General features: G+C 38.3%; 1 protein-coding gene across 1 annotated transcript; it reads right to left on the reverse strand.

Annotated features, from left to right (window-relative positions):
- Positions 1–17,664: 17,664 nt before the first annotated feature.
- LOC307166857 (uncharacterized protein) lies at positions 17,665–38,897 on the reverse strand. Its single transcript, XM_079885587.1, has 5 exons — positions 38,631–38,897; positions 32,635–33,692; positions 26,193–26,360; positions 25,204–25,341; positions 17,665–17,863 (listed from the first exon to the last, which is right to left on the reverse strand). The coding sequence occupies exons 2-5, from the start codon at positions 33,556–33,558 to the stop codon at positions 17,810–17,812; spliced, it is 1,284 nt and encodes a 427-aa protein (XP_079741713.1). The 5' UTR covers positions 33,559–33,692; positions 38,631–38,897; the 3' UTR covers positions 17,665–17,809.
- Positions 38,898–72,089: the final 33,192 nt, after the last annotated feature.

Genomic DNA, 72,089 nt, shown 5'->3' on the forward strand with positions numbered 1-72,089 from the left:
AAATAATGTCCCGCCCAACATTTGTTCTTGTTCGAGAAGCCGATTCACTCGGATATACTGTACGTCACAACAGGGAAGAAAAGACTATCGCAACTTCCGCTTCATGCCGACTTTAAGGTACTTCAAACTAGCTGAAAAGAAGTTTATCTGAAAGACTTGAGCACAATTAATCATCACTAACCTCATGCCTTGTGTTGGTTCCCACACATCTAAATAAAATATGTATTCACCCCAAGTGGTTTAATTTAATCTGCACTATGAATTAAACATGAAACCGCATATGATCTTCTCTTGCACCTCTTGTTTGTTTGGCTACAAGCCCAGTGACTTGAGCTCCAGACTGACCACTGAGCTGCAATGAGAAAAGGCCCAGATGTTGAGAAGCTGATTTAAAAAAAAAAAAAAAAATCCGGGCTGCAAATGGCCCACTCACTTGGCCGTGAGGTCTGAAGCCAGGCTCCAGGAATCCTCCAGGGGGATCACGCTTCCCAGCCTAATGCATTCAAGGCGTGGAATTCTCCCCCAACCACCATTTTCTCCCACTCACACTCGCCCATCTTATGCATGCACTATAAATTTCCCGAGCAAATATTCCCAAGCCAGGGCTGCAGTTTTCCAAAGAAAATCACAAATGTAATGTATATCTGATTTTAGATTAGGGGCTAGAGGGGGAGGAAAGGTCTTGAAGTAATAGTTCACTGAGTGAATATGATTCATTCTGTAAAACATCATCAGGTCATCACTTAAGAATCATGATGTTAGATGTATATTCTTAAATCGCTGTTACATACATGTAATTGAGTGACTGTGGTTATGTTTGAAATAGCATACTGTCATCTTCCTATTTCTGCAGTACACAGTATATATATGCAATGCACTCTTGCGTTTATAGAGTGACGTATTAGGTAGTTGCCAGAAGTTATTATTTATGAAATAAATAAAAGGCAAGGCATTTTTACATGTTTTTCATACAAAAAATTTGAAATAGCCAAATATTTTTTTGTCAAGATAACCAGTGTTGGGGAAAGTTACTTATAATGCATTACAATATCGCGTTACTCCCTAAAAAAGTAACTATACTGTAAAAATGATATGATCAATAAGTTATGACAACATCATATTAATCAACTGATCAAACAAACAAACAACTGAATCAATGAGTAAATCAATAAATTATAACAGAATCAACAACTACTGTAATATTTGCTGGTAACTTGTGACTGAATGAACATGATGAATAAACTGAATGAACAAACAAACAACTGAATCAATGAGTGAACCAATGAACAGTAACAGAACAGAACAACTACTATACTATTTGCTAGTCACTTGTGACTGAACGAAGAGAACAAACTAACTAACTAACAAACAACCAAATGAATGAATAGTAGAACCAATGGCCACTATAATATTTGCTAGTCACTTGTGACTGAACAAAAATAATGAATGAACTGAACAAACAAACAACTGAATCAATAAATTAATGAAAAGTATAACTGAATAAACAGCAACTAAAATATTTGCTAGCCACTTGTACAGAAATGAACAAAATGAATAAACTTAAGGAACAAACCAACTGAATCAATGAATGATCAATGAACAATAACAGAATTAATAGTCTCGATAATGTTTGCTAACCATTTGTTAATGAAGTTACTTTGAAAAGTAATGCATTACAATATTGCGTTACTCCCTAAAAAAGTAAGTTCAGTTGTTTTTTTGTTTTATTTTGACTGAACAAACAACTGAATCAATAAATGAACAACCGGGTAAATTAATGAATCAAATGATTCAATAAATAGTAACAGAATCCATACTATAATATTGGCTATATTAACTTGTGTCTGAACAAACAGAACAAATAAACTGAATGTACAAACTTAATCAATACAAAAGTAACAGAATCAATCAACAGTGACTATAACATTTGCTCACTTGTGACTGAACAAAATGAGCGAACGACTGAATGAACAAACAAACAACTGGATCAATGAATGAATCAATGAACAGTAACAGATAGTAGAATATTTGCAAGCCAGTTGTAAATAAATGAACAGAAGGAACAAAAAAAATCAAACAACTGAATCATCAATAAACAAATAGTAGCCAAATCAACAGCCATTGTGTTATTTAAGTCACTTGTGATCAGAGCATGCTATACTGCTTAGTTAAATAATGTAGACCAGAACCCAAAGATTTACACACAGATGTCATGAAGGGGCCAGAGGGGGTCTGTGAATGCTATTGTTTCACTGTTACAAACTAGCAGAATGACAAAGCATGTAATGCTGTCAAGTCAGAATCTGTTAGGCCTCAACCAACCACAGAAGTCCATGGGAAAACATTTACAGTCACACAGACACACACACCACCTGGCTTTTATTAGCAGAGAGCAGATTATAACACACACACACACACACACACACACACACACACACACACACACACACACACACACACACACACACAGTGCCCTCTTACCCAATTTGCATGTACACAATCTGTGATTTGTCCACTATAACACACTGTATGTGCCTCTGCATGTTCAAATTCAAATTTTAATGGAAATGACTCAAACTGTCTATACTGAAAAAAATGATTCGTTGAATTTAATAAAAAAATGTATGGTAAGTGGTTGCACACAATTGATTTAAGCTACATTTAAATAAATGCATTAAGTTGAACTAAAATTGAATAAGTTCAACTTAATACATTTGTTTAAATGTAGCTAAAATCAATTGTGTGCAACCACTTACCATAAAAACATTTATTAAATTCAACGAATCATTGCTGAATGCTATATAAGTGATTACCATCAACATTTCATTTGATTAGGATCACATAAATCCAATGACATCTGTACAGCCCAACCGGACCCGATACAAGATAAAACAACAAACAAGCGAATCAAATGTTCTACTCATACCGAGAAGTATCTTTTGGCAAAGCAAGATTGGAAATTAATCCTAGATTACATTTAAACTTAGATTAGAATGCATTTAAACATAGAATCTATCAAATCTGTCAGAAAGAAAATTTTCTAACTAGCAAAGCACAACAGGCAACCAAATCTTCTAAATATCAGGCTGTTCACTTACAATGCAATAAAAAAATTGAAATTGAAAATAGAAGGCGATCCATGCGAGATGTTTGGCACAAAACCAAGAGTAGAACATCTGTTGATTCTTTACTGTTTGTTGCCTCTTTGATTGCAGGGCTAAATTGTTTAATAAGTACTTAACCACAAGAATGCCCCACTATCCTGCAGGACACAGCGGCTTTCCTTGTACAAGCATGAGCCAAACATGAAGTGTTTGGATAATTAAGCAAAAATAGCCTTAATATAAAACACTGCAATATATTACTACTACTACTACACCACAAAGGCCAACAATTTACAAAAGTACTAACACAATGACTTTTACATTGTCTTCACATTTTAAGAGTTTGGAATTAAACATCGGAATTTCAAAATTTCTTTGCTAAATTACAGAACAAAGTGGTTATAATTTATGGTGGTCAAACATGTATTTGTACTTTTTTTTTTCTTTGAAAGAATGTGATATTTTGTTCAGCAAGAACATATTAAATTGATTAAAAATTAAAAGACTAACAAAGTTGCAAAATATTTCTATCTTCTAACATTCTGTTCATCAATGAATTCTGAAAATAGAAACTACAGTATATCTCGGTTTCCATTCTTTATTAAGTAGAAATAATATATGTTTCTTGAGCAGCAAATCAGCATATTAGAATGATTTCTGAAGGATCATGTGACGCTGAAGACTGGAGCAATGATGCTAATATTATGCCAAAATATATTAAAATAATTATTATTATTTTTTAAATACTATTTCACAATATTTTGGTTTTTACTGTATTCTGATCAAATAAATCTTTGTGAACATAATAGAGTTCAAAAATATAAATATATATATAAAAAAAAATCCCTGATCCCAAATATTTGAATGGTGCATATATGCACATCAACACACATTTTACTTCCATTGAAATATTGCTTCTGTTCCTAGCTAATTACTCTAAATATCCTCTTTTTGAGATTCCTCACTGTATTGGAGGTGGATTTTAATTCTGACAAGAATTCAGTTCCCACACACACAGAGAGACACACACACACACACACACACAGTTACATCACTTCACTTCATTTTAAGTTACAAAACAAAGCTCGAAAAAAAAGAAGAAAATGTTCCAGCAGCTTAGATTGTTCTTGGACATTTATTTATCCTGGGATTTGCAGAGCACTGCATTTAATTGATGGGGACTGCAGAGGTGACAAGTCTTGTACAATGGGGCCTGATCCAAATTAGTGGCCGTTCAATCCCTCTACGACATCTCAATTGAGAGGAAAACACACTCTGGCAAGCATGAGTTAATCAAATTATAGGGGAATTATTGAGAAAGATTCCTTAGCGCAAGAACCTGCGATGATGCAGTAAGGAATTCAAATGTTACATTGTGCAAATTGCTTTTTAAACACAAAGGCAAACCAGATAATCCATCAATCCTTACACAAAAGCAATCGCAGGACTTATAAAACTTAATTGAGACCAAAAAGCAATTCAGCATTACAGAATTCCAAACTACCAGTGCCAAAAATGGAAGTCCACAAGAAGCCACAGGCCATTTTCTTTCTTTCCACATGTGGAATATTTCATGCTCTCCCAATGGCAGCGGCTCTCTTTACAGTACAGCCTGCCAGGCCACATGACGACCTGCCTGTAAATTTAACTCATGATGTCATTGATTTGGGCCATGCAGGAGCAGAGGGAGGCTAAAAAGATCACATAATAGCATACTCTCATATGTGAACAGAACTTTTGCTTTTTTTTGCAGATTTTGCCTTTATTGTAATAGGAAAGTATAGCGTAGACATGAAGTGGGAGAGAGAGGGGGACAGGATCAGGAAAGGTCCATGAGCCGGGACTTGAGCTCTGCCCACGAGGCTATTGGCTCCAACAGAGATAAAGGCTTTTAAATATAAAAATGATTGGTGCTTCTATTACAATCGAGTGCAACAGTGCCCACCCCCTTTTTCAGAGGCGCTGGTTCCGGAAGTTTTTTTTTTTAGTTTTTTTTTTTTTTTTTTTTTTTAAATAGTCTTTGTTAAAGAATCAGCTATGAGGTGAATTGCAACACTACAACACTTTGATTTGAAGCAAAAAAGCTACAAGGCTGTGTACTGAACGGTTTTAGTAAGAGAAAGAACTACAATTCCATGAAAAATTGCGAACAGCATAATCAAATTAAAACTATGGAGAAATATAAAACTACTACAACTACTACTACTACTCATTATGTGTAACAACAATATATTTTAAGTTATTGCAAATGTGTGTATATATATATATATATATATATATATATATATATATATATATATATATATACATATATGGGCGTACGGTCCATATAAGCGGCCATTCGTGGACTCGAATTAACATTATTATAAATTACGATTGTAATTTTCTTCATATCTGACAGTTACGGAGGGTTTCAGGTAAGCGGATCCACAGCAGCTTTGGCTCGCCCAAGCTGAAAAATGTGCTGTTGCTGCCAGATCTCAATCAATGAAAATAACATTGTGTTTGATACATAACTAAATAGACTAAATAAAAATAATAAAAAAAAGGTCACAACTGAAACTATTTTCATAGTATTTATTTTCTCCATAAGGAAATTTATTTTTAACGAAAACTTACAGACCGTTAAATACAGACCTTCTGTAAGCAGACCTACTGTAACTACCCAAGGCTGTAAATCGATAGTCTATGCATTTGTTATTCATCTATTTACATTATTTCAACTTTTTTTTAAAGGGATAGTTCGCCCAAAAATGACAATGCTGTCATTAATTACTCACCCCCATTTCGTTCCAAATCCTTATGACCTTTATTCATCTTGGGAACACACATTAAGATATTTTTGATGGAATCCGAGAGCTCTCTGACCCCCCATAGACTGCAACGTCATTACCACTTTCAATGCCCAGAAAGGTTGTAAAGACATCGTTAAAATAGTCCATGTGACTACAGTGGTTCAACCTTAATGTTATGAAGCGATTAGAGTACTTTTTTGTGAAAAACAAAACAGTGTTCTGACGGAGAACCCTGAAGCACTGCACTGTTTAATATAATATAATATATATATATATATATATATATATATATATATATACACACACAAATATTTCAGCATTTTGAGAGCATAGGGAGATCGACTCAATTACGTCATTTGCAGAGCTTAATGAGAGTGGGCTGAGCTAAAGAGCAATTTTTCTGCATATTGCTTTTTTTGAATCTCTGATTGGTGTCGTTTTCTGTACAGCATCATAGGTAATGTCGTTTTTCACCAGGAATTCTGCTGTTAAACATTATGTTGAAATAATGCAGGCTGACGGCTTCAGCAGAAGTAGTAGTATGGTTGTCTCACTTCAGTCATAGTGACCAAATGGTCCAATCACTTTTTGGGTTTTTTGGGTTACTGAACTTCAATCTATAGCAGTTAAAATGATAATAGACAAATAACTTTGTTAAGTTTGCTGAAATAAGTTTGTGAAGGATGCTGAGCCTGTATGTTTCCTCCTATCTCTTTACTACCCTCGCTGTTTCCATTAAGAACAGGTGGACTTTAAACTGTATACTGCCTGAGCCCAAAGAGCCCAATCTAAATCTGTCCAAAATCTAAAGATTTCTGGCCGCCACTCAAACAACCACATTACCTTGCTTTGTGTCACCATCAAAAATAGTAGTCTAGTTCAAACAACAATCTATAAAACTATTATTGTCAAAGGTATCTCATCCATCCTACAGTGAAAATAATGATCTAACAGTATTTATTGGGTTTGCTTCTATGTGCAATTGTAGCCTACTCATTTCTTTTAACATAGGGGTGGTGTGGCGCAATGGATAAGACACATGCCTTTGGTGTGAGAGACCCGGGTTCGAATCCACTGTGAGACACCAATGTGTCCCTGAGCAAGACACTTAACCCCTAGTTGCTCCAGAGGCGTGCGACCTCTGACATATATAGCAATTGTAAGTCGCTTTGGATAAAAGCGTCAGCTAAATGAATAAATGTAAATGTAAATGTAAAACATTAGTATTTTGAAAGATGTGGTGGAAATCAAGGTCAAAATAATAATGTCTATCACTGGGTTGTTTTTACAGTTCCACCCTAATTTGAAATACAATAGGTTCCAACAGTGGAAGCTGTGTGTGAAAATATACACCCTTAGCAAATATTAAATATATAGCCTAGATATAAAAGCATTGACCAACAAGTCTCCTTCCAGGACATCACTCCCTTTCATCTCACAGTAAATCAGGCACAGATCTCCTGGTTTCTGTCTTGAAAGGGCCTCAAGTATGGAGGGCTCCTTAGAGACAGACTGAGACAGGCCAGCCAGACACGACTGCAGAGTGAGTGACCGCAGCTGTTATAGGGGCCACCCTCACTGGCTACCAAGAGTCAAGCCACCCTGGATGAGAAAAAGAGAGCCAGTCTGGTAGAGCAGCTGGCGAGAGCCAAGATTCATAAGATTCACCCTGAACACATGCAGTTAAGGAGGTTTACATAACCACTGCTGGCAATTTTAGAACACAGCAGAAAAGGGGGGCGGGAAAAGAGCAAAACCGAAAGGGAAAAAAAGGAAGAGGAAAAAGGAAAAAAGAAAGGGGAAAAGAGAAAAGAAAGAGGAAAAATAAAAAAGGAAAGGAAAGAAAATAAAATGAAGCAGAAAAGGGAAAAAGAATGTGAGGAAAAGGAGGAAAATGGAAAAAAGGTTAAAGGAAAGGAACAGAAAACCAAAGTAAGAAAAGGAAAAAGAAAGGTAAATTACCAGAATATAAAGGAAAAGACAGAAAGGGAAAGGACAATAAGACAAAGGAAAGTTTTATGGGATTATGGGACAGAGGGAGCTAAAGGTGATTAATGTGCACGTAGTCTTCTGGGCATATCCGGTCAATACAAATTGCATTAGCTACATTAACTCTGCAGGGTCGATATTACCAATGAAGTTGGAAATGAATTTGATCATTACGATGTGACTGATGTGGGATAAAACTAAAACAGAAGTGCAAAATCAATAAGGTATATAACCATAGCATACATCATATCCAAAGAGGCCGATTGATAATTTCCTTACAGTGATGGTTACATTGATCATTTTTGTGCAGGGTCTTTCTATTTACTCTATTGCAATGGCCCCGGATTTGAACTGAGTTTAATGTAACATAATTGCAGTGCTTTTTGTTTTGTCTGAAGAGATTAAATTGCTTTACAGTTTTATCTAATCAACTGAAGACAAATTCAGTCTACATGTAGATGGATGGATGGATGGATGGATGGATGGATGGATGGATGGATGGATGGATGGATGGATGGATGGATGGATGGATGGATGGATGGATGGATGGATGGATGGATGGATGGATGGACAGGTAGATTGAATGGCAGAGTGATAAATAGAATGATAAGATAGACAGACAGAATGATGGAAAGACAGAACGGTGGATGGATGGATGGATGGATGGATGGATGGATGGATGGATGGATGGATGGATGGATGGATGGATGGATGGACGGACAGATGGACAGACAGACAGACAGACAAACAGACAGGTAGATTGAATGGCAGAGTGATAAATAGAATGATAGACAGACAGAATGATGGAAAGACATTTAGAACGATGGATGGATGGATGGATGGATGGATGGATGGATGGATGGATGGATGGATGGACGGACAGATGGACAGACAGACAGACAGACAGACAGACAGACAGACAGACAAACAGACAGGTAGATTGAATTGCAGAGTGATAAATAGAATGATAGACAGACAGAATGATGGAAAGACATTTAGAACGATGGATGGATGGATGGATGGATGGATGGATGGATGGATGGATGGATGGATGGACAGGTAGATTGAATGGCAGAGTGATAAATAGAATGATAAGATAGACAGACAGAATGATGGAAAGACAGAACGGTGGATGGATGGATGGATGGATGGATGGATGGATGGATGGATGGATGGATGGATGGATGGATGGATGGATGGACGGACAGATGGACAGACAGACAGACAGACAAACAGACAGGTAGATTGAATGGCAGAGTGATAAATAGAATGATAGACAGACAGAATGATGGAAAGACATTTAGAACGATGGATGGATGGATGGATGGATGGATGGATGGATGGATGGATGGATGGACGGACAGATGGACAGACAGACAGACAGACAGACAGACAGACAGACAGACAAACAGACAGGTAGATTGAATTGCAGAGTGATAAATAGAATGATAGACAGACAGAATGATGGAAAGACATTTAGAACGATGGATGGATGGATGGATGGATGGATGGATGGATGGATGGATGGATGGATGGATGGATGGATGGATGGATGGATGGATGGAACGACAGACAGACAGGCAGACAGACAGATGGACAGAATGACAGATAGATAGAATAGATATAAACTGAATTACATAACAATTGCACGACAGACAGACCTAAAGCTGATGTGAGAACAGAGTGTCCAAAGTAGAAAAAGAATGTTTCAAAATCCTTAAGTCTCACTTTGTTTTCATTCAGTGGCTGAATGGCTTTGGATTTTCGCTAAGAGGACATTCGCTAAGAGAAGGAACTCCGTGTTCAGAGCTGTCTGTCCAGGTTCTGGCTTCAGCACCAGTGGCCTCTAGCTGACAGTTCTGGGTCACCTTTTACTCAGCCTCTCAGTCATGTCTCTCTTTGTGAGACGGGAGGTCTGACAAGGTGATGTTTACCATAACAAAAAGACCATGCATTCTCTTAAAAGAGCACTGAACGGAACAAAATGAGGGACGTCTAATTCCAAAGTGTTAAAGCTGTTTCATCACACACACAAACATGAACACCATCCTGTCTCCTTACAAAAAAACAAAACAAAAAACAGAGCTGTTGTTTTTTTTTTGCAAAAAAAAAAAGTGCATATGGGAATTTTTCCAGGATTTAACCTCTAAACGGTTGAAGGATTAGTGTATCCTTTCCTCTACAACATAATGTCAAGCAGTGTGGTGATTTTGGAGAAGAGGTCAAATTTTCTGTTTATATCTGAGGAAAGACAAACATCTGAAAAAAATGAAGCGGGTCAGGGGGGTTGAGTAATTTTCCATAAGTCTGGCTGTTGCATTTCTTAAACATGAGAACTGAGGAATCTGCTGTATAAGTCATGTCATCTCTGGTGATCCTGCATGGAGTCATACAGCATAAGATATGGATTATATATTCACATCTGGTCATAAGACAGGCCTCTCAATCAATAACTGACATGTCTAGACATGGATAAAAACAGTTTCTTTGAGTACAGCTATCGAACCCTTCAGAGGGGGAGGGGCTGGTGCATGAGAGGATGTGCATTTTATGTATCGTTAAGGAATCCGAACAGTGAACAGGGTTCTTGAGTTCTTCACAGGGGTCTGGCGCTGGTCTGCATCAGAGCTAATGGCCTTTTACGAGGCGCAGGGCTACTTCTGTTTATAGGACCCTGCGGGGCCGGTGGTGGGTGTGTCAAAGTGACCATTATAGACAGGAACTTGGTTATGTGGCCTCAAAGTTAAAATTCTTGGATTCAAAATCATTTGGAAATTGTTTTTGTTTAAACTGTTGCACTGCACCTTCAGATGTAAATGAAAAAGGAAAGTGTGTAAAAACCATTTTTTCGTCAAAATAAAAAAAATGTTGGCTTGATAAAGAAAATTAAAAAACAGTTTATTTTATTACACGGCTCAGTGAAATACTTGATTCTGATTGGTCAATCGCACCATCTGTCGCTATGTTATCCCCCAATAAACGGCAAAAACTGATAACAGGCTCATCTGGGGTAACTGAAGTGCATTTAGTGAGCTAATAAAATATTAAAACTCAAATCAATATTTTGTGTACAGTTATTTAATTATGTCATCTGTCTATCACAGGCTTGCTCTCTTGTTTCGTATAAACGCAGCTGCTGCCATTTTGCGACGATAACATACAGGTATGATTTTAAAACAGTATCATCTCAGATCAATATCTCTTATCCATAATTATTTATGTGGTGAAATGCTGTGTAATATGTGGTACGACTGTACTGCATCTCTTAAAGGGGACATATCATGCTAAATCCACTTTTTTAGCCCTTAAATGCATTTTGTTGTATATTTGGAGTGTTTAGAAGTACAGAAAAGTTGAAATTATTCTCTTCAGGTGCTTCGTTGATATCTTTATATTCTGTTTTGGCCTTATTTTTCAACCTGTTCCGATTTTTCTGTTATCTATGACGTTTTGTGAACTAATACGTCACAGTATTTGCAGCGGAACTGCCAAATAAGGACATTGACTTCCAGCCCAACACTTCATGCAATCCGCCATTTTTATTTCTCGCTGCAATTTTGTAGTCCAAGCTAAAAGATGCAGAAGTTACGAGAGGGTAAGTTAAAATGTTCGGTTGTTGGATGTAGTAACCCACACGCTTCATTACACCGTCTAATGTAGATGAACTGCCGCGCTTGTGACATGGACGCATGTATAACTGAAAGAACGTGCAGAGAGAGAGAGACCCGGTCGCGCGCGCACACTCTCTCTCTCTTCAGAGCCAGGCGAAAGTGTAAACAAGACACCGTCTCCAAACTAAACGCTGTCTTGCTCTCTCTCCCTCGCACATATTAATCAAAATAATCGACACGGTGGTAAAAGGTCGGAAGACCAAAGTTTCATGTGTAAATACAGTAACACACATATGAAGACGTTGTTCTGCAGGTTCGTCGTCTTCATTTTCATCTCGCTCCGGCTCCGACTCTGGCTCGAACATGTAAGGCTGGCTGGACAAGTCTTCCGTTGTTGACATTTTGTTAATAACCTGTGAATAAAAAGTTTCTGTGCCGCTAGATAATCGTATCTCTGCTATCAAACTACAAAAATGGCCGAACGGGGTGGAGTTGAACCGAGTGTCACCTCTGCATCCTGGAGAGGGGGCGGGGTATGAAGTGTCTCAATTGTATTTAAAGAGACCGCACCAAAACGAGTTGCTCTCAGACGCACATCAGAAAAGGGGTAGAAAAGGGGCCTGTGGAGCTATAATAATGAGGAATTCAGACCCAAGCATTGCAGTTCCGCTTTATATAGACTACAAATGTATGATTTATATGTAAAAAGGAACGATTTAAAAGCATGATATGTCTCCTTTAAATGTCCGTCTAGTTTGAACTTGCTGCGCTAGCAACTGCTCTCTCTCCGCGGAAGCTTTGTGTTTAAAGAGCTAATAAAATATTTTGACTCAGATCAATATTTCATGTCTAATTATTTACTTATGTGGCAAATAGCCCTGTAATAAGCGGGACAATGTACATCCCGCCGTTTGTTATCGCAGAATAAAGTCCTGATCACCCTGTTGGGGTTGGATGTGCATTATCCCGCTTATTACAGGGCTATTTGGAGAAGTTTTAGCTAAGAACATATCTAAGAAAATATCTCTAATGATCTGATTATCCGATGTGTGCAAGTCAGAGTTATTATCGTTAACTAAAACTAAAACTATAAAAAAAAAATCTGTTATTTGACATACATTTTAACTGAATTAAAAAAAAACTACTTCAATGTATTTTATTTCAGCTTGTTGCAAAGTCCAAATTTGCATTACCAAAGTTGAAGTCCTAAAATAACAAATAAGCAAGCTAAAAAATAATAAATAGAAGTTAATAAATGCTAGACAAGCTAACAAAAATGACAAAACACAACAAAATTTCTAAAACTTTCACCAAAATAAAGTGAAAACAGGCCATATTAAAATTAAACAAATTAACAAAAACTGTGTAAGGATATATTAGTTTATCAAAGATACTAAAATAGCACTAATGTAATTCCACTCATTTAGAAATTATACAGAAACACAGTTTCCTTCAAATAAAATAAAATAAAATAAAATAAAATAAAATAAAATAAAATAAAATAGCGAATAAATAACAGTAAAGTAAATGACTAAGGTCTTTTGTTTAAAATGCTATATTGAGAACATCCTGGCTTCAGTTAACAAACTTTTTTTTTGTCTATCTCCCAAAGTCTCTCATTATCTATCCGGCTAATCTAAAACATGAACTATCCTGCTTTGATGCGATTTTGGTTTGTGTGGTATCAACCGAATCAAACGGCAAAAAAAGACAGGTTAGGTTTCCTCTTAGAGATCGCAGACATTTACTGAACAGAATTTTATAGCCACTAAAACCTATTTTTTCCTTATTGACCCACAGCATAATCTTTAACCCTAATCAATTACACAACACAGAGCTTTAAATAACAGCCCTTACAGTGATCTGAATGAAATAACATGTTTTGATTTTAGAAGTCATCATTAAACGCTCCAGTGTTTTCTGGAGACTGTCACTGTAACGAAGTGTGCAGTCCATTATCTGGATCTGCAGCACGGTGACATCATCACCCTGCAGTAAAATACCAGAGGGGAAACACTACACCACATGTGCCCTTAACTCTACGCTTCTCTTTTATAGCATCATCATTGTTATTACTGTTAGCATGGCTATCCAATCGAGGACACATGGCTAGTTGTTAGACTAAATAAAAGTGACAGTGGAATCCAGAGTGGACAGACCATTTAAACTAAAGCTGAAACTGATTTGGAAAAGTAATGAATTAGAATGAAAATGCCACATTAAGCCAAGTCAACCAGTTCTTCTCAGCGTAACCGTAACAATGCTCTGCTACGCCCTCCTAACTTTAACTGGGACTCACAGAAATAGGGCTGTAAATGAGGGTCTCCGTCTCCCACATTCTCCACACAATAACAGAAGAGCACCTGTCTGTGTCTGTCACACTACAGCTGCACCACAAGAGAAGTGGTTATTTACTTCCCTTCTTTCCCCTCCTTTCTTTTCTTTTCCGTCATTTTATCTTTCGTTTTCTTTCCTTCCTTCTTTACGTATTTCTTTCCATGATTCTATATTTCTATATTTCCTGTCACTTGTTTTCTTTCTTTCCATTTTTGTTTCCTTGTCATTCTTTTTCTTTCTTTCTTTCTTTCTCTTTCTTTCTTTCTTTCTTTCTTTCTTTCTTTCTTTCTTTCTTTTGTATTTCTTTATTTCTTTCTTTATTTCTTTCCTTCCTTCCTTCTGTATTCTTTTCCTTTCTTCCTTCTGTATTCCTTTCTTTCATTCTTTCCTTCTGTATTTTTTCCTTCCGTATTCCTTCCTTCTGTATGGCTTTCCTTCCGTATTCCTTCCTTCTGTATGGCTTTCCTTCCGTATTCCTTCTATCTGTATTCCTTCCTTCTTTTCTCCCTTTCTTCTTTCCTTCATTCCCTTCCTTCTGTATTCCTTTCCTTCCATATTCCCCTTTTCCTTCCTTCTGTATTCCTTTTCTTCCTTCCTTACATCCTTCTGTATTCCTTCCTTCCTTCTATTCATTTCCTTCCTTCTATATTCCTTCTATATTCCTTCATTCCTTCTGTATTCCTTCCTTCCTTCTTTTTCCCTTTCTTCTTTCCTTCCTTCTGTTTTCCTTCCTTCCTCTTCCTCCCTTCCTTTCATTTTTTTCTTTTCTTCCTTCCTCCCTTCCTTTCATTTTTTTCTTTTCTTCCTTCCTCCCTTCCTTTCATTTTTTTCTTTCCTTCCTTCCTCCCTTCCTTTCATTTTTTTCCTTCCTCCCTTCCTTTCATTTCCTTCCTTCCTTCCTTCCTTCCTTCCTTCCTTCCTTCCTTCCTTCCTTCCTTCCTTCCTTCCTTCCTTCTATTCATTTCCTTCCTTCTGTATTCCTTCATTCCTTCTTTTCTCCCTTTCTTCTTTCCATCCTTCTGTTTTCGTTCCTTCCTCTTCCTCCCTTTCCTTTAATTTTTCTTTTCTCCCTTCCTTCCTTTCTTCCTTCCTTTCATATTTCTTTATTTATGTATTTATTTATTTCCTTAAATAAGGAAATAATTTAAGGAATTCTGATAAAACAGAATTTTTGACATGCCAAGAGTCCAATCGAGCTCCAAGTTCATCCGTCAAATCTTCATTAACCGGCAGCTTTTATATCTGGTGCCAAGCATTTGAGTCGTGCCGCTCGTGTGTAGAACACAAAACTATTTGTCCAGTCCGGTTCCGTTTACACAACAAGAATTCCTTCTGTTTTATCAGAGCCGTAGCACAGTAGGCCACATGCTCACGGTGATACAAGTTCAAGTCTGGCTTGCGTCATGTCCTTGATCAAATCTTTCATATTTCTCCTCAACATTCCAAGCTCTTCTTCCTATCCTGTAAATTCAAAGTCCATAACAACTTTAATACATAATATAGCTTAATTAACTTGTAAATACAGTCCGCAAATTCCCACAGCAAAACACGTCCCGAGAATATATTAGAAATATGAGATTCAGATTTCAAACTGTGACATCAGTCAAGATTAAAGGAAAGCCCATTCCAGTCAAGGATAACACAACAAGAATCTTGTTTCATTCTTGAATTAGTCACACTTTGGGCAAATCTGGGGACAAGCTCTAGGCGCAATTCGAGAACAGAGGACTAGAATGATTGAGCTGTCTCACGATTGCATGCTTTAGTCATTTAATTACATTAAGGAGCAATTCAGACAACCTCTCACTAAAATCCAGATACACCCTGTTAGAGTATTACAAAGCCTCACAATGAGCAGTTCTAATCAGTGAACGTCTCTTTACTGATTAGAGCAAAGATGTAAGACATAGGCCATGTTTACACAGTTGCCCGTCCTGTACTTGAGTCCTTAATACGGTTACATTCACACACAGTTCAGTTATTTACGGGAGTGACAACCTCATTCTATAACCAAACTAACACCTGTACATTTTCAGGACTCACAACCGCATTCTCAGAAAACCCACATTGTGTAAACGGAACCGGACTGGACAAATAGTTTTGTGTTCTACACACGAGCGGCACGACTCAAATGCTTGGCACCAGATATAAAAGCTGCCGGTTAATGAAGATTTGACGGATGAACTTGGAGCTCGATTGGACTCTTGGCATGTCAAAAATGATAAGACGCCTCAGTTTTATCGAAATACTACTTTAAGTTAAGATGTGAACGGGACATTTCGAGACTCACATCTGTGAGTAAATGTCAATCCCAAAAACTGACAGTGTGCACAGCCACGATATCTTAATCTAAGAACATTGGAAACAAGTTATAACTTTCAGAAATTACATTCAAAACCCATCAAACCCTTTCACATCGCCAAGGAGCGAACAATATCAAATGCATTTAGCCCAGTCTGATAAATTCATTACTCTGCCCATTTCATCCAAACACTTCTTGTTGCCAGCGCAGTTTGATAAATAAAGGAAAATGTGTACTCACCCGCACCTCCATGCCTCTTCTTGATGGACATCTGAAAACAAAACATGAAATCTGTTAAAACAAGAATCAAGGTTGAGTTAATATTTTCATAACAGTTTAACAGTAACCATATCATATAAAACTGTCTCATGGAATATCAAAACAAAGGCCCTGAAGTATTGCTCCTCTCCCACTGTGGATAAAATCAACACCTGACCATTGAATTTCCTCCCACGGATCTGCTGAACGCTACGCTGACCTGGGTCACTATGATTTACAGTGCTCTTGCCCAGGCAAGAGAGAAAGTTCTACCTGTTTAGAAAGATGTCGTGTCCAACATTCCAGCTGTAATCCATGAGAAACCTGTTTTTTAGTATCACCTTTCTGCTACTACGCTCAGGTAACATGTACCATGTGAAAGGGTCTTATCACGGTACTTTCAAAATGCAACTTTTCCACCTGAGACCCAGCAACTCACTATTTAATTTAGCAAGTTTATTATAAGACAATACATGCTAATCAAATGTTTGGGGTTGTGGCCGATAAAATAATCTAAACATATGATATGATAATAAAATTACAATTAATAATAATTAAATATAAATTAGTGCTGTCAAATCGATTAATCGTGATTAATCGCACCTAACATAAAAGTCTGTATATATATATATATATGTTGTGCGATTAATCGATTTGACAGCACTAAAATAAATATTAATAATATATTTTATAATTAAGTGTCATGCTGAATGTTTTTGCTAATATCTCTCAATATAAATTAAATATTAATTATTATACATACATAATATAATAACTAACATTTAACTTACATTGAGCGATATTAAAGACATTAACAAAAGCAATTTAGCATTACACTAACAATATCACACTGAACTTATAATTTTAACAACATGTATTAAAACTATTAAATTATTATAATTTACATTTTCAATTATACTTCATGTCACCCATAGCGCTTTATACAACACATATTGTAACAAAACAGCTCTGTGATAGCAGGAAAATTGCATTGCGGCTGTTGTTCAGCTGAAGCCACTATATTGCATATAGCTGTATTTAAATTTATATATCTAGATATATCTAGAGGTGTCCACAAAATGAAAACCCTGTGACTCGATAGGTACTTTCAAATTTTTCAAGACTGACTCAAATTCGCTCACCAACTTTTTTCCCTCCTTGTCTGAGTAAAAAGACTCGGATGAATAGATAATTTCAGTAGCAGAGGCAGTAGATTTCTACTAAACACAACAATGATATAAAAAAAAAATGATGTTTTGCAGGGTCTCTAAAAGTTAGGGCCGTTTTACATTGACAGAAAGCAGATATGTTGTCTGGAATCACAGCAACCAACAAAACACCAGTAATTTGAATGTAATTCAACAAATTAAGAAGCTGTTTGAAGTGTCTGTTGATCATTGCTCGAGTATTCCCTCAGCTGTAAATGTACACTGGGGCCCTCTGCCTCGGGTTTAATGAGATCTGGGTCTGAAAAACACAGCGGAAAGAGGGGAAATGATGGATGATGTCATGGTTGCTTATAGGCTGTGAGATTTTGCAATGAGGGGTTGAATTTTCACCACACATCTCAAAGAGTTATGGCATTCAAACGCAAGCACAACCGAGGGTGTTACTCTCATAAAACAGCTTAAACAGTGCGTGAAAAACTGTAAAGCGAGACCATTTCAAGGTATGTATATTACATGTTATTTCTGACAAGACTACTGGGCTGCTTACTGGAATGTCGCCTTTCATAACAAGTTTGCCGAGGATTACTATGAATTCTTGGAAGAAAGAGTCTGCACTGGAGTAAAGTCTTGCTGTGTTTCAAAGTAGTAATTGTCACTGACACAAATGATGATTACATGACATGTAATTAAGCGTCAAATGAATGATGACTAGCTTTAGGAAGAGCCTGCCTTACAAAAAAAGATCTGGATGTAAAAGGTACAAGCTGAAATATCCACACATCAATCAATCAACCTGACAGCAAAATGAACAAGAAATGCAAGGCCAAGACCTTCACATAACAAGAAAACAAACAATGTTAACACAATCAAATACAAGAAAACAGATCACAACGCGAATGAAAAGAACAATGAAGGAAGAAGGAAGTTGTTTTGACACGTGGTCTATATATTAATGAGCGCCTTCCTGGGAATTTTCTTGGAACTGTAGGATTCCTGAGTGTGAATGATGAAGGCTGTCAGGATTACAAGTATAATCATTTCTCAGTCAGAAATAATGGATAGATAGACAGATGTAAAATAATAATGCCTGAGGGGAAACTCAGGAAAAGTAACTGTGCAAGTTACACTGCATCGGCTCGGAATGAGATACAAGATCCCAAACGCAGCAAAAGGAAAACAGACGGCATAATTTCCAGAGGCAAGGGTACCAATACATAAAGTTTGCACAAACATCATTTGGGCTGAATCTGAATTATGAGCTGTTGGGAGATTTTGGATCACACTGAATAACAACCCCTGAAGTTCAATTCTTATTTTTGTATGTCTGGGATTCCCCTACAGTTCATTTTTAGTGGTTTTATTTGGCATGCATGACCAACGTCTATCATAATATTCATCGGACTGGAGATTCAAAATACATGTTTGATATTACACACATGTTCCATGTGGAGCTGATGCTGACCGGCCAAAACCGACTCATTTAAAGTCAACATGCAATGGCGCAACCCTTTTCATTGCCGAAAGTGAAGTATTTCGGAGAGAAACTGCATATTAAACAAGAAAATAGAGGTGAGACTTTGTCTGAGAGATTGTCTCCATCTAAAATGGACTAATTCAGAAAAAGCGGTCAGTATAGTTAATAAGATTAGTGACGTCAACCAAAAGAGGAAACCATGAAAAGGTGTTTTGAAGAAGATGAAAAAAATACAAAAAACATTTTTTTGGGGGGGGGGGGGGGGGGGGGGGTAACAAGACCAAGAATCTGTATTAAGAAAGTAAATAAGATCAAAATTACCATTCTAAAATGCTTTGCAATGTGCGCACAATATCCTCATAAACCAAGTGGCACGTGGAAAACAAAGAGGCTAAGAACAAATCAGGGGTTTAAAATGACAGAGAATATAAGACAAAGAGAAAGATAAAAAATAGAAGGATAAGTCAAAAAGTACGCGCTGTAAAGTACAAAAAAAGCCCTGACGGCATCCACTTCAAAGTGACCCCAGAGGGCTCGGGCGGGCCAGATGTGGTCCCGCGAGAAAAGCCTCATCCATCTTACATTCCATGAAACCCCCTGCAGCAGGACAACGTTTCTATATTTAGTTCTTCTCTTAAGCCTCGCTCAACCCGCTGGAATATGTTCCATCTAGTTCCTGCGTTATCCACCACATTTCAGCTTTTTTTCCAATCAGGCCTGTTGTTTTTATACGTTTGTTGCTGATCTGATGGACGGTCTGTTTGGGCTATCAGGCTGTGGACCATCCATCTTGCAAGCTGAGGTGGGCGGCTGAGTTGGTGGTATTTTTTTGAAGTTGACATCTAGAGAATGTCAAAGAAATGCAGCTAGCATGACGCGGGGTCTTGGTTGTGTTATGACAGAAACTGCCTTGGTGAAATGCACAGTTAAGCAGCGGGAGAAAAGAAGGAATATGTCACGGGTGATGTTGCGGGCAAGACTTATCTGAGGTTGTGTATGTTTAATTTGGAGTCTGCGCATGCGGTAAATGTGTACGCGGACAGTATATCGGCTTAATAAAGCCTATCTTTTGCACAAGCATGTGCCTGTTTACTGCAAAGGAAACAAAAGAAGCAGGGTTGAGTTCTTGAGGAAATGAAAGATGACTTAAAAAGGAAGGATAATGTAGGATCAAACCTATTGCTGAATTAGTCCTGCTTTTAAAGGAAACACGGGGAGTTGAATAAGCACCTCATGTTGCTGCTTCTGAAAGTGCTGTATATGTTAAAACCCGCTTTGAGAGCTGTTCTGCTTCTAGGCTCTTTGCCAGAATGCCTCTCAAGGCTAGTGGTGGTGAAAGGTCTATGCATCATTGCAAAGATGTGTACGTGGGTAAATGTAAGTGCATTTCATGCACAGGTTCCACACACGTATAAGTCTGGCCAACAGGAAGTGCAACTAAAATCAAAACTACACCATCTGGTCCGAAAAGAATCTTTCTCTATTGATAGCCATTAAATGTTTTCATTATATGTTTTTTAAATATGAATAAATTAGATACCATTATAAATATAAAACACACACGCATACATATAAACACACACAAACATATATATACAGTGCTATGCATAAGTTTGGAATAAGGAATAAAAAATCATCTTTTGGAAATTGAACTTAATGCATTAGTTAAAAAAATTAGGAAACATCCAACCTTTAAGGACACCAGTTTTCTTTGTGAATGAATAATGTATTGTAAATAAATAAATGTTCTTCCTTAAAATACAGGGTGCATAAGTTTGGACACCCCTATGTTAAATTCCCATAGAGGCAGGCAGATTTTTATTTTTAAAGGCCAGTTACTTCATGGATCCAGGATACTATGCATCCTGATAAAGTTCCCTTGGCCTTTGGAATTAAAATAGCCCCACATCATCACATAGCCTTCACCATACCTAGAGATTGGCATGGAGTACTTTCCATAAGATCATCTCTCAATGCAAATCAAACCAGCTATTAGGCTAACTGAAATAAAACCATGCCAATCTCTAGGTATGGTGAAGGCTATGTGATGATGTGGGGCTATTTTAATTCCAAAGTTCAAGGGAACTTTATCAGGATGCATAGTATCCTGGATCCATGAAGTAACTGGCCTTTAAAAATAAAAATCTGCCTGCCTCTATGGGAATTTAACATAGGGGTGTCCAAACTTATGCACCCTGTATTTTAAGGAAGAACATTTATTTATTTACGATACATTATTCATTCACAAAGAAAATTGGTGTCCTTAAAGGTTGGATTTTTCCTAATTTTTTTAATTAATGCATTAAGTTCAATTTCCAAAAGATGATTTTTTATTCCTCTTTTTAGTCAACTTTAGCATGGGTGTCTAAACTTATGCATAGCACTGTATATATAGTATGTGTTTGTAATTACATATTACAACTAAACAATTGGAGTTGTAACCTCAATCTTCATTGACTGCCCGTTGAACCTTCAGAGGAATCACAGGTCATTGGATGGTGTTTACATAAAGCATTCTCTTTTCTGTCACAGGAAATGTGAACTAGCACACTGACGGCATACATGCTGCTATATTCACAAACCCTGATGAGCAAATGTTTTGGGAATCTTTATCTTTGAGAAGGATGTTATGATTGTTTTCAATGAGAGTATGTGAGGTCACATGTCTAAAGATATGTTGATAGAGTCTAGTCTAGAGCATTGTGGGATCCATTTTAAACCGACTCTATCAACATATCTAGTAACTAGTATATAATTTCTAGTTAAAGAAATAGCTCACCCTCATGTTGTTCCAAGCTAGGAAATTCTGCTAAACTTCAACAGAACAAATAAAAAACACTTTTCATTTTGAGGTGAAATATACCTTGAAGTCAGATGTGGAAAAGTTCTCATAGTGAAAAAAATCTAACTCCCAGCTCATGCAGATTCACGAGGAATTAAAAGAGTCCAACAAAAGTGAGAGGAAAAGAAAAAGAGCAAAAGCTCACAGCATTGACCTCTCAACCCAGCCGTATTTTGACACTTTGCAGGGTCGCTCCTCACCCAACGTCCCAAACTGAGATTTAACCTCTGCTGGAGCAGAACAAATCCTGGCCTCCTGAGTTGCACTTGGCCCCGTAATCTATCTTCATCCTATTGAGCCGCTTAGCTCCCCTCTCCTGCCCCAACCAAGGACCCCGCAGGGAGTTAGAGAGCCAACGTGGACCCTCCACACAGATGGATGGAGAAGACTCAGCTTCCCATCGCTCACCACCACCTCCAAGCTTTTACAACAATAGATCGAGGGTGAGGAACAGGTTAGAGGCAGTAGAGAAGCATTTTGCCAAAGCATTTGAGAGTTCACACAAATGTTTATCAATTCTGAGCAAGCCTCCAACACATAATTAAGCAAATTAAAGGGATGAAAACAAATTTGGACCCCTCTGACTTCCATTGTATGGACAAACAAACAAACAAACAAAAATATCTCAGAAGCAATAAAGTCAGAGTTTGGAAAGACATGAAGGTGAGTAATGATGACAGTTTTAATTTCGGGGTAAACTCTCACTTTAAAATGATGAAAAAAGTCTGTCAGCAAATTGCTTTTGTTTAAGTCGCTTTGGATAAAAGCGTCTGCTAAATGCATAAATGTGAATGTAATGTAAAATATGGCTGAGCCTCCAGAGCGGGATCTTTACAGTATGGAAGTTACATTAAAACAGGGGCTTACAACATCTTAAATAAACGCTGGTTCCAAGTTAACAAGCATTCTGAGACGTATGTTTTCTTTAAAAGATTTTATGATGGCGTCAACTGTATGGTGTGGTGTAGTAGTGACGTGATTGACTGAAACAACCTCTTTCACAGTGGTTGATGTTATTGCACTAATAAATAGATGGGCTACATTGGCCCGGATCCTTGTGAGTCATATTCATGACGTACAGCTTCCTCGTAACACTGACTATATCAACATAAACATTCTCTCAGTGTTGATTCATGAACAGTTTCAAAGTAGCTGATATGTCTTTCACCGGACAGCCTAGCTTTTTCCCTCCAATAACTGGTGTTAAAAAAAATTCAAAAGCTGCCAACCAAACTTTAGCCAGAAATAATACAAGTCTGTGTTGATGTACGTCACAGTGAGCATGAGAGTAGAGAGATGTTGGATGGAGACTTGGGCTGTTTGCCTTTCAGAACTGAATTTAAATTTTAATTAAATGAAGTAGAATTAAAACTGAAGATTGTTTGACAGGTACGTCCTTGCCAGAAGAGAAAAAAAATCATGAAATCTTGAATAATATGATTAGTACATAATCAACTATTTTTATTTATAATATTTGTTTTATATATATATATATATATATATATATAAAGCTGTAAAGCACTTTGAGTACCCAGAAAAGCGCTATATAAATGTAACGAATTGTTATAATTATTATATTATTATTATTATTATATATTGTTAATCAAATTCCAATTCACGAATTATGATAAATGGTAGCCAACCCTGATAGCAATGGATATTAAAACTGTAGACCTTCAAGGCCGGTCAGCTGTGTGACTGTAGGACACCTTCTTCATGACTTGGTAAAGACAACAAGAGTTGAACGAGGATAACAGGCTTGGTGAGAATCACAAATTGTGTTAATGTTAGAAGACATTTGGTAAAATGCCAAGGGAGCTTTCAAAATGTGGATTTGTTATCTACATGAGGGTGGCCGACATTCATTCCACTGGACTGAAGGCCTCCACATGCCTCTGGAGCTTTTGACCTCCTAATCTTCTCCAAGAACCTCAAGACTTCATTTTGTCAGAGTGCACAAAGCCAAATCATTCTATTACCCCCTCCAATCCAATTACCCTCTTTAACTCTCTCTCTCCAGCGCTCTCACACACTCTAATAAACACGCTCACCTCCCAGATCCCCATGCCAGAGGCCTTTAGTGGGGTTCCCATGCACGGACCACAGAAAGTACCAGTGCTGTTTCAGCTATGCGGAGATTAAACAAACACATCTGGCCCAGTTCTCCAGCCGGACGGAAAAGGACCGAATTCCCACAGATATTGTGCTCATTTAAACCCACTGTTGCTCATCGGATATTGTTTTGGGAACAATGCAAGGGAGTGCGTGCCTTTGAAATGAAAAATATTCATGATGAGCTTAAAGGAAAAGCTGGTGATTGCTTGTTTTCTCTGTCTTCGCTATAGGCAAGGGTGGCTTGAGACAAAAGTCCACAAAGTCCACCATAAATTGCGGTCGATCTGAAGCTGGACTAAGACAGCTGTAAATCAGCTGCGGTGATCGCCCGTGAAGAGTCTTATTTTCCATCCTTTGCATGTCGGATTTGTTTCCAGAATGATAGAACATTCCTTTCAGTATCTTTCACACGAGCCCCAAACTCGTAAATCGCTCAGTTGTCAGATCTCTCTGTGCTAAACAGCAGGACACGTACAGACCTCAGAAATTTCTGTTTGAGAAATGCCTTGTCCAGTTACAAATGTACAAATGGAAACGAAGCCCTTACCTTTACAATAGACGAGCTCAATCAAAACCGAAAAACACAAGGCACATTGCAATAGCTATCAGAAATATCATCATTAAACATGTTTAGGGGTTTACAAATCACTGGTTAAGATAAGCTACACTGGTTTGGAATCCAAACAAGATGTGATGGCCTTAAATGGCCCACTAAAAGACTTCCTTTGGTGTCGCTCTGAATTCATTAATTCAATTCTCCAGACTAAGGGGGAATCCTGTTTGGATTAGCGAGGGGAAAACCTATTTAATTCAGTTCCACTAATGCTGAAAATCCATTAGAAAAGCAATCCTAGGCCATCAAACCTCAACCCCAGAAACTTCTTGGAATGAACATGTGCCCTGGTCACTGACACACAGTGTCTTTATTTAAAAAAAAAAAACTCATAGAGCAAAGCTAAGCAGCGGATCACATGAAGCCAAATCAGATAATAGAAATATAAGAATCCTGAGTTCTAAATCAGTACCATCAATATGACAACCACTAACCACAAACTTTTTTTCTTTTAATGGTTTGCTCTGTTCTGCTAAATTAGATGCCAGTTGGCTTCAATATTTTGCTACATACAGACAATCAGATATTTTTAAGTGTAACTTTTTTTTTTGAGTGCCTAAAAACTTTTTGAGTTGAGTAAGTTCAAATGCTCACCTCTGTCTTTTTACCATGTGATCTCCCCAGAGAGGAAGTGGCTCCCACAAGTCTCTCTTGGCAGTGCCGTTCCCTCATGTCGGATCTTCTGGCCATGTTGTTCCACTTGAGGGACTGGTTCACCCCCACAGCTCCGCTCTGCAACGACAGCACAACAACTTTTAGCATGGGACGGGACACACTTAGTCTGGAACGGATGATCTCTGGAATGGATAGAGAAGCAGTCAGTATCCGAGACTTACACAGGCAGACACAAACTCAACAGAACATTTTAAAGAGCCCAAAAACTATCGAAAATGGAAGAAATTGAGATAACTTGTTGTTCCGGAACAGCATGCAAAGGGAAATCTTGTCTCTTGTTAAAAACCAGGAACGGTTGTTGTGAGAGCTCTGAAACCCATCATGTCATTCTGCTAACCACCCCTAATGGACATAGTGATATAAACAGAACAACAGACCCCAAGTACAAAACATCGTTGTCTTGAGGAACCAAAAGGCACTTTTGTCTTTCTGTGAACCCTTGCTACAGGGTAGTTATGTCGCAAGCTTGCATGAGGTTTTTTTTTTTTTTTACTTGCATTCAAAGTTCCCCATGGCAAGCTCCCAAGACAATGGACCTCTGTGTCAGTGTCACCAGTCTGGTCTGCTCTCTGCCAGCTCGCAGAACATTCTATGTGACCCATGTCACAGGCAGACACCATGCACTGGCACATCGAGCAATATCAGACAACATACTCTTCTGACTGAATTCTTATCAGCTATCTACACACACAAGTATGAATCAATCAAATAATATCTAATAGAACAGAATCGAATCGAATCGAATCGAGTAGAATAGAGATCACACTGATATTCAGATAAAATCCAGATGATGAAAAGATTCTGCCTGTTTAAAGGTGAAAGTGAAAACAACATATTTACCAAGAAATACCGACTAATCAACAAACTATTATTACATTATATTTGATAAAAAAGAAAATAAGAGTGACCTGCTGGAATGCTCTGTCATTAGCGGTGTGTCTCCGGGCGGTGTTGGGTGTGTCGGAGGGGGAGGAGCCAGCACTGAGCGCTTCCTCTATATCCAGATTGAGCTGATCTAATCTCTGTATTAGCTGGGTCATAGATTCAGACCATGGAGACAGGACCTGGGGAGACTCCTGCATGTACACAGAAGAGACAGTGTAGGACATCACAGAAAAATAAGCACTGGAGATAAAACTGATTAGGCAGAGTCATTACATTAGACTCGGTCATTCAGTCAAGGGTCTGTTTTTCCTTGATGTACAGAGCCAAAAATAACCAAGTTGATGAGCCAGCACAGATTTCAGAGGTTTCAAAGTCACACTGAACTATACTGTGGATGAAAACACAGAACCGTGCCAACAAGTGTTTTCCCAGAGAAAAATGTTAATGCTTAGACTTGATGGAGTTTTCAGTTGTTTTGTTTCAGTATCTACTGTCTTGCGTGTTTCTCCTAAAATTTCTTGGGAGAAATATAACGGAAACAAATAAGACAACTGTTGAAATACGGTAAGAGGACAGAACTATAAAATTTAAATTCTGACTTGAATTTTGATGAGAAATGTTCGAGCAAATACTGAGATGTATTGAGATTGAGAAATCACTGCAATCGTGGATGGATGGATGGATGGATGGAACAAATGACAGACAGACAGACGATAGATAGACAGATAGACAGATAGATAGATAGATAGATAGATAGATAGATAGATAGATAGATAGATAGATAGATAGATAGATAGATAGATTTAGAAGGTGTTGTGTCTGAGACATCAGTTTCCCTTGTGCTGTAAATAGCACTGAGGGCCAAATGTTCCACATTTGAACCAATACTAGCGAGCAACCCAGCTGCCATTGTTGTCCAAACATAGCTGTATGGTATTCCTCTCCTTTCTCTCCAGAGCTACTTTCACTACTCCCCAGTCACCCCTGCCAAAGAGTATAAATAGACTGTCCCATCCAGCTCAGACACAGCAGAGGGTTCCTGGGCTATAAATTACCCTCACCTACCTCACTCACCAAGCCGTAAATCAACAGGGTTGCCCCTTTACCAACAGGAAGTGGAGGGGCCAGAGGAGCAGGAAGAAGGCAAGGATGAACTGTGAGGAACATTTAACAGTAACGTCCCAGCACGGGAGACACAGCAGGCGGAAACGCTCAAGTCTTTCTTGGGATCTGAAGCCCCAAGGCAGAGATTACAGCTCCCTCTCATCCACACACAATGATGCTATTGACGACTGTCATGGCTTGTCTCAGGCAGCAGAAATACATGGTTTAGTTGAAAAGGGGGGCAGCATAAAAGGCACATAAAATCTCAAGGAATGTGGCCATGGTAAGACCCTTAACAAATTAGACTCAAGATGATGACATTCCTTCAGAGACCGGACAAAGAGACACAACAGAATCAGCCTTAGGACAGTTTTAAATAATGCACTACAGTTAAAAAATGTGGGGTCAGTACGATTTTTTTATGTTTTTGAAAGAAGTCTCTTATGCTTTCCAAAGCTGCATTTATTAGTTACTTTTTTTAGGGAGTAACGCAATATTGTAACACATTACTTTTAAAAGTAACACTGCTAGTGAGAAGGCTGTCTTGTTCCCTCTTAAGACATTAGCGCCGCTCTGTCTTGCCCTTCTGCAGTGGACGATTAACCCTCTTGACTTTGACAAAAGACGATGCATTTGCTGCTTATAACGCTCAAATCTGGCCCACATGCAGAGAGTCCTGAGTGAAAACAATTAGTGTCTTCTCAAAAAATAAAGGAGGATGTTGTTCGACTAAACAAACAATGTCACTAAGACTTTAAAGCTAAGGTCTGATTTCTGAGTTTACGGCAACACTTTAAAATAAGTTTTAACTTACATTACCTCTCAGATTTTATGAAAGAAATGAATTATTTCACTCAGCAAGGATGCATTACATTGATCAAACGTGGCAGTAAAGACATTTACAAAAGATAGTAACAAAAGATATTTCAAATCTATTTTATCATGTTTTGTCAAACTCAAGAGGGTAAATGTTGTTATTTTGAACTGTCTATTCATCAAAGAATACTGAAAAAAATGCATCATGGTTACCACAAAAACATTATTCCATTAAAGGGATGGTTCGGAGTAATTTCAACCTATAGTCCTTTGCACCATGACCTCGAGCCAAACACCCCCCAGAAGCTTTTTTTCCCTTGGTCGAACATTATTAAAGTTAGAGCTTATTTAGAGAAATCAGCCGAATGGCTTAGTGCAGGCGCTAATGGATCCAAGGTTGTATCTGGTAAATTACCCCACTAATAATGGCCAGAATGGTACCAAACTTCTACAGTAGTACAAATAGGTTCTGTACTCATAAAACAAGGCATTGGAAAGTTTGTAAGTACATCAGGAGTTTATTTAAATAACACTTGCCTGATGGCTTATGGACGCTAACCTGGACGTCGAGGTCACTTCCAATGCCTCGTTTTATGAGTACAGAACCTATTTGTACTACTGTAGAAGTTTGGTACCATTCCGGGCATTATTAGTGGGGTCATTTTTTAAAGATACAACCTTGGATCCATTAACGCCTGCACTAAACCATTTGGCTAATATCTGTAAATAAGCTCTAACTTTAAAAATGTTTGACCAAGGGAAAAAGTTTCTGGGGGTCGAGGTCATGGTGCAAAATTACTCTGAACCATCCCTTTAAGTACCCTGAACTAACAATGAACAGCATTTTTACAGCAATGTTAATTAATAAAAAATACTAATGTTCATTCTAATGTTCTAATGTACTAATGTTCATGTTTGTTCATGATATTAACTAATGGGTAATTTATGCAACTTAATACGTCAAAATGCATTAGTATAATGCACAAATTCATATTAATCTAGTATAATAAATGCTGTAAAGGTACTGTACATTGTTAGTTCGTGATACGTAATGCATTAATGTCAACTAATAACAAATACTGTAAAGTGTTATCAATGTCCACTTTTTTCTATAAAAAATAATAATATTGATTGCCACAAAAAAAAACAGTGTATTGGTCTAGTGGCAGCCCTTGGAATGTGTTCCTTGCACAGAATTTGTGGTATTCAACAACCCGGCATCAGTTACAACACTCCTTTCCGCCCTGTCAGTCGTGAGAAAATACACTTGTCATGGCAACTAGGCCGGTATGAGTCAGTCCCACCAGATCAGCTCATCATTGTTATCTTCCACGGTGGACAGAATGGCCGAGGACCATAACTGCACCGCCGCAAATTGGCCACATTGTAAATCTCAGCACTGGCCCATTGACATGGAAATGAGGAGTCAAGTGCCCGGCTTTGGCATTGCTCTGGGCTTCCTGCCATGGCCATACCACCCACTGAGCGTGCCAGCCAGCTCCACCGAGAGAATGTAGCAATATGTCATCCTTAAAGGCCACCAGCCATAATCCGTTTGCTGAACTGCTTCAAATCCAGGTCAGATAAGTCTCTACAGAGGAAGAAAATCCTCCTGTTTTTTTTTTGTTTTTTTGACATTGTTCACTGTAACTCATTGTCATTTAACTCAGTGTCTTTCCTCACAAGGATATATGCACAGACGGCTAGAGACGCTGCAGTTTTCCACGATTACATTCCATAAGCGCATGAAAAATCAACATAAACAGGTATAAATAACTCTTCCAGTGCTATTGGCCACACAATATGTGTAAAGGTTTGTAGAGAGCGCCTCCAAATGGTGAAGAGGCTAAATGCATCTTTACCTCAAGAGTTGTGTGCTATATTCAAATTTAAACATTTTTATTTCTATATGGATTGTACCAAGGAATCTCATCTTTAGTTTTTGAAATACTTAAATATATATATATATATATATATATATATACATTTTTTACAAAAAATTTTAAAACATGTTTCCTTGATTGTTTCTGTCCATATCCACTGACAGCTCATTCTGGTATTTCTTGAGAAGGTGCAAATGAAGCAAGGTCGGCGCTCAGGTGAGGGGCACCGCATTCTTTCACATGTTCATCTTGAATCATGCATGAACAAAGAATGAGTAACAGGAGGGGAGAGTTGAGCATGTGCAGCACAGAGGGACACCCCTGCTTTAGAAAAATCATTTAACCTCTGACAATTCTACTAACTACTGTAATTACACCATGGACACTGAGCAGTTACTGTAAGCCATCACAACCCCAGATGTAATTGGCCTGTCTTGGTTTGACATTTTTGTGCAGTACTAAAAATAAGTATTTTAGAAGTACTTTAGAAATAGACTTTTTTTTTTTAATATAGTTATTTTAAATGAGAATTAAAAAAAAAAAATCATTTAAAACTTTATTCAGTTAAAAATATAATTATTGTAATTAAATAATTTTAAACAAATTGAGAGTTTTACTGGCTCTTTGTTGTGTTTGCTAAAGACATAAATGTATATGCAAATGTAATTTAATAATCTAATATTTAATTATTTATTTAATATAAAATAATTTAAATTACATTTTATTCATAAAACTATTATTCACATTTACTTCTAAAGTAATACTTTTTAGTATATATAAAGAAGAGATACCCGTTTCTTCTTTCCCTGTATGGTAATTATTTTCAGAATAACACTAAACAGATTTATAAACAGCCTTTCAAGAACTGCTGCACAAAATGCCCTACCACAATTTAAACTGAAAGTCATCTTGAATGTAACAATATCTATACGTAGCTGCAAAACCTAAAATTCATAATAAAAAATCAAAAATAAAAATCAATGAATAATAAAAAAGGCAGATGTCACAATAAAATGATTATCTATATTAAATATATATATATATTATAAATGTATAAAAATGTGTGTAAAGAAATGACTAACAACAAACAATAGCAAAAGATGTCAAACTGAATCTATACTGAACAACGTTGACTGAGTTTATGTAGCGATAAGAACAGAGTAAGAGGGTGTGATCGCCTCAACTTTACACTTTGTTCTGGTTATCTCTGGTATGAATGGTATGGGACATTTTTACAGGAGCTCTTAACAGGGAATATGCTATTGTGTTTTCATGTATGTCCATGTGACACCTCTTTAAAGAATAATAAACTTGGGATGGGGAGGTCAGGCAGGAGTTTAGGAGAAAGATGCAAATCATCCATGACTGGCTCCAACTAAATGGATCTGTAAGTAATAGAAGGCTAAGTTCACTGCTAAATAGACATTTGCACTGACGGGCGACAGGAAGGACATCAGACTTGGCATTCCATGAAAAAGAGGCTATGACAAATGCTCAGGAAAGCTTGGCCTTTATGGCATGAACGGTCTATCAGCATGACAATATGTGGTTGTTGAGCTGGTGGTTCATTCACAGCTCTAGTACACTGCAGGCCTCACACAGCGAATGTTTTAGCTAATACAAATAACCAGCCATTCCTGGTTCATTCTATATATTCAAGCATTCGATTTATTACTTTGTATAGAAAAAAAAGAGGTAAAAGATTCAAGATTTTCCTAAAAGATATAGCAGTGCTTTCTCAATTCATTATGAAAATACTGTAAATGCAAGAAAGTTTACCAAATCGCAATTTTGTATGCAGATACTGTGATGATGTCATCTCTTTCAGTTAAAATTTGAATTCTGCACATCCTAGCAAAGTCTATGAGAGATGTTTAAAATGTATCTTAAAATTCTTAACTTTCTAAAAAAAAAAAATAAAAAATAAAAAGAACAAAGTTCACAAGACCCCAAAATAGCAAGCCAAAATGTACACACTTTTTGACCATTGAATTTCCAGTACTTTACCATGCAAAAGTACTCCAGTACTTTTCTGGAAAATTAGTTTTTAAATAATTTCGTTTCAGACCAATTCCAAGTCTTTCAGACAGATCTGTGATCCTGTTTAAATGACTTAATGGAAATAATTGACTTGAAATAACAATTTGCTCACGTCAAGTGAGACATCATCTATGGCTTGTGAGCAAGCAAGACCAAAATCTAGCCACTAAAATATCCCAAATCCAAATGAGAAAAATCTATGTTTACTACAGAAATATCTATTAGCCTACTTTTTCATGACTTTTAAGATTTTATTAACTGCTATGACATTTACAGACCTGGCAATCACAAAAACTCCCTAATATTTTCAGATTTTCCATGACCAAGAAAAACCTGGATAGCACCTAAAGCTGAAATGATCACCAAAAAATGTTGAATGTACTCACATACATTAAAACATTTAGCTTAAATTAATCCCAGAACTTTAGAATTGAATGAAATAGTTTGAGAACAAACCTGAACCAAAACATTTGAGGAATATTAATACAGTGCTGAACTGAAAGCAATGTAAAATCTTTACAGACATTGAAAACCAAACCAGATATCCTGTTTAAAGACATTGCTTAATTTGAACAAATCTCAAAAAGGCCTATAAAACATCGAACTATCACTGCATCCTCACCTCAGCACTGCTGCTCTCCTCCTCGGCCTCATAACTGCTGGTGCTGGTTGGTGGGAGGTTGGTGCTGGAACTTTCTTCTCCACTCGCTTGTACACAGGTTCCTTTTCTCTTTTGCTTCTCCAATCCACCCCTATTTCGTCTGGAGCCGGGGAGAAACTCTTTGCACTCTGGGAACACCTCATCGCCACGGCCTTCATCTTCAGAAGAGGTCTCACAAGCATCTGAACTCTCATTGGCTCGGGCGTTCTGGATCAAACCCAAAAAGCTGTCATAATCTGCAAAGGTAATGGAGCTGGGCTTGTGTTTGATAATTCGGGGTAGATCGGCCCCCTTAGAGACTGGCAAAGGAGCAGAGTGTGGGTGCTCAAGGTGGGACGGTCCCAATGGAGAGGATGCAAAAGAGTGCGCGGGATCTGAAATGGACCTTACAGTCAAACAAGAGAAAGGATTAGTAGACGAGGTGTTTGAGGGATCTACATCAAGGTTGTTGGTCACTGAACTATCTGAGGAAGTCAAAAAACAGCTGATCCCTGCTTCACTGTATAGTTGGGGGTCAAATTCATGAAAAATGCCATTCATATCATGTTTTGGGCTTGATACTGGAGCAGAATTGGCTTTATGTTTAATGCATTTCTTTGTCTTTTCTTTTGTGAGAAGATTCGAGATTCGAAGACAATGTCCATCCTTGTTCATTAGCACTGGTACAATTTGATTGATCTTCTCTAATGAACTTGTGTTCTTCAACTCAAGTGGTGTTTGGTCATCTATAACAGATAATAGAGAATCTGAGTTATCTTTTAATGTCAGGTTTCCATCCACGGTCGAGTCTGCCACTGAAAGCTCTACTGAGAAAGTCATTTTGGGGACCTCTTGCAACGCTGATGACCGCTGTCCTTCTAAAGTCATCATAGGTCGACTGTCCATATTTCAAGCTACAGTTTAGAGCTAGCCATAAGGAATATCCAAAAGTGCCTTTGTATAATGCCAGAAACTGCCATGCTCCACCATTTGGACTGAACTGGTTCCTCTTTACAAATTAGCACTTTGTGCAAATCATCCTGAAAAGAAAGAACATAAGTTGTAATGAGTTTGCTTTGAATGTCTGCATGATTTTTTTTTTTTTTTCAAGCTAGGTACATTTACTTAACTGTGATTATTTAATTTAGCAGACTTAAAAAGATGCCTTTCCAAAGCAATCATGTTTCAATAACTTTTCTGATGGAGTAGTTCTCAGTCCTGTTGGTATATTTTTAAACCAAAGGTAGCATCTCCTTGCAGATTTTAGGCATTTTTTAGCTGGTCAGTCTGGTTGAGACCAGTTAGACCATCATACAACAGAAATGCATCTTAGATGGGTTCAAGTTGCGTTTTCTTCTCAGCATGGAAAATTTAGGAAAATACATTTCAGCATTGCACCTTATAATGGGACATTATGGAAAATCAGAAGTAGTCCAACAAAGACAAAAAATTGCATTTGATATAAATGTCTGAATTACTTTTTTTATGTTCTTTGTGGTAATCGTCAGTATACCAAATATGTACAGTTTAACCCAGACTATTGCTTTAAATGAGATAAGGATACATTGGAGCATTGCTTATGGGATTTTATGGAAACGCACATGTATTTCACAGATAATTATTCTAACCTTTATAGAAGGAGCTGGAAATATGCAGTACAATGAGGAGAAATGGGAGTAAAACGGGTAGAAATATTAACTAGGAAACCCAGAGAGGAATCTCAAAGATGGAGAAAGACTGAATCCCAAAGAGTCACTCTGGGAATAGCAGAGAATCTCACCGACGCAGAGAAGGGATAACGCAATCCCAGAGAAGCAAAGAGGGAATAACAGGGAATCTTGCACAAGTAGAGGAGGGAATAACAGGGGATCTGAGGGGTTGAACATCTGGCTCAGGCTGAGAGCGTTCAAGTCTGGATCTGTTAAAGGCACGACGATGGTGACATCAGTGCTATGAGGAATCTGGCTCTTCGCTCTCCAGTGGCTGATTTACAATGTACCCGTCCATTCATCAGACGACCTAAATGTCCCAGACCAGGCTGTGGTTAGCAACCCTGCTAACCCCCTCATTACCCTCCAACCACACTGCACAAAAACACACATTAAACCACAGGAAATGTGTCTGATTGGTGGAGAAAGAAAGAACATTCCTTTCTGACACCTTAGCTTAAATGAACTGTGAAAGACCAAGATTATTCTTGGCAGGACGTTCCTATCAATTGACTGATAGGGTGAAATCATGCCAATCAATTGTGCTATTAAGATGTGATTGGTTTGTTTTTGTCAGATTTATCAATTTAGTATGCGAATTGCATCTGAAAGGGTTGCATTGCTCAAAAGCATGATAAGCCTAAGTAGATTGTAGAGTCCTTTGGTGCAATTGGTTTACGATCAACTTAGGCTAACTAAGTTAATGTTAGTGAAATGTTAGGTTTAAATTAATATGAATTTATAAAGTGTATATTTTAGATGATGTTACTAATCACCACCACTTTTAAGTTTCAACATTTTTAGTCATCTTTTTAGCCATTAAAAGTGCTCTAAGCGATGTTGGGTGACGTCACTTCTTGTTGACGTTCGAAGTATTGTCAAACAAAACGGAGGCTAGCTCAACCCTTCCTCCTCCCCATCCCGTCCCCTCCCCCTCCCTTCCATGCTTCCTGAAACAGTCATGAATTCGGGACACGTTCCTTCTCCTTTTCCCTCTTCTTTGCTATTTGTTCATTGGAACATCATATTTTTGGTCGTGTGTCGGCCATATCAAAATTCAAGAGAATATAATTCTAACGTTAGTCGTTGTCGTTGTCTAGGACATCTCTCCTCTAGCTAACTTCCCTCTCTTCATGCTTCTCTCTCCTCCACTCCCCACACCCCTCTTCATGTGCACGCGCACCAACCCCCACCCCCAAATCATTCTTGTCGGTTATTGGCTAGAACACTGTTTGTTATGTTTCGTGGTCCAGGCTGGCCCAGTTTGTTTTTGTTGCCGTTTGTGGAGCCTGGGTTGTCTACAGAGACCGCGTTTTTTTTACCGTGTGTTCAGGGGACAGGCAGCTAGCGGATAGTGAGGAGATGTTGGCTGTATGTGACAAAAAATGTTTCAACCTAAAAAACGTAGCACCTTTAAGTAGTAATCTAATGTGAAAAATGAAATTTTAAAATGTACAAATATCCCATGTAGTCTCGCATCCACCCATTATAAAATAAAGTGTATAATTTTGAAAAGATACTTTTTACACTTTTAACCAAAAACCTGCAACATTTTACTAGATAGAAAAAAAACCTAAATACTCAAATATTTAAATAAGAGCCATTCATTCCTAACTGAGAGTTGCCCAAAAACACATGTTTGTGCCTATTTAGATCTCAAAACAACTTTCCATAAATATAATAGCATTAAAACCAACAATTAATTTAACAGTTAACCAACAATTAAATTAATCTAGTTATCGCTGTCAATATATATATATATATATATATATATATATATATATATATATATATATATATATATATATATATATATAAACAAATGTAAAAAACCTAAAAAAAAAAACTAAAATAAAACTAAAATCTAATAAATGGTCACAAAAATTATTTTCATCTTTCAAAGATGAAAGATATTATATATGTGGTTGATATCCATGCCCAAAACATAGATGAAAATGATTTTTGTGTTCATTTAGTTGACAAGTATTTATTATATATATATATATATATATTATATATATTGTACTGTATGTATATATATATATATATATATATATATATATATATACTTAAGTATAATATATAGTATTATGTATTATATAATATATTATTTATATTATTATACATATAAGCCATAAAAAGTCATAAAAAGACCATATTGGTCTATCTCCAAGTCTTGACGTTTTTTTAGCTGTCAACTCAGAGGACATACTATATAAAAACAAAGCATATTTCACCGACTGATACACTTTTCTGCACCTTCCTGCATGAAACTTTTTCCAGCGGTCATCAACAGATGGAAAGACTGAATATGTACTTCCAAGCATGCATAGAAAATCAGAGCTCTATGTGCTGTGGTGTTAAATGTGAGAATGGGGCCAGCTGGCAGCCCTGACTGTGGCCTTCACTCATTTAACACTTTGCCTTGCGCTTTGCTCTCATTCTGTCTCTATCGTGTCACACACTCACAAAAACATGGTCCAGTTTCATCAAGAGAAAGGAAAACACACACCTGCCCTTAACAAAACATTTAAACTTTAAAAGCTGATAGAACTAGTATGACCAAACACCGGACAAGGTCAGTGACTCACAGCCATCTTCAGCTCTGACTTCCCATGTCCCTGTGACACACATGCAAACAAGTTCATATGAAATCACACATGGTATATAACAGAGGTTATGAAATATGCAACACTATCAAATATCACAATGCACAAGAACTTGCGTAAGCATGACAATTAGCACTCTGGAAGATATCCTGCAAAACGCTGTACTCCACTTAAAACTACTTCAAACACCATTTTAATGGAAGATGACTAAAAAATAATTAGCCAAATCAGACCATTTAAAATGAACAAAAAGGTGACTAAATGGTGTCAATTTTGGTGACCAGTCATAGAACCTTAAAGTTTACATTTTTCCTTTCACGTGCAATTCATTTTAGCCTAAAATCTTAATTTAAATCTTCTTAAATACTACTAAAACATAACCTAGAGAATACTGGCTTTAATATAATTTTAAATAATCAGCCACTCAATATGACAGGATTCATATTCATATTTAGATGTTGCAATTAACTTATTCTTTCCCAAATACTTTGTCTCTCATGAGAAACAGTGTTGCAAGAGTAACCCTGATTAGATCTAGTCCTCTCACCTCCTTTCCTTTAGCCCGTTTTTCTCCAAAGCCACAGTAAAAGGAGGCCTCCTCATTCCCAGCTGTATAAAAGACTTGATCCAAACAGCCAAAGAGGATTCTGCACTGTGAATGTCACTCAAGCGTTCTACAAGTTTCTCGTTGAGCGCAAAGTGTTGCAAGACATGAAAAGGGGCGAACAGTGTTTTCTTTTCACTTTACACACTGTGAGTGACTGTTAACGCTGCCATTCCCATTCATTTTACAGAGATCGTTATTAATTCATTACACAGTGTACATTTCACCAGAACTGTAATGGTCCCGTAAAAAGCGTACACAGAGTTATTGACACGTGTAAGTTGAAGTAATCCTGCAGCTTCTTAGGCTATGTTCCTGACGTTTGATTTGTGGCCCGTTTCCTCCTCGGAGTAAAAAAATAAATATATAATTGTGAGGTAAAGTATAAAGTATATGAGAAATAAAGTTGCAATTGGAGAGAGTCACAACGGAGAAATATTAATCAAATTGCAAGACATAAAGTCACTTTGTGAGATATAAAGATGCAATTGTGAGATATAAAGTTTGAATTATTTATGAGAAATAAAGTTGAAATTTAAGAGGAAAAACCACAATTGCGCAATATAACTGTCATATTGCAAGATATAAATCCACATTGGGAGATATAAAAATGGCAATCATAAGAAACAGGCTTCTGTTATGTAGTCTTTCCATCGTTGTTCAAGCTGCACGCATAAATAATTATACAATAACTAACTAATTTAAAACAGTTTTAGATGCAGTAAATGCAGAATGTCATTTCACGTCACAGAATATGTGAACTACATCTAAATATGTGATCTAAAATTGTGGAAATCATATGCAACAATGTTTCCCAATGAGCCCTGATATTTCACTTTCACATCTAGAAGCAAATGAAACTTAAAATGTGTTCATTTGGCAGACACTTTCATCAAAGTGACTTCAAAGTATGCATTTCATCAGTATTCTCTGTCATGAACTTTAACCATCATCCACCTGCACTGAAGAGTCTCCAGCAGGTCAGCATTAAAGCTAAAGCCTCTGCCCTATACAGACTGACTTCTGCATATTAAAACAGATTGAGGACCATCTTACCTTAGAGTACTTCAGAATGTGCTGGGAAGTCCAACAGGCAACAGTTCATGATGAGGAGCTTGAAAAGTGTCTAAGGTCTCATTAAAACCAAGAAACGTGCGTGCGGACGCGCTCAGCATTCGAAAGCGTCTCTTTTTGCGCTTCTCCTTAGATATTCAAGGCAACTCCTCCGCAGAGGGAGAGGTGCTGTCATCACAAATTCCCCAAAATCCCCACAGGCAACGGGAAGCCTCAGCATGCAGTGACTAAGACATTCAGAGTAAGAGTGGAAGGGGAGAAAGAATGTATAGTTGTTAGAATGATGGTTTGGAGGAGGAGCTACGAATAAGGGGAAAGGGTGAAAGAGAGAGAGGAAGAGAGGAGATACTGTTGTGTAAACAAGGCGCTGCACAAAGTATATTTGGATGTAAATAGCCAGCACTGGCTTTAATTGTGAAGGAGAACAGATCCATGTCTCAGTGTATGGCTCTGACCCCCAGTTCAACAGGGCTGGATGCATTCCAGGTTACACCACCATTATCAACAGAAAGCCATACGGATACTTTCTAAAACAAAAGAAATGGACGGACCAAGAAAGAAAGGGATATTTAACTTCACCACGGCTTTTTCCCACCAGGAGAGCTGTCTGGATCACCCAGGAAGTTCTGTGGCTATGTGTCCAAATCCTAAGGCATTAAGTCAATGGCTTATCAGAAAGGGTTTTTGTATGAAGGTACTTCAGTTCAGTTTCCAGGGAACCATAGCATCACCTCTAATGATCTGGAACAAAATTTAAGAGATAACCAAGCAAATGGTTAATGGATACAATGCTTGTTTCTTGGTAGAAAAGGAATCCCAAGTAAAAATAAAAGTATGTTAAAAAAAGAATATTTAGAAAAACGGCACTTTTTTGAAAAAATAAAAAAATAAAAATTGGAATCAGTCATGCTCTTAAAACAATTATAAAAATTACATTTCATTCAGAATCATGTCTGAATCCAGTTTTTTTATAAATAAATGTTTGTTTTATATATATATATATATATATATATATATATATATATATATATATATATATATATATATATATATGTATATAGGCTATATATATAAAATAAACAAACATTTATTTATAAAAAACTGGATTCAGACATGATTCTGATTCTCCATAGCATTATGCAGGTTTCTGATGCAGGCTCCCCTTATGTTTACTTTTATCTGATAAGGTCCAGTGCTGATGTTCTCTTCTACAAAATTACACCTGCATTTCCCTCTGTGGTTGAGAAACATCCATCCACTTGGCACGTTCACCTTAGAGGAAGCAATAGTCACAAATCAACTTGGACTCCTGCTGACCCCCATCTAGAGAAGCAGCCCTTTCCCCTTCACTCATTCACAAAACACTCTTCCATTCTGCCTGCAGCCACTTCAGACTATCAGCCAATGCTTTCATGTTACTCAAACTAGGTACTTATTTCACATTAGTCCAAAAATAAAAGCCTCAGTAGCAATTCATCTTAATGTTTCTGTTATAAGTTTAAAACAATATGAAATAGGCTAACTCTCAGACTATAATCAATTATAATATATTGTTAATGTTACTGGATACACCTGAAGAAATTCCAAACCTTTAAATTAGAAGTGTTTACATATACTCTAAAAAAGGACATAAAAGAAAAATAGAAAAAAAAATGTGAATGGTGTTCACCAGTGCAAAACTCTATTATTAAAACCTTTTATTATGGTAGCCTACTTTGTGGTTGCTAGAATACTCTGTGGTGCGTTTCCCTCACAACGATGTAACTCGTTGTTTAACCTAGTAGCCTACAATATGGAGAAACTAACCAACTAACACTTCCTTTGTTTGAAGCATGTAATTGCACAAAATTTAATCCCATATACATGTGATTCATTTATTCAGCAGCTTTCTCCACAATGTAATTTTTCAAATATCCTGCATTAACGAACATGGCACCTGATGCCTGCTGTACTATTTTTTGTTCCAAGTCATTTTGCTTTTTTTGATGTTTGATTTATCATGGATCATGGAGTTCCTCAGGCTACATTGTACTCCAGGGTTCCCTTTTATGCACTGATTGTTAAAATGCTCAGATGTATAGACTAGATCAAAACTTTTTCAGTTTTACATTAAAAATATTAAACAATTAACGCAGCATCCATTTTTCACGGTCATACTTTTATTCATGCACATACTTTTAAACCATTTGTTTGTGAATCTCCTGACTGTGTGACACACACACACATACACACACACAACTTGTGCACACAGAAAGCCTCTACAGACAGTGCTTGAATAGACAAAAACACACAAAATCATACCAAAATGCCGTTTTGTCGAGTATAATGATGAGTATCCTCGCACGCATTTTAAATGTGTTAAATTAAGTCTTAAATGAATGTAAAGAGTTGTGAGATAATGTGATGCGTGCAGAGCCGGACAGTAACTGAGTACATTTGCGATATTTTTTTTCCCAGGATGGTAGGGGAAGACTCATGAATATTCATTAGGGAAGTCATCCCTGGTCTTAACCCCAGTGACGGGTAGATTTAGGGGCGGGGTTATAGAGGTCATAAGACCCCCAGTGACGGATAGGTTTAGGGGTGGGTTTAGGGGTAGGTCATCAGACCAATCAGGGATGACTTCCCTAATGAATATTCATGAGTCTTCCACTACCATCCTGGGAAAAAAAATATCGCATCCCGGGAATGTGCCAAGCCGTGGCCCCACCTCGCCAGACTATTTCAATTTTCTGAACAAGTTAATGATAGTTTTCGCTTCAAGTGTTTGCTGTGTTTACCAATGTAAGCACTGTGGCAGTAGTAATGCAATATTTAGAAAATGTACTCTTGTACTCTTGATACTCAAGTACTTTTAAAAACAAGTACTTTAGTACTTTTACTTAAGTAGACATCTGACTGCAGTACTTTTACTTGTACTTGAGTAAAATTTAGCAAGGGGTATCTGTACTTTTACTCAAGTAATGTAGCTGTGTACTCTGTCCGCCTCTGGATGCGTGTCAGCAGCTGCAGGTCTTAAAGAGACAGCGGCCAAATAAACCTGCTCTTGTGATGTCGGTCATTAATAAATATCAAATAAAATTTTATTTTATTTTATTAAAGTCATATTTGCAAGGTTACATGGATCAAAAACAAACAAAACACATTCACTTTTTGTGCATTTTGACAGGGCAAGTAAAAATCTGAGCCGGTCTGACTGGGCCAATGGAAAAAAAGAAGCCCTGATATGTTGAAGGGCAGGTAAATGTGACATTTATTATAATCAGGCCCGTCGCGACAAGGCAAGCAAACCAAGCAATTGCTTGGGGCCCCGAGCTGGCCTGGGGCCCCAAGACAACGACTGGTTAAGAATAAAATGCAACGACAAACTGTGTGAGCGCCAGGGGCGTAGCTACGTGGTGGCCAGGGGGGGCCACGGCCACCACTGGTCAAAGCTCGGCCACCCTGCCGGCCCCCCCAACCTCATGGCCCCACTCCCAGTCTGAGGAGGGATAAAATAAATTTAATTAAAAAAAACCCTCCTGAACAGAAAGGAAGCTGAAATGTATGCATTACTATTTTTTTATCAAGTCATTTGTCACTTACGCTACAAGCCCCATATTAGCAACATGTTGGGCCACGCCTCCATCAACAGTGCAAGACATTACGTGCCTGCATTCTGACAGCGCGTAATGGAGAGTAGCAGCTAGACTAGCACTGGATACCACTAACACGTGAGTAAGTTGGTGATACTTGAAAGCATAATTGAAATGATAAGATTATATTGTTATCTTCTCACTCAGTTTAATGTGTAAGAATGTGTCGACATAGAGGAAGGGTGGCAGAGTGAGTTGAGTAGGGCTGCTGCGTGCTGCTGTTATTTTTGCAAACTTGTATGATTATCTAGCGCTAGCTTGCTAGCTAGCTTAACTAAATTCCGTTACATAGTCAACGCGAGCAACCCGCTCCCGTAGAGTCATAGCACTGAACGCCCGTCTATTTCGCTTCAAAAGCTCGCTTTCGCTTTGGACGCGCGAATGGATTCAAAATGTTCAAGCATCGAACTAGACGCGAATTTGACGCTCTATTCGCGTTTGGTGTAAACCCTAACCCTAACCCTAACGCAGCATAATAACAGGCTGCGATGTCAAGATTGCAATGCTAGAATGTGTGTGTCAGAGAGAGAGAGGCGCGGGCGCGATCGAACAGTGAAAAAAAAAAAAAACCTTACTCCGTCATTTTGTTCAGGACATCGTTAAACTTATATTTATGTAAAACACAACATTGTGCTTTTGTCAAACTGTAACATACAACTGTCACCCAACCAAAATCACACACACATAAACACACACACACACTTAGATGTATACATATAAGCTCGCATAATTTTTCCTCTTCGCCCGCCATTGTATTCAAACCTTCTTCTGTAAACATAATATACTTGAATTAATGTACAATACTTGCAATGTCGCCCCCACCGACAACGCATAATAATAAATTGAATATTGCACTTAAAATGCTATGGTTTACCTAAATAAATTATCGCCTAAATGACAAATTATGTGTCTTTCTGACATTTGCACTAAAACATCCCCGTCTCATGTTAAGGTCCCTAACCCCTTGCATAATCATGACACATCGCACTCGCACATTATCTAAGCAAGCACCCATCCCAATAACATGGATTATCAATAAGACATTATTAGTGTCCATAAGGAGGTTCAATCCATTGTTTATGGCCTGACGAGCCGCGGGAAAACCGCTACTCTGAGTGACGCGGTGCGTGAGTTTTAAAATAGTAGTTTTTGACAATCAAGTGCCACCCCAAATAAAAGACTGGCCCAAGCTGGCCCCTCCAGAAATAATGTCCTGGCTACGCCCCTGGTGAGCGCCCCTTTGATAGTCAATGCAGTAAAGTGCAATGACACTGTTATCGGGATCCCCCTCAAGGGGGCCCCTCTCAGTAGTCGCTGACAGCAGCCAGCCAACCACATGATCTCTGCTGCCGACAAAATACAAAACCTCCTCGGCAGTCATCATGAAGCGGAATTATGCTTCAAGAAGCCAGAAAAGAATGAAGAGAAAGGAAGAGGAGGAAAGAAAAAACAATATAGTGGTAAGTAGGGGTGTAACGATACACGTATTCGTATTGAACCGTTCGGTACGAGGCTTTCGGTTCGGTTTTCGGTACGCATTTTCAAACCGAACGAACGGTTCGTTGGACCATTTTTCCTGCCGACCAAAGTTTCTTTATTTCAAATGTAGGCGCGTTGCGCGTGGCAAGCGCGCTCATAATGTAGAGACGCCGGCGCGACCACAACATTGCCCAACATCAAATGGCAAATGTAATGCACGCGAAACGAAACTGCTCGTTATTGTGTGGTTGACGGACCGTTTATCAGTTTGGACCAGTGCAGCGCGAGCCGATCTTGATCAAGCGACACTACTACACAGCGCTAATAAGAGATCCAGTAAAGAAAGCATTTGAATTCGCCACAGAAGTAATAACATCGCTGCGAGATCTAGTGAGAAACATTCACATAGTTTGGCAGGAATAGTAGGCTATAATGCCTTTAATGGGTTTATGTGAAGGTTGTTTTAAGTTCACTTAAATTAAAAGTTGTAATATAATTTAAAGCCTAATAAAAGTTGAAAAAAATACAGTTTTCAATTATACTTTAATGCTGAATGCCTGTGATTAATGCCTAAAATTGAGAAGAAAAAAATCAATTTCATAGAGATATCAATAGCGGTATAGGTGTATTGGTGATACTGGCCTTCTATCATAAAAAGATGCCATTAAAGGGATAGTTCACAAAAAAATGAAAATTAGCCCATGATTTACTCACTCTGAAGCCACCATAGGTGTATATGACATTCTTATTTCAGACTATCGGAGTTATATTAAAAATGTCCTGGCTCTTCCAAATCTTATAATGGGAGTGAATGGGTATATGATTTTGGAAGTCCATCAGAGCCTATCCATCCATGATTAAACTGTTCGAAACGGCTCTGGGGGGTTAATAAGGGCCTTCTGAAGCGAAGTGATGCATTTGGTGTAAGAAAAATATCAATTTTTAAAACTTTATCGACTAAAATAACTAGCTTTCGGCAGATGGCCGTACGCGTCGACTTGAGCCAAAAGAGTAACCCTTGAACTTGACGCACAACGTAATGACGAACATGGTTGCCCAGCCCTGTTTGTTTGAACCGCGAGAGGCGTCAAAGCTTACGCTACTCCTAAGTCATATATCGTCAAGTGTTACTCTTTTGGCGTAGGTCAACTTGCGTACGGCCGTTGTGGTGAAGAGATGAGCAGCGAAGTGATGAGTCCCAGCTTAGGACCCAAGAAGTATGCCTGATCTAAAGCTGTTCTCGCGATTCTTAATGTAATCAATCAAACTTTAATTCATGTAATAATCTTTTATTTTTATCCTGATTATTTATATAGTTTAAGTGAAAGAAATTGCATTTTTAGGTATTTTTACGACATTGTTAATTGTTATTAAGCAATAAGGCATAATATAACTTTTTTTTAATTACAAGTATGTCATGTCATAATTAATTCTCAAACAGAATTATGCTTGTATCATATTTGCTATTGAAGTTTTTTATCGAAAAATTTCGTAGATGGTGAAAAAAACGTTATCTCTAATCATTTCGGATAGCTGAATGCTATGCTACTATCTAAGCTAACTAAAAAAACACTGAGAATGAGAAATATTTAATTTCACAATCTATAGCTTTGGTTATATACTAGTATAAGAAACATCTAAGTTACAACACTTTAATGGTCGTTTGTAACCAGGCACTAAAGCAATTACCCATATCGGATTGCTTTGGTCCTTAGCTGGGACTCATTACTTTGCTGGGACTCATCTCTTCACCACACCATCTGCCGGAAGCTAGTTATTTTAGTCGATAACAGGGGACAACAGAGACTTATTTTACATGTTGTAAAAAGGGGCATTATACCACCCCTTTAACCCTGCACACCGGGTATGTTTTATCAGGTCAAAAGGCCTTCTATGTGCCATACACGTAGGTAAAATGTAAAAGAAAAAAATAGCTTGATAAAACATCTGATCTAACCTTTTTATATTTATATCCAGCTGGGAGAAATATTAACTTTTTTGGTAAATATTGGTAAAAATTAGACCATCACTGCTTTGGCTCTCGGGGCCCAATATTCTCATCTTTGATGACTTTTTTGAGTGTTTCAGATCTTTTTATTTTACAAAGTACTACGGCTGCCCCAATGGAAATGTGTAACTGTTCCAAAAAAGTATTGTCCAGACCTCTGCTGGAAAGGACCTCTTGGAACTTTAATTGAATACCCCTGGTCTAGGGGTTATTTTTGCACATTTTATCTATCAAGAAAAAAGTCTGCTGTTTAGCAAAGTCCTTCTTCTTCTTCTTCTTCTTCTTCTTCTTCTTCTTCTTCTTCTTCTTCTTCTTCTTTTTCTTAAAAAAAAAAAGGATCTTACATGTTCGTAGCACAAACAGAAAAATGTGAGTTACCAGGCCAGCCAAAGTTTAATACATAGGGGATTGTTCACAACAAAGCTCTTTAAGCAAAAGCATAATTTGACTCAAAATATCCACTATTGAAGCGCATTTACATCAAACGGAAGTTTTTAAAACTTTTTTTGATATTATTAGGTCTGGTAATAACTATCAAATAATATCAAATATCAAATAATTTTGATATTATTAGGTCTGGTAATTATTTAAATTAAATAAAGAAACACTGAACGGCAGCCAAAGCTGGCTCAGCATTGCCGTGGAAGTTGCCAAAATTTACTCTGAAACTCCATAATCTTCAAAGGCACTCGAGCAGGAAAAAAGCAAGACCTTAAAAAAGAAAGGGCTTATGTCACCACCAGTCTGTCCTACATGGAGATCACCACAAGGGCAGCAGATGAAAAGCAGCAGCAGGCTAAGCGATTGGCAGCACTGTGTGAATGGATGTCTTTATTTGCAGCGGTGAAGCCCTGGAGGTGAGGTGACCCTTCTTTGTGCTGTGGAGGTCCAGCTTAAACACAGCTGGATCTTCATGTAGCTCAGCCAAAGAGGCCCTCTTCTGATCTCTTTCCTCCAGTACTGAAAAGCAGCCCTGTTTGTTGGACACTCTCTGTTAGATTTGTAGGGCTCCCTTACTGAGACAAGAAGGAAGACAAGAAACTCTCTCTCTCTCTTGCAGAAGTGCAATAACTCACGTTCAACTGAATGCCACAAAGACTTGTGCTTCTGTTGTGCTTGTCTCTTAATCATCGCAGAAGCGGCGTCTGTTCAGCATTCTGAACAACTCTAAAACCCTGGTAAAAATACCAAATGGCACCAGATACCACACGTGCCCATTGTGGTGTACTAATGTTAAGAAACATATAAAAGTATGTATGTATTCTTTGGGAATACTGAGTTTGAATAAAGGCATTATGGATTAGATTGTTTTTTTAAGGAAAATTGTATTTATGATAATCTGTTACGTATGTGTTAAAAAAAAGTGGAGCATCAGTGCCCTCCCCTGGCTGAGGGTGGTTGTGCTTGCGAACTTTTTGATTGTTGGGGGCATGTACATGAAGTCAGTTAATAAACTTTAAACTTTTGGTCATTATTGGCACTCTGATTGGTCCGTGGCTACGCAACCCCATTTGCAGCAGAATGTGATGCACAGTGATGCCGTGACACATTCCTCCCATAGCCATCCTTAAAATTTTGTGTGGCTTGTGCCACAGTAGACCTTCTGCTGGTTAGGACCAGACGGGATAGCCTTTTTTGCCCTTGTGCATTGATGAGCCTTGGGCTCCCAACACCCTGTTTTCGGTGTGTGATTTGTCCCTCCTCAGACAACAGTTGGTAAATTCTCAGCCAAACCGGGAGCAACCCACAAACCTTGCTGTTTCAGAGGTACTCTGTCCCAGTCACCTTGCCATAACAATTTGGCCCTCGTCAAAGTCTTCATTCCTACCTACCCAGACATTAAAGGGATAGTTCACCCAAAAATGAAAATTAGCCCATGATTTACTCACTCTGAAGCCATCCTAGGTGTATATGACAAATACAATCGGAGTTATATTAAAAAAGTCCTTGAACTTGACGGCACAATGTAATGACAGCAACTGACGCCTCTTGCGGTTCAAACAGGGCTGGGCAACTGTTTTCGTCATTACGTTGTGCGTCAAGTTCAAGAGTTACTCTTTTGGCGTAAATTAAAGGTCCCGTATTATGCCCCTTTTCACAAGATGTAAAATAAGTCTCTGATGTCCCCAGAGTGTGTATGTGAAGTTTCAGCTCAAAATACCCAACAGATCATTTTTACAGCATGTTTAAATTGTCATTTTTTGGGGCTCAGAAAAACGCGCTGTTTTAGTGTGTGCCCTTTAAATGCAAATAAGCTGCTGCTGGACGACGCAGGGGGCAGAGCTTCATAGTCTGTCAGGACAATTCAGCTCACGGAATGATGATAATATCAGAAACTCTCAGTAACGGCGTTCATTTCGAGTCGGACAATAATGCCTACAGAGTCAGAGTGCTGTATAGAGATGAAACAGGTATAGTTTAGTAGTTTAATTACGGTTATTATAACGTATTTGTCATCTGCTTGTAGGCTATGTATCCATTATTTATTAATAGCCTACAAGTCTACTATCTGAATGATGATCAAACATATACTGATGATGAGTTTAATAAAGTTTATTGTACATCACACAAAAGATGAAGCGTCAGTTTTACTTCAGAAAATCACCGTAAGAGCTGAGTAAACAGTAAGTTATAAGAAGTGCGCAAGTAGCCAGTAGAGTTGAGGGAGCATTCCTGTGGGCGGAGGTTAGTCAAAAAACGGTTCTAGTGACATCATTAAAGAAGGAAGTAGAGGGATGTAGTCCAAACGAGCCGTTCACTGTAGTCGACTTCTGTTAAATAAAATATCTCGCTTGGCATTGAACTTTGAGCTTTATAATTTTACAGATATTATTTATGCTCTAACAGCAACATTACACACTAACTAAAGTTTGAAACATGGGATCACGAAGAACGGGACCTTTAATGCGTACGGCCGTCTGCCGGAAGCTAGTTATTTTAGTTGAATCGCTTCACTTCAGAAGGCCTTTATTAACCCCTGCAGATCCGTGTTGAGCACTTTAATCGTGAATAGATTGAATGTACTTCCAAAGTCAAACAACAATTCACTTACATTATCAAGCTTGGAAGAGCCAGGAATTTTTTTAACATAACTCTGATTATACTCATCTGAAAGAAGAATGACATATACACCTACGATGGCTTCAGGGTGAGTAAATCATGGGCTAATTATAATAATAATTTTTGGGTGAACTATCCCTTTAATACCCTGGTGCTTCGAGCTTTTTTGTGGTTAAAAAGGATGAAGGCTTGTGGCCTTCTACTGACTACAGAGCTTTGAACAACATCCCTGTCTAGTTCTGATACCCACTTCCCCTCGTCCCTACGGCCCTGGAACAACTATGTGGAGCAGCCGTGTTCACCAAGTTGGACCTCCGCAGTGCCTACAGTCTCATCCGGATAAGTGAGGGGGACGAGTGGAAGACTAACTTTGTGACTACTACAGGGCACTATGAGTATCTCGTCATGCCGTATGGTCTGGTCAACACCCCCTCCATATTCCAATACTTCGTGCACACCGGGACTTCCTCCACCAATTCGTACTAGTCTACATTGATGACATTGTGTATTGCCGGAGTATAGCCGAACACCGCCAACACGTAGCGAAGGTCCTCCAACCATTTCATCCAGAACTTCAGCTCCATCACCAGTCCACTGACTTATCTCCTCAAGAATAGGCCCATGTCTCAGTCCTGGACACCGGCAGCTACTAAGGCTTTCCAGAGCCTCAAGGAAGCTTTTACCAGTGCACCCCTTTTGATCCATCTAGACCCCAACAAGTCGTAAGACGCCAGCTGCTGACGCCACCAGGGTAAGAATGGTGCTGTATAAGCAGCAGGGCAATCCAGCAAATCCATCAATGTGCCTTCTTTTCCAAAACAATTATCCCCGGAGGAGAGAAATTACGACATCGGCAACAGAGAACGGCTCACCGTCAAGCTCGCCCTGTAAGAATAGAGGCATTGGTTGGAGGGGGCTCAAGAACCGCTCATTGTTCTCACAGATCACCAGAATCTAGAATACCTCAGAGATGCTAAGAGACTCAACCCCAGACAGTCAAGAAGTGCATTGTTCTTCACACGCTTTAACTTTTCATACCGTCCAGGCTCAAAGAATACCAAAGCGGATGCTCTGTCATGTCTTCATGCTCCTAAGGAAAGGAGGTCAGGGTGCTCGATTTTTCTTCCATATTTTAATTTTTAACAGGTTATTGTGCAGCACGTTTTTTGACAAAAAAGTTTGTTTAATTTATATGATCAAAATAAATTAAATTAATGTTTCATGTCTTCATTTGATTACTAGAAAAAACACCGAATTTGTGTGAAAAAAAAAACGTTTCATAGATTTTTTTTTGTAAATGTTGTGTAGTTTAATAATTGTATAAGTTTCATGATTTCAATTAATTAGACATGGTTATAGATTTTTTTTAAATGTTGTATAAGTTTAATAATTGTATAAGTTTCATGATTTCAATTAATTAGACATGTTCATAGATTTTTTTAAATGTTGTATAAGTTTAATAATTGTATAAGTTTCATGATTTTAATTAATTAGACATGCTTTTTGATTAATAAAAAATTAAGGCGAGACACCCCAGGTGAATAGGATAAAAAAAAAAACTAATATATATCACCATACTTCACCAGTTGATTTATTACATTAATAAGTGCAAACATTTTTGTCTATCTAAAAGTCTATCTCAAAATTGACAGATGAATGAAAAAACACTGTTTTTGCCTGTAGTGTCTCGCCTTAAAATGGAAAAAACGGAATTTGAGAAAAAATAGAACGGAATTTGGGAAAAAATAAAACGGATTTCCTAGGGCCCTAAATGTGCATCGGGTGTGTTTGCACACTCGCCTACTGCGCACCGCGTCTATGACAACACCACGTATCCATAAAACGCCTGCTCTGCGACACTAGTAGTTTCGGGGGGTCTACCACCCCACCTGAAAAAAATCCTAGGGGAAACACTGTTATAGTTTTTTTTATGAAGCCCTAATGGAGAATTATTCCTCACATACTGTCTTATCTACGGTTGTCAGCAATACAGGCACATCCACCATGATCAATATGCCAACCCCCACAATCTGCCATAAAATATGACAGCACCTCAAGCAGGGTGCATCTCGTTAAATCTAAAAATATTTACATTCCTGATACCTCCATAAAGCACGGATCAGGCCTGTTCCTTTTTCACAAAGTACATCTTAGTTGCCTTATTAGTCGTTGGTGAAATCTCTGCATCAGAATAAACTAGACAGGAAGTTAATATGGACCACAAATGCCCATGAAATGTTACATTGTACTATTTAAAATCCAGATTTACATGTTAGACTGTCGAATATAATAATAATGTTCTGATCACAACAAGCATGAGAAAGAGACTTTAGCCTCGAAAAAAGTCAAAACATTTGCTAAGCGGCATTCCACAGATTAATGTGGAAATGGTGCTATTGTGCCATTGTTTGCTCTTTTCTAAGTGGAGATTATGAAGCTTCACCCATAGTGTTAACAGAGAGACTAAAGAAAAGAGTGGAAACATGGAAAGGTATGTCTGAATATAGTGGGCAACATTGGAGTGTTGGAGAATTTACATTAAGTCATGGGTGAAGAAAGGGCCAGTCTGGCAAAACTCCAACAATGGGCTTTAACAATACTCTAACATCAGTCATGCTGAAAACAGGTGAGGGATTGGAATGTTTTGGCCAATATTTTCATGCTCAAATGGCATTTAACCTCCAGCACTTCTAACCAGCCTCATCCCACACTAAACCTTGAGATTCAGACACTTATGTAACATTAAACTGCCTCTAAAAAAGCACAAAAGACAAAGATGAATAGAAAAAAAACAGCCCAACACCGCAACTTGTTAGAACATTCCAGTGATGCCTTTATCTTTGACTCAATATTCCCATTCCGTTTCAATTTTCTGAAAGATTCCCGACATTCCAGAAAGCCAAGGCAGGTGTTCCGCATTATCTCCTCACAACACACTTCAGTTCCATCTTCACCCCAAGACACTTGACCCATCCTTTTAAATCTAACTTAATGCCCTCAATGGCAACTAACTCATTGGCCTTGGGTTTTGCATTATGTGCTTCTGTCAGGCTCAAGAAGAGGCAATGGATCAAAGTTCACTTCGTTCTCCAAGCAGTTGTTTCTAAAACATATGGTTAAGGGTTGTTGTACCTGACTTGGGTACCAAAAAAGGTGATGCTCTATTTGCTGATGAATAAATAAGAGAATGCAAAAAGGATTTCAAAACTGAAGATCTATGTCATTTCAACAAGAGGACCCTTTCAGTCCTTTTTAGAGAACCACTACTTGGAATACCCTCATAGCAAGCATTCATTGAAACTATGTTGAGTCAATGTTGACGCGTCAACGTTAATTGCATTGAATTAATGTTACAAAGTGATGTTGGTTCAGTATCACTTTTGCACCCTCAGTTAATGTTGAAGTAATGTTGAGATTTCAACCAAAAATCAATGGTAATATAGTTGATTCAACATTACAAAGTGATATTTTTTCAACCTCACTTTTACACCCTCAGTTACTTTCGAAACAATGTTGAGATTTCATCAACAAGAAATCAATGATAATATCACTGAATCAGCATTTACACTTGGATTGATTCTACATCACCGATGCTGAATCAATATTCAAATTAACAAAAATAATCAATGGTAATATTGTTGAATCAACTTTACACTTTTATTGCTTCTACATCACCGATGTTGAAGCAATATTGAAATTAAAGGGCATATTGCAGGTTAGAGTACCCAGTGAGCCAATGTATAGAAAAATAATGTAGGAACTAGATTTAGCCTAAATATAAATATATACTTATAAAACAAAACACTATTCAGGCTTCTGGAGTCATTTTTTTGAGAAAATTTTACTTCCGCATCTGAAATCTGCAACACTGGAAATGACGTAACAGGAGGGAGTGCAGTCAAAGTAAACAATAGGAAAGCAATGGATCGCAATGACAGTTCGGACACTGAGGAAATTGTAGTCTAAATGTTTACTCGTATGACGGACCTCAGCCATATAATTATGAGCCTGCTATGCAGCCAAGAGAGCAGGGACAGGCCAGGATTAGACAAAACAAAGGTCAGAGGAGAAAAATTGAGTTGTGGTGTGAGGAGAACAGGGTAGGTGTCTTGGTGAGAGACCAATGTTAGCTTATAGATACACTCACCTAAAGGATTATTAGGAACACCTGTTCAATTTCTCATTAATGCAATTATCTAATCAACCAATCACATGGCAGTTGCTTCAATGCATTTAGGGGTGTGGTCCTGGTCAAGACAATCTCCTGAACTCCAAACTGAATGTCAGAATGGGAAAGAAAGGTGATTTAAGCAATTTTGAGCGTGGCATGGTTGTTGGTGCCAGACGGGCCGGTCTGAGTATTTCACAATCTGCTCAGTTACTGGGATTTTCACGCACAACCATTTCTAGAGTTTACAAAGAATGGTGTGAAAAGGGAAAAACATCCAGTATGCGGCAGTCCTGTGGGCGAAAATGCCTTGTTGATGCTAGAGGTCAGAGGAGAATGGGCCGACTGATTCAAGCTGATAGAAGAGCAACTTTGACTGAAATAACCACTCGTTACAACCGAGGTATGCAGCAAAGCATTTGTGAAGCCACAACACGCACAACCTTGAGGCGGATGGGCTACAACAGCAAAAGACCCCACCGGGTACCACTCATCTCCACTACAAATAGGAAAAAGAGGCTACAATTTGCATGAGCTCACCAAAATTGGACAGTTAAAAACTGGAAAAATGTTGCCTGGTCTGATGAGTCTCGATTTCTGTTGAGACATTCAGATGGTAGAGTCAGAATTTGGTGTAAACAGAATAAGAACATGGATCCATCATGCCTTGTTACCACTGTGCAGGCTGGTGGTGGTGGTGTAATGATGTGGGGGATGTTTTCTTGGCACACTTTAGGCCACTTAGTGCCAACTGGTCATCGTTTAAATGCCACGGCCTACCTGAGCATTTTTTCTGACCATGTCCATCCCTTTATGACCACCATGTACCCATCCTCTGATGGCTACTTCCAGCAGGATAATGCACCATGTCACAAAGCTCGAATCATTTTAAATTGGTTTCTTGAACATGACAATGAGTTCACTGTACTAAAATGGCCCCCACAGTCACCAGATCTCAACCCAATAGAGCATCTTTGGGATGTGGTGGAACGGGAGCTTCGTGCCCTGGATGTGCATCCCACAAATCTCCATCAACTGCAAGATGCTATCCTATCAATATGGGCCAACATTTCTAAAGAATGCTTTCAGCACCTTGTTGAATCAATGCCACGTAGAATTAAGGCAGTTCTGAAGGCGAAAGGGGGTCAAACACAGTATTAGTATGGTGTTCCTAATAATCCTTTAGGTGAGTGTATATCCACGTTAGCGACGATACGATAGCCTATGTAACACTATGCTCTGATCACAATATTGTACAGATTATCATCATGTATCAGGCAATAGCAAAGCTAGTATTGGACACTTACCTGCATGTGTTGTGTCAGCCATTAGAAGACAGTTTCCAGAGGAAGAGGGACTTTATAAAGGCTTTGAATGGTCCCATTTTGGTGACAATGAATTTTAAAAAAATCACAATCACAACTGTCTAACTGTATAAAAACTGTATGTAGAAACATCCAACACAAACATTAAAGTGGTTTTGTACAGACTGAAAATGAATTATAGAACATAATATATTATATAAATGACCAACAAAAATAAACAGGCAAACTAATAAACTTTTGACTGATAATATGAGAAATGACGTTAACTCGTTCATGGGGAAAACCTTATTCTTTGCGCGTCTTTGTGCCCTCGACATCAACTTATTAGACTATCGTGGATGCAGGGGCATGTGGTTATACGATGTGCCAGTCCGAAGAGATGCTCATGGGCTATCTCTTCTCTGGGGCTCATCTTCATTTAAGGAGTCAGCACTCCCCACCAAGCCGTGTATAATAACGTCCACGCTGGTGGTGGTCAGACCAGACTGGTGCTGCTCTGCACACTATGGCAGTGTTGAAAGCTTACCAGGCTGATTTTTGCTTAAAAAATAAAAAACAAGAACAAGAGGGGGGCTCAAAAGCAGAGTGTGCTCTTTGCGCTCCCCCTCGTAAAGACTGAGGACCGGCTCGTCGTGCTCAGCAGCCTCATAATAGACCTGAGACAAAAATCCTGAGTTTTTTTTTTTTGTCCCAGGTCTGTGGGGGTGTGGCCCTTCGGGACGGGGGATGTAAAATACATCAATCAGCTCCTACCTGACACCCTCACAAAACCACTGTAACATCCCTGCCACCTCTGGTGATTTGGGGGGCGGTTTCCAGCGAAATGTTGAATGTTTCCTGTTATCGCCCAGGACACAGAACATTTAACATTCCCCCAACAGGAAGTATTAAAATTGGTACCCCTTTTAAGAGACTTTGGCGGCGTGAAAGCTACTGCCGGGTATCTCTCTTTGCGTCCTAAAGACAGTAAAAAACGAATATGTTGCCCTCCTCGCTTTAACGACGTGGTTCCCACTACCGTGAAACAGGAGTAGGTGCATTTGCTGTCACAAAAGAAGAAATGAGGGACTAGTCCGTTTTTAGATCTTTGAGGCTTGAACCGTTTCATCAGAACGCGCAAGTTCAAGTTGCTAACTATCAAGAAGATCGTGTTGCAAATTCAACATCGCGATTGGTTCTTCACAACACAGGAAGTGTCCTCTCTAAAAATCCATGTTTATGGTAAGTCACGTGCTGAACGCTTTATTGTGCACTTTCTAAAATCCATGTTTATGGTAAGGGTTACGCGCAGCGGCTTCGTTCCCTTTCTATGTGGTTTAGACCCCGGTCCTTGCCTTGTTAATAATGTTAGTTTGTGTAAAATATTAAGATGTATCAGTAAATCTTGAAATTAACAAGATTAATTAGTTAATATTGTTAGTTCATGTTAACTAGTGTAGTTTAGTACTTTTTTTACTTGTAAAGTGTAAGCAGCCCTGTGTCTGTGTAGTAAAAAAAAATACATAACTATTTTTCTTTAAAAAAAAATGTGTGAGAAATCAGTTAAAAAGAGATGCAGATCAGTGAAACAACAGCAGATGCAGTTGGCACTACAGATGACCCATCAGGAGAATATGCTGACTGATCAACCCCATGCCTTTAACTGGCATCTCTCAGTTTGAGTCCATCTCCTCAGTGGACCCAAAGTGTTCCCTGATGAGCAATGTTGGTGAATTATTAGTATAACAAGCATTTGTTGCTGACTTGTAAAAAGATTAGTTCACTTGAAGAAGCAAGCAATAACACTAATGCTACAAAACGTCCAGTAAGCATACCAGTTTGCTGATCTTACAAAGCTCCACTGTATCTATCAGTAGTTTTTCCTATTAGCAGTATTTCTGCATGACACGTTTATTGCAGAAACATTTTTGAAATATCTCAGGTCTTAAATACTGGTTTTGGTTTACATTTACATTCCATCAAATCTCCAGCGTCCCATATTTTAAGCATCTCACCCATATTTTAGGCCATGTGGCAATAGATGACAACATTCCACAGATTTATGAATAACCAGAGTGTCATTGCTCCGGCTGTGCGGCGGACTCGCTCCTATTTTCATGACAACATGATTGGTTGGTGACTTCCCAAGAGGATTATAAGAAACCTCAGTGTTGATATTTTCCCTCATTTGTGCTTTAGGGGTTTATAGATTTCCAGATTCATTGCAAAACCAATAGCAGGGAACCACCGGGGCCTCTAGACACCCCTCTGGCACCAGCTGAAATCACCAGTATTAAACTAAGCAACAGGAAAATGGCTCGGAACAAAAGGACTAAAAGAGCAAACGCTGCAGGAATAGATCAGACCACTAGTACTTTTATGACTTTGTGTCAGAGGCGTTTTCTATTGGGGCAATGAAGCAGTGCCGCCCCAAAAAAGTCAAGTGGAAAAATAAAATGTATATTACAAAACAAAAATGAATGACATTCACATCACTGTGACTGGCTGTCAACACAGTAAGACCCATCTATCATGTTCACAACTGTTCCACAGAAATGGACAGAAAAAAAATCAGTTATGTTCAAACTGAAATCAACTTGAAATGACTTATGATATGTGAGCAAGCTGTTTTTACTGTGACCCTCACCTACAATATTTCCCATTTTTTTGTTTTTCATGCACTGGTCAATTTTGACAAACAGTATTGGGATATTTGGCCTTTCATAACCTGTTGTTTCAGACTAGTGGAAAGAAAACATCAAAATACACTTTTAAGTGTTTATTGTTTTGTACTACATCTATTTGCATCTGTAGATTTCAATTACAATACATATCTTTAAAGGTTTTTTTCTCAAATTGAGTTTCTCATGCACTGAACCAAAAAAACTACACTTCAGTAGCACTTACTGTACATACACCAAACGTTACATTATTCCTATCTATATTAATTGCAGGTTTTTGCAGAGGGGTTTGTTCATATATCATTTTTTGCAGGTTTTTGCAGAAGGGTTTGTTCATATATAATTTTTTTCAGCTGTTGACAATATTTTCTGATTTATGGAGCGATAAAATTAGATATAAAATTAGATCCCTTCTGTAAAAACCTTTGACTCTAAGACAAAATGAAGCGAGAGTTTGAACCTGGCTTCATCCAATTTTCAGATTTCTAATCTAGAAATGTATGCAAATTAGTAAACATTTAATTAGATCATGTATAATTTGCATATTTAAACATTTCATAAAACTTGTAATACAAATTTGTTTTACAATTCTTAACGTAATCAACTGGGGAAGTATGGTGATATCTATTATTTAATATTTTTTAGCTATCGCCTTTTTGAGAAATCTATTTAAAAAGGTATAAACCTGATGTCAACTAATAATTATCTAGAAAATAAATTTAAAGTATTTTTATACTAATAAAAATTATTGGTGCCTTTAACTGGGAAACCATGTAAACATTAAATCGAATATGAATTTGGATTGTACTGAAAAACCCCAAAGAAACGGAGCAAACTTTCCCTCCTCCTTTCAGACTTCCACCACACGACACTGCTTTGAGCATGTTTGTATGTTGTACACAGCAGATGTCTTTTATGAGCAGATGACGGTGTGTGATGACGGACGTTCAAGTAGTGACTCTGATTATCAACACAAGAGTCGTGATAGCAGAAACCTGTCAGAAACCTGTTATTTCAGCAGTGTAAATTAGAGTCTCCCTGTGATTATCTAGCTATTGCTAGATATGGCGTGAGGAGTGGGTAAGTGTGTTTATGTGACCTCTGCGGTGTTCATCTGAGAAAAACGCAGCATGTCAGGAATATTCAATGGAATGAGGAGCAAATTAATTCACCTTAAAAACACACTCCAGCCTCACCTGCCTTAACTTGCTCAGGCGATGGGCAAAATCAGGGAGCAAATTCCTTCTACTGAAAGGCAGCAGCAGACGTGGGGAATATGGGCTGTGATGGCCAACAGAATTAAGCAGATAGTTTCCTAAAAAGTAGAGTTTAATGTTATATTTCATCATCACATGCACTTCTTTATAAGCAACAAAATATTTTTAAATTACAGTCCTCAATGAACGCATTATCATAATAAATCTAATTCCAACAGTGATTTTCATTTCCCAGTGCAAAATAACAAATAGCTAAAATTAACACAAAAGGAGCATTAACCATAATCGCTTATTCACAAGCACTCCCTCTTAATGTTTTGGAAATGTATTCTGGTAATGAGTATGAAACATATCTGTTTCTATTCTCAAAAAGCATTTTGCTTGTATATAAAAAGCTACAGACATACAGCAGTCTCCAACTAGGCAGCAATATCGAAATCCATTACCTTTCTTTTATTTCACACAGAATGGCTTTAATGTTCTCCAAATTCACTTTGGAGACGTCTAAACCCCTTTTACTATCATTTACTAAAAAAATTGGGTGAAAAGTGTTTACACTTAAAAATATTAATTAAATTTTAACGCAATGAAATAAATTACATATACCATATGAACTGAGTAAATGTAATTAAAAAAAAAAAATAAGTAGCTCTGAGTAAGTGCATTTGGTACATTAAATAAAATTGAGTAGAAATAATTGGAAAAACATTTTTTTTTAAAAAACAATATTTGAGTGTAAATGTTTTTATTTATGAGTAATAACTTTTAATTTCCTGTAAACCTTGGTTAAATACTCCACACAACCACAGGTAATACATGATATCGGCCTTTCTTGTCGACGAGTACAGCAAAACAGCATATTTTGCAGTAATAGCTGCAAATTCTGTTAGTAATAGCATACTATTACTAACAGCATAGTAAAAACTAAAAATGTTGTAATTCAAGTGTAAATAACCGGTCTGTTATCCAATTTCCACCGTATCAGCGCTGGTTTTCGTGCCTGAGATGAACTCGCGCTCTGCGGATGAACTTCTAACTTTAGACCACCGTCCTGCAATCATAGCCGAAAGATGATGCGACTGCGACGCGACTGACTCCACAACCTGCCAATAAACAAACAGTTGTGAGAACATTTTATCATCCAAATTAATTATATTTATTATCTTTAGGAATAAAGTCGTGTGTTTTATGCAAGGCATCAGGCGTTTCAATCACGCGAGGTAACACCACTTGTTTAGGTGATTCACACTGCATCCCAGACTAGTATGTTGTTTTGCATAAAATAAAATGATTTAAAGCACAGTCATGATTTTATAGATAAAATAAAACATACACAAACCTGAATTTCACAGAGGAAATGCACAAATTTAGTGACGCTGAGAAGAGAGAACTGCTCTGGAAACAGGAGAGAATTCAAACAGCAGGCGCGCACTCAACCGTTGAGTTGTCGTCACGTCAGAGGGTGGGGGAGGCGTACATTGTTTTAATTGAGTAAATTCTTTAGACGCGCGTCAGTTTCGCTTTAAACTTTTGCTTTTTACACGCATCAATTTCGCTCTGGACGCGCGAATGGATTAAAAACGTTCAAGCGTCCAACTAGACACCCTACTCGCGTTTGGTGTGAACCACAGTTAGAGTGTGTTAAATATTAATAATATTGATTTGAATTAAAGGCACACTATGTAGAAATTGTGTTTTTGTCAAACAGCGACCCCTAGAGTCGCTGTGGAATACTTGCACTGTCGTAAATACCCACCCCCACCCTGTACACTGGTACCGGTCCAGTGCTGCTTTTTAGCTCGCGTCAACGAGTGAAAGCCTGACCGAGTGGGACTCTTGTCCGGTTCCTCACGCGGTCAGATTCTCTTTTCCTTTTCCTACACTCTTCTGACCGCGCTTTCTTTGTTTTTTCCATCGTCGAGTCTTCCAAGTATCATGTCTGAAATGCGCGCAAGTGTCTTCGTGCTTCATATATTGTTGAAGTGTGTGACGTCGTTGCCGTAAAGCAAGTCGTGATTCTCGCGAGATTTGTCGGGGGCGCTCCTCTCAAACTTGCATTGCTGGTTTTTCCAGCGGCGCCTTTAAGTAATATTTGTAATAATTCTCCATTCTCAAATATTTTGATAGAAATATCACAAATATATTAAGTGTATTTTAAATAAATAATTGGTTAGTCAAATCCTAAATGGAATACTTGCACTGTCGTAAATACCCACCCCCACCCTGTACACTGGTACCTGTTCGGTAGGATAGAAGCGTCGGGCATGGAACAGGCACAGATAGACTCCGAAGATATTGACCAGGTAATGTTTCATGATTTCATACAAATATTAGGCTATACGGCATACTGCATAGTCTACTGAACTACTGATGATGGTAATAGGATAATAATAAGTTTATGTCAAGTGTTAGACTACTTTATAATAATAAAGTAGCCTACCGCGTTTGCTTGCTTATAACGTTTTTACATGATTGCAGCTAAATCACAAGTAAATAGCCTATAGTCTAGGCCTACTGTATAATTTCATTTGTGTTTTTTGATTGTAATGTAAACATTACAAAATGCCAGATGACATCAATAAAGTTAAATGTACGTCGCATTATTTCATAACATTGGCCATTATGATGTCATTAGACATGATTATTGCAATTTATCATAATAGTTTGCAAATTGTGCTCGTTTACACTATTTACAACCTCTAGGCTTATTTATGTCCTGATAATTATGTGAGATATTGACAACTGTTCTCATGATAATCGCAGGAATCAACGTCAACAGCGTCGCCTGATATCCCTCAGTAAGAGATTTACTTACTAGTCCATCAACGAGATCGCCAGGTCAGCATCACTGTTGCATCCAGTGCTGCTTTTTAGCTCGCGTCAACGAGTGAAAGCCTGACTGAGTGGGACTCTTGTCCGGTTCCTCACGCGGTCAGATTCTCTTTTCCTTTTCCTACACTCTTCTGACCGCGCTTTCTTTGTTTTTTCCATCGTCGAGTCTTCCAAGTATCACGTCTGAAATGCGCGCAAGTGTCTTCGTGCTTCATATATTGTTGATGTGTGTGACGTCGTTGCCGTAAAGCAAGTCGTGATTCTCGCGAGATTTGTCGGGGGCGCTCCTCTCAAACTTGCATTGCTGGTTTTTCCAGCGGCGCCTTTAAGTAATATTTGTGGTTCTTGAAACAGATCAGTTTAATTCTCCATTCTCAAATATTTTGATAGAAATATCACAAATATATTAAGTGTATTTTAAATAAATAATTGGTTAGTCAAATCCTAAATTCTTTAGTAAAAAAAAAAAATGTAATATAACTGTAAAATTTAGACAAATTATTTTGGTATGTTCAACTCAAACCATCAAGTTTACAGAAACATCTTCTGATGCACGACCTTGGACACATTATCAGTGTTGTTTCCAGGAGTCTAGGCGACCCGGCCGAGGCTGATCAGACCCCGGCCTGTGTCCAAGTGGCATTCTACTGCCCCACTGCTCTCCCCTCTTTAACCAGAGCCATCTGGATGCTTTTTCTGCTTCCTCCACGTTGTTGCCTATGGCTCTTCTTCGGTTAGCACCTGTTATGCCCAGCATAGCTCAGGGAGTGACTGGCAAATCCCCTACTGCCCACCTCTACTGGCATACACCTGGTCCTCCAACCGTTCCTCCAACAATCCTCCACCAGTTCTTGGTATTTCTCCCTCTTTCTCTCTTGAGCTTCCTCCATCCTCTCCTCCCAGGGCACTGTCAGCTCTAATAAGATCAGATGTTTTGTGGCCTCAGAGACCAAGATGATGTCAGGTCTCAATTTGGACTGGGTGATGTGTGTTGGGATTTTCAGCTGCCTTTCCAGGTCGACTGTCATCGCCCAGTCTCGGGCTGTGGAGAGCAAACCTACAGAGCAGTTTTTTGATGTTTTCTCTGGACTTTTGTCCTTCCTTGATGAAGTGAATGGCTTTGGCTGTAGCTTGGGTGTATCGGTTGTCCTTGATCCCCTTGCTACCGCATGGCCACTGCTCTGCTGGTTCGCTCTTCCTTGACTGTAGCTCGCACCTCCTCCTGTACCAGCCTCTACCTCTCCTTTCCGCTGGCAGAGTCATATTGGATCGCTGTTAGGCTCCCTGTTAGCTGCTCACCTTTTGCTCAAAACCTTCCACCACTGTCATGGGGACCTCAAAGATAAGCAGAGGCCAGAGGATTCTTGGGAGGATTCCATGCTGGTAGACCCAGGCCTTGAATCTTCCAGGGAGCCCAGACTTATACGCTGTTGTCAACCATCCCTCCAGGTCAGTACCGGTTGCCTTGATGGAGTCTCTGTCATTCAGGCTGCAGTTGAAGACCTTCCCAAGGCTCTTCACTGGTCTCTCAGTGACTGACGGGATCTGGTGGTCTCCCAGCCTGAAACGGAATCTGTCTGTAACCTTCCCCTTCTTTAGGACCAGAGACCTGGACTTTGCAGGTTTGAAGCTCATGCATGCCCATGAAATGAGTCTCTCCAACCCCTGGAGGATCCACCTGGCTCCTGGTACCACCGTTGTTGTCACTGTGAGGTCGTCCATGAATGCTCTTATGGGAGGTTGGCTTACTCCAGCCTTGCTGAGGGGGCCTCTGCACTCTGTTTCAGCTGCCTTGACCAGCATGTTCATTGCCAGCGCAAAGAGGGTCACTGAGATTGTACAGTCAGTGATTATCCCCACCTCCAGTTGGTGCCAGTCAGATGTTAGCTGGCCATAGTCCAGGATGAGATCTTTCACCTTCTGCGGTACATGGTGTTTCTCCAGTGCGACCTCCACCAGCTTGTGGGGTATTGAGCCATAGGCGTTGGTGAGGTCCAGCCACAGTACAGCCAGATCCCCTCTGCCTTCTCTTGCTTCCCTGATGAGCTGGGTTACCACACCTGTGTGTTCCAGACAACCAGGAACTCCTGGTATACCTCCCTTTTGCACAGACGTGTCGATGTACTTACTGCTCAATAGGAAGTTGGAGAGCCTCTTGGCCACAATGCTGAAGAAGAGTTTACTCTCCACACTGAGCAAAGAGATGACCCGGAACTGGTCGATGTTCTCAGACTTCTCCTTTTTGGTATGCACACTCCCTCAGCATACCTCCATGGCTGGGCGATCTTCCCTCTCCTCCAGATCACCTTCAGGGCCCTCCAAAGCCGATGTAGTAGCTTTGGGCAGTTCTTAAACAACTTGTAGGGCACTCCACTTGGGCCTGGTGCTGAGCTCGATCTTACTCTCCTCACCACTTCCTCCACTTCCCTTAGGCGGGCTCCTTCAGGTCAAAGTCTGATGAAGACTGGTGGTGTTACCAGCGCATCGCATGGACACAGCGTTTGGGCAGGCTTTCTCGACTTCCCCCACTGACTTGTATTGCCTCTTTAGCAGCCTGAGTTCTTCCCTGAGGCACTGAATTTCCCTTACTCTGTGGCTTGGAGCAAGTAAATGATATTCAGAGATTTTATTAATTTAATAAAGTTAATTATTACTGTGATATTTACTAAGCCACTGAATTATTTTTTAGAGTGTACTCTAGAGAGCATTTTGGTTTTATATAAATAGCTACAGACATACAGAGATGCTTTATATGACCACCAGTGTTGGGGGTAACGCATTACAAGTAACTCCAGTTGCATAATCAGATTACTTTTTCAAGTAACTAGTAAAGTAACTCGTTACTTTCAAATTTTAAACAAAATATCTCAGTTACTTTTTAAAATAAGTAATGCAATGTTACTTTGTTTTCCCATTTATTGACTGGCAGCTCTCCTGTCCCCATGTTGAGAGAAATCATGAGTAAGTGCAGAGGCGTTGTTTGCGCTGTGTGAACATCATGGTTACTGTAGTTCTAGACTAAATGTGAGCATGCTTTTCATCTTACTTGCACAAGAACAGATTCAGATTCCTCAAAATATATAAAAACAGTGAAACACAAACTCAGAATATTATGCAAATAATATTCTGAGCCTTACTCTTACTAAATCGTACGATTTGTCTAAACCCAAGTGATGGGCAGGTTTAGGGGCGGGGTCAGGTGTAGGTCACGAATTCGTACGAGTGAGGTCGTATGAATTCGTACGAATTAGCCACCTCGTAAAATTTGTACGAATTGCCGTGAGATCAGGTTGGCAATCCAATACAGCTGAAAGGTTTGAGCTGCGTCCCTCTACTGAACAGGTGTGAATTTGCATTTCCTTCAGCTTGAGGCTTATTCATTTCACTTATGGTGTGAAAGGGCCTTTACATTTACCAAAGATATAACTATAAAAAATAAACAAAAATAAAAAAAGCAAACAAGCCCAGGTGGGAAAAAGTAATGCAAAAGTAACATGACGTTACTTTCCATATACCGCAATTAGTTACTTTTTAGTGCTCCTGAAGATCTTAATTAGCCGGTTCAGTTGTGTTTGATCAAGGTTGGAGGTGAACTTTGTAGGAAGGTAGATCTCAAGGTAACACAGTCTCACCCCAAAACGTCACATACTGACGCGTCTTGACCATACGGCAACATACGACGAAAAGGGTACCCCTAAAACGTCCATATGTGACGTTTTGGGTTATGGGTAGGTTTAGGTATGCGTTAGGGTACCGCTAAGAGGCGCTGCTGGTGCGCTTATGTCTTCGTCTCATATGGACGTTTTAGGGGTACCCTTTTCGTCGTATGTTGCCATATGGTCAAGACGCGTCAGTATGTGACGTTTTGGGGTGAGACCGGGCTGCTCAAGGAACAGGATTGGGCACCCCTGTTGTAAACAATGGCTGCATCAGAAATCGCATACTTCCCTACTATATAGCGAAAAACAGTATGCGACAAAAGAGGTATGTCCGAATTCACAGTACTCATAAAAGAGTAGACAAAAAGTACCCGGATGACCTACTAATTCTGGCGAGATTCTGAAGTGTGTATATGATGGACACTTTAGTATCCCATGAGGCCACGGGAGAGGATTTATGGATGGCAGTGAAGCAAAGGAACTGACGCTGATAGGTCACATGATAAGGACAACATGGTGTATGTAGTACGAACGGATTACATTCACACACACATACTATATAGAATGTACTCAAGAGAGTATGCAATTTCGGATGTAGCCAACTTTCCAACATAAACACTGTTTATGACACCCAAAGGCAGATAGCAGTGAAACAATGTGTTCCATCCATACTATAAACACAGACATCAGCCTGGACAGGAAATTCAAGACATTCACGTTAGCCACTGAGATATGTTTGGCAACACATGCACATCTAGAGCCGGATCTCTCATTCCTAATGACTCAATAACAGTAGAGCAGGAGGTCATAGGAGGTGTCTGATTAGACAAGCAGCCGATAACTTCAGCTTCTGCTACTGAGTTCACAAAGGCCAAGCTTGTTTCAACAGAGACCCAGGCACACGCAGCTCACAGCTGTGCACACTTGTAACACACTTTTCAGCCCACAATGAATCTTTATTAAAGCATGAAGTGGTTGGCTGCTGATCAGCTGAGTTACATTTAACAGTCCAGTGGTGACCATAAAGACATCTGAATGAGGAGTCTGCATGACTCAAGAGAATTTCTCTGCAATTCATTTTCAAGGCTAATTATTACAAATTCATTTGTATCTGTGCCAGTCTGCAATATGTGCAGCAACAGTGACTTTACAATAAATTAATCAATACATTCCTTTTAGGTTTATCAGAAAACGGCAATAAAAATCCTAATAATGGTAATGGCATATAAACATGAAACCAAAGGTCGCTGTTTCCACTTCACGTGGACATTTAGAGAGGTTCAAGGTGACAAGGTGACTTTGAAGGCTTTGTAAATACATTTAGAAAAAGGGGGCACATAAATAGGGGTATTCATACCAGCTATTTATAATCTAAACATATATTCAAACATTATTGCATCAGTTTGTCACACTCTTTAAAGGAATAGTTCACTGAAAAATTAAAATTCTCACTGAAAATATTTTTTTTCCGCTTCAAACCTGTATGGTCTTTATTCTTTAGAACACAAAAGGAAAATGTATTTATGGCTATGATGTCTGTTTCATGAGCAAATGAAAACAGATTCACAAAAAAAAAACTCATTAGTGAGTTGGCCGTTTGAATCAGATTCAATCAATTCATTTTTCAGAGCACTACAGATTTCGCAACTCGATCTCCATCACTAAACTGCAACTTACTATACTTGATAAATTTACTTGATAAATAAATTAAATATTTATTCAAGAGAGTTTTGTTGTAATAATAATATTTTGGGAGTAAAACTAGGTGGGTAATATGTTGATCAACTAAATATTGGCCCTTTTTGTTTTTGCTAAATATTTTAAGTATGGAAAAGAAAAGCAAGTACATTCTTTGAAAATTCTTGCAACAACATGAAGATGAGTAAACAACATTTTTTTTATTTTCGGGCGAAGTTTTCCTTTAATCCATCATGTAATTGTGAGTGTTTCCCAATAGAAACATCTTCTTTTTTTTTTAAATGTAATCTTCCAGGCCAACAAAACAGCAGTACACAGTGCATGAACGGCACAGCTAGACTTGCTGATTCTGCCATAGAATGGACTGGCGGGGGAGGCATTGAGACGCAACGTGTGTGAGACTGAGGTGGAGCTGCCAGGCAATGAGTGCCAGGAGCACAGTTGTACCAGCACCTGTCTGTTATTGTTCAATCCACACCAACTGAACAAGACAGCTGCCTCTCTCTCATGTGTATCAAAGCAACGGCGTGACTCACCACTCCTAATGAGCGAACAGTTTGAAACCAAACACATAAAACAAGATGTTAGCTGAGAATAAAAAGAAATAAAATGTAGGCTACTTTTGTTCATGTGATTTGCAAATCGATTGTATCACGCAGGGTTTCATTATGAGGCAAGTTCTCTGTGATTAAATAACTGGAGCATGGGAAAGTGAATGTGAACATGGTCATTGAATTTGCCGTTTTATAATGAGAGTAGCATCTTCTCCACCTGAGACCATCTCAGTGCATTTCACGCTTCAGAGGATTCACTTTCAGCACAAACAGTTTTTATCTTGTAGAGCACACATACAGTAGCCTATACTGGAGGCACGATCAATTTCTTGGCACTTCCTTTTGCACTTATTATCAGAAACCCTGTCTCTCTGAATTCACAGAAACAAGTTAAATATTATGCAGCATCTGTTTTTAAAATAGGTAATAAGAAATGTTTCTTTTGCATTAGAATGGTTTTTGAAGAATCTTGTGACACTGAAGACTGGAGAGTAATGATGCTGAAAATTCAGCTTTCATTTTAAAACAGAAAACAATTATTTTCAAGCGTAATAATATTTCACACTATTATAAAAAATAAATATTTTTTAACCAAATAAATGCAGCCTTGGTGGGCATAAAGCACTTCTTTTGAAAAATCTTACCAAATACCAACCCAAACTTTTGAATGTTAAAGTATTTATATTTTATTGATTTTTAGATAGAATTTTAACATGTGAAAATTGCTGATTTTAGTTTTTAGTGTTTTATTTTGAATAAATTTATTGATTATCGACCATAACATGAAAATATTTTTTGTCTTATCTGAGACATGTTGTTTTTTTTGTTTGTTTATTATTGTTTTTTTAGGAACAGATTCACTGTAAAAAGTGATCAGCTGACTTTTTTAAAAAAGTGAGGAAACCCGTTGCCTTAAAATTAAGTTAATAAACTTCATGCATAATTGGAAAAAATTAAGTTATGTGAACTTGACAATTCCACATTACTTAATTTTTTCAATGCATGAAGTTTGTTTACTTAATTTTAAGGCAGCGGGTTTCCTCACTTATTTAAAGTTGTCAATCGATCATTATTTACAGTGTTGAAATTAAGTTGTTATTAATTAAATGAGAATCTTCCCAGTTTGTTGTTAACCTCCACAACTGGATTATTGAGTCACTAAGTCAAACTCAAGCGAATCAATTATATTTGGGAAAGTATCAATCATTTTTGTGAATCTCAAAAAAGTGATTTAATCCCATTGAGGGTCATGATGCAGAAACTATAGAGTATATTTACAAAATTAACATTAACCAAGATTAACATTGGTGTAAAAAAAAAAAAAAAAAATTGTTAATTCACAATAATGTGTTAACTAATGTTAGCACATAGAAGCATATTATAAAGTGCCAAGCACGCTAATTAACCCTAAGTATAAGGAACAATAATTGTCATTATACACTAAACATCAACCGGATTTAACCAGATAAAGTGTTAAATTCCAAATAAAATATTCACTATACTCAGATTTGCCACAACCACATTTGTTCAGTAACCTATCAGTTTCTCCAGTCTAACAAAGAAAAACCTACTGTGCCAAATTATACGGCTGTTTACATCACCAATCCTTCCTCAAACCCTTATCACTTGCTGTATAACAATAATAATAATGCATGTTACTCACCACCATTTACTAAAGTGACAGTTTGATTTTGTCATCAATGTCTTCTCTTGGAAGAAATCTCTCCTCTTTTAGTCACAATGAAGTGTTTAGACTGTTGTTATTGTGTCAGAAACAAGGCGACCACCCCCTTCAATCAAACCGATCCCTGATTAATGTGAGCACACGAGAGGAGGGGAAAGCCATATGGAAGATAAGAAGTCAAAGGGAATTCACTCGGGACCGCTGTCACATGGTCAAAGCACTCTAGGCAAGGGGACAGATTCATCTGATTGTCCCTGTGGATACAGAAATGATGGTCAAATGTGAGCCTTTCATGGTTCTGCAACATATTGGGAGTGAGACTGAAATGTTGAACTCTTTTATATTCAAGCAGAATACTAACAAAAGGAGGTCATGGTCTCATTAGCCCATCACAGATTCAACAATACCAGGCTGAAAGCAGACGGGTGCAGAAAGAGCCCTGTGGTGCATAGTAATGGATATATTATGCGAAGATGAGAACCTCAAGATCTGAACACTTCTACATTATACATTATGGGAATGCAACACAAAATAAGTTGTGAAAAGCTTTATGTGACGAACACCATAATTATAAGTAATAACACTTTTTATGTTATAATACTTTCTGCAATGTCGACTTATTATAAGACATCCTTTATAAACCGTTTGGAAGTTGACTTGAGTATAAACCAGTTTCAAAAGCTCTGACTGATGGCTCAACCAATGCCGTGAGTTTGGGGAGGAACTACCTGTTTGTACAAACAAAGAGGGACAGGTGCCTCTAGTGGTACAGAAATGACACATTTTGACTTGTAAGTGTAACAATAAAATGTTATAATATATATGTTATAATATAACCAAAATATTACAAAATAAGTTTGATTATTGCTCATGTAACTTTATGTACTTTAATATTTGAATAAATACATTGATCATTCATGCTCATTCATAGATCCTGAATATAGTGTTGTGGAAACCAACTTCCTCTCGATTGGCAGTGAAAGACTCTAACATGGTGATGAAAATTAACATTACATTCATGATCTCTTCAATGGACAACAATTCCAGAGCACGCTCTGAGCAAACAGGGCAACGTTTCAACATGTAAAGTAGCTGATACATACCATGATGGATGTGCTGGAGGGACTGAACTGTAACAGCTCATCCTCAACACATCTGAGGAGATTTCCAGCCAGCTTGACTTAGGGAACTAATGTACTTAAAATGCAATTTGTCATTGAGAAGACTGTTCTTATCTAAAGGAACCACCAGAATGCTTAGAACAGGAACAGGCCCCGGAAAACTAAACTAAGGGTTAAGCATTTTGCTCAAGGACAGTGGCGTAACTCTTGGCACCTACAACCTTTGGGTTACCAGGTCAAATCTTTGAACATCAAGCTTTCACAAAACCTTTGTACTTTTGCTGAACTGAAAAACTACATCATCTACTCACGTCACCCCAAACCCAACCCATTCAACTTTTTTTCTTCAGTGGAATAGCATTTTCCTCACATGAAGGCTTCTGAAGACTTTGAATACTGCTTATGAGTCATATCAAATGAATTACTTTTATGTTGCTTTTACATTGCGTTTTTGTCGGTTTCGGAGCTTGGCCACCATTCACTTTCATTGCATGTAAATGTGCAGCTTGAACATTATCCTGAACATCTCCTTAGGTGCTCCACGTATGAAAGACTAAACTATTTTTATTATTAAAGCTGGCTGTAGAACAGTTCACATATACCAAGCAAATCCTTTGCAACTCAATAATTTCACTGAGTGATGCTGCAGTAAGTTTACATTTACAGTAGCTAAGTGAATGAACCTGGTCTTCTCTCTCATCACACAGCTGCGCTCATGTGTCGTTGTTGACTGGTTGTGCATGTGAAGAATCCTTTATGTAAGCGAAGCGTGGTGGTATACACTATTCCGCCAGCCTGCTTGAACAGATGCACGACACAGACGGGCTGTATGATATAATGGCAGAAGTATCTGAAGAATGGTATTTTGGATTTAAATCAACAGCCTTAGGCAAGGCACAGGGAAATCTTGAGCTTCTTCTGTAAACACAAGGCCCCCACTCCAGACAGAAAGTACTGCATAGATAATGCCACAAGAAAAGCTGTAAAAAGAGGATGCACATTCATTTCATTTATGGCTAGACTGAGAATGTCAATATTTTAGGTATGGTGAGAGCAGCGCATTATGGATCACACGCTTCTCAAACATAACATTTCAGGGGAAATTATAGAATACCAGAATTTGAGACGAATACCTCCTTGAGGGTGGATGGATGATTGACATTTACGCCTCATGATACAGGAGATATCTGTACAAATATGGACTGCACAGTTTATTGAATAATTGACATTAAGTAAATGAGAGTACAATTACAGGTGCCACTAATTAACTATAAAGTATACTACTTTATACTTAGGCCACTCCGTTCCCAAACAAACAACACAAAAATCGTGTGTATCCCCACCCGTGATAAACCATGGGTAGGGATGAACACACAATGTAAATTGCTGTTTGCTCGCCATACTTTTGATATAGATATGTATGTATGTATGTATTTAGACAGACAACACCAAATAAAAAAGTTAGCGTTGCACTGTTTGGTCATGCTTTATACTTTCCTGGTTTGTGACATCACCCGCTTCTGACGTCTCATCACACCATTGGACTGATTTCACACGTGCTTCACGACGCAATCACGCAGAGTGTTCCCACAGTGTCAATCGGCACAGTGAGAATTCCATTGAAAACGAATCAGGTGCCTCACTCCATTCAGTCATGTGTTTTTGGATTAAGATTGTTTATAGAGGAAACTGGTTTAATACGTTTATAATGTGCTTTCATGTCTCATACCTTTCTTTTGACTCTACTTCTTTCCTCTGAGACATACTGTCGATTACCTGTAGAGCTTACTTTGAACAGTAATGTTGGCATGCTGACGCCAAGTGTTTGGTTCATGATCGAATGTGTTTTTGGATCCAAGAATCGATTCACTGATTCACTTCCATTTACTTGTAACGACTGAGACAAATCAGACACAAGTATTTGTTAAAGTTTAACAAATAATATTTAAAACTCACTCTGGGATCTGTGGCCCCATCCCCCCAACAAGGGCAAGAAGGTCTTAGTTACCATGACCGCGATCAGATAAGTTGGTTTTATTGCAGTTATAAATATGGTCACGTGGTCGAGACCAAGACAATGGGGAAGACAGAAACAGACTTTAAAACAGACTTTGCTGCATTAATCTGATCTATAAATGAACATGCATCCCAGAAAATTGTGTGAATGATTTACTGTCTTGTGTAGTGTTTTTAATTCTACTATTTTTTTGATACTGTCTATTTTTATGATAGAACCAACGGTCAATGTAACCTCACCTATACCATGTTTGGTCTCTATAAATTGGTACTGTGAAGATCGAAATGATTGTGTACATGATATGCCGATAGCTGCGCAACATAT

This window comes from Squalius cephalus (assembly GCF_949319135.1).
Source record: "Squalius cephalus genome assembly, chromosome: 11".
NCBI classification, from domain to species: Eukaryota; Metazoa; Chordata; class Actinopteri; order Cypriniformes; family Leuciscidae; genus Squalius; species Squalius cephalus.

What these genes read in the sequence shown, in the direction of transcription:
- LOC307166857 (XM_079885587.1), bottom strand. Translation starts at nt 33,558, where the DNA reads ATGGACAGTCGACCTATGATGACTTTAGAAGGACAGCGGTCATCAGCG. An exon ending in AGGAGAGCAGCAGTGCTGAG is followed by an intron (nt 26,361 to 32,634) that starts GTGAGGATGCAG and finishes GTGTACATGCAG; the next exon opens with GAGTCTCCCCAGGTCCTGTC. An exon ending in ATGACAGAGCATTCCAGCAG is followed by an intron (nt 25,342 to 26,192) that starts GTCACTCTTATT and finishes CTGTCGTTGCAG; the next exon opens with AGCGGAGCTGTGGGGGTGAA.